The sequence below is a fragment of the Ursus americanus genome, chromosome 1 (assembly GCF_024610735.1).
Source record: "Ursus americanus isolate L20-20 chromosome 1, mUrsAme1.1.p, whole genome shotgun sequence".
Classification (NCBI taxonomy): Eukaryota; Metazoa; Chordata; class Mammalia; order Carnivora; family Ursidae; genus Ursus; species Ursus americanus.
Genome location: NC_142127.1, coordinates 48,820,250 through 48,892,338, shown reverse-complemented (window position 1 = coordinate 48,892,338; position 72,089 = coordinate 48,820,250). Strand labels below are relative to the sequence as shown.

Below are 72,089 nucleotides of genomic sequence, written 5' to 3'. Positions count from 1 at the left end.
TTTAAAAAGATTTTATTTATTTGTCAGAGAGAGAGAAAGAGCACAAGCAGGGGGAGCCACAGGCAGAGGGAGAAGCAGGCTCTCCACTGAGCAGGGAGCCCAATGTGGGACTCGATCCCAGGACCCGGGATCATGAACTGAGCTGAAGACAAGACGCTTAACTGACTGAGCCACCCAGGCACCCAAAGATGGTTACTTCTCAATGGAAGAAAATAGAATGGCACTGGGGATAAGTACACAGGCCGCATCCTCTGTGTCGGAAATTCTTAATTTCTTAAGCTGGATGATGAATATATGGATATTTTTAATGTTATTCTCTATGCTTGTTATATTATTCTCTATTTTTCATATTTCAGAACTATTTAGCCATCCTAATAATTACGTGCATGTGTATATATGGATAAGCTGATGAATAAACAGATGAATAAGACCTGGCTCTGAATTCTGCCTCTGTCATTTAATAGCTGTTTGAGCTAATTAAGCTACTTAAGTGTCTGTGTATTTGCCACCTCACCTAAGGCTAAAGATAATAGGACATGCCTTACAGGACTGTTGTGGTGATGAAGTGGAATAATATATGTAAAAAGGGCCGGGCACAGTACTTCATACATGACAAGTCCTTAGCAAATCATAGTTTCCTTTTTCTGAACTTTCAGGAAGTATAATAAGGCCTTGATTTTGATAAACTTTTAATTTCAACAATTATGCTATGCCTCAAGGAGGGGCTTGCTTTCTTTTGTTTTCTAAAGCCTTTCATGTTCCTTCTCAGATTATAAGAGTGGTGGTCATTCAAGGCAGAAAATTTGAAAAACACAGAAACATATAGGGATGAAAATAAAAGTACATTGTAATTCTGCCCCTCATAAACTGCTATAACTATATAAAATATTAAAATTAGAATAATACTATTTAGGTCTGGGACATGGTTCTTTAACTTCACAATATAAGGTAAGCATTTTTCTGTATCAAATATTCTATGACGTCCTTCTGGCTGTATATTATTCAAGCGTTTGGGATATTTAGGTATATAATTAATGGTGCAATGAACTTCCTTGTTGAGAAGTCTTTGCCCACATTTCTTACTATTTCCTTGGACAAAACAGTTGTGGAAATCTTGCTCAAATTGTATGTGCATTTGATGACATCTTATGGCTATGGCTATTTTGCTTTCCAGAAAGACTGGAAAGAAAGAAAGATTGTACCAATTTATACTGCCTTTAGCAATGCTGGAGAGCACTACTCTTCCACATCAGGAGGGTACTTTCTACAAGAGAAATTGGAACAGACGTGGACTTGATAGTAGAATCCACAGCAATAGTTTCTAACTGGTTTGATGTTTAAAGACTGCCAGCAAAGGGCCATACCTTCACAGAGAAGAGGACTTCCATGGGCCACTGAAATCTAATTTTAACAGGCTGCCATGCAGAGGGATTCCAGTCAAGCTTCTAAGTGTCAACTTCTATCTGGAATCAACTAAACATAGACACCAGTTGGACATGATTTGGGAACCAACTGATCTGTGGGTTTTCTAAATCCAGACCCGATGGTGATATAGCTGGAATATAGCACAAAACAAGCCAAGCACTCTGCTCCTGGCCAAGGCCCGCAACTTCAATTTCTTGTGTCTTGGACGTTCAGCTCTAACATTTCCGCTGCCTCCAGCATGAAGGGTCTGAGACCCACTCTGAAGTGGTTAAATGAAACAAACAAACAAACAAAAAAAAAGGAAGATAGCAAAAAGCATTGACTAATAAGAGCTTACACTCTTTGTTAATTAATTTCTGCAACTCTAACCCTCTGGCACCTGCCAGCTTCACTCTGTATTGGAGCCAATGAATTTCAAAAATAGTTAAAAGTTAATGAAGTTTTCTTTGTGATAGGACCCTGAAAACTTAACAGCCATAATAGGAAGTGCAAAGTGGGGAAAGTGTCACTTGCTGATAAACAGAATTTCCTCATCTTGTTGATACAAGAGTCCTGCCCATATGTGAAAGTGATGCTCTGTTGAGTCAAAGAAGACCTATGACTGGGTTTACACATTGAAAGTAAATGAAGGACAAGTATTGGTCTTGAAAAATGATCTCCCTAGGCTAAAATCGGACCCCTCTCCCAAAGTTCCACAATCATTGTATCAAAATATTGGTAAGAACTCATGACAAAGTGTCCAGCAACCTTAGAGGGTCAGTCATCACAGCCAAAGTAGGGCATCGAACTTTACATTCCTGATTAACAAAAATAAACATGGGAATTAATGGGTGCTGAGAAGTCAAACGCTAAATTGCTGGTAGCTCTCTGATTTCAGTTTGGGAAGGATTTTTCAGTGTGAATTTCTTGAAAGCAAATGCAAATAAAGAATCTGGAAATAGTGAAAATGGCTTAGTGGCTAGAAGGAAGTGACAGATCTGAGCAGGTTGGACCTCACCTAAATGTGGGGTTTCCCCCACGGGATTCTGCACCTGCCTGCATTCTATTGTAAGCTGATTTTATTTATTTATTTTTAAAGATTTTATTTTTAAGTAATCTTTGCACCCAACCTGGGGCTTGAACTCATGATCCCAGGATCAAGCATTGCACGCTCCATGGACTGAGCCAGCCAGGGGCCCCAGCAAGATGATTTTAGATAGTAAATGGTCAAACATGTTTTTTTCAGCTTAATAGTTATGGATTAATTGTAATTCATATTTAAACCACTCAACTACCACAGTAAAACCTTCGTTTCACAAGAGTATACTTTTTCTTTCAAAATAAATGTACTTAAGTTTAAAAAATGAGAGGAGTTTAAAAATTAAATACAAATGTAGATAGAACTTGGTTCTGCCGAAAATGGAAGATCTGGAATACTGTGGAAAATTTCAAGGTAGCTATTTTATAACCTTCCTTCTTGAGCTTTAAGATGTACATTTCATCAAATCTGAGAAAATTTTAATTATAAAATGAACCATTCTTTTATGTGCCACAAAGAAAAAAATGCTGCCCACTGAACTCTGGCCCATGCTTTCTTAGCAATTAGAATTTTATTTTATGTTTAATGAAAGCGTTCTTTTCGACTTATGAGTCAGAATTTTTTTTTAAATATGGAACGCTTCACGAATTTGCCTGTCATCCTTGCCATGACATCCTTGCCTGTCATTAGCATAAGCCATGCTAATCTTCTCTGTCTCGTTCCAATTTTAGTACAAAGCGAGCACAGTCATCATTTTGTTAAATCGCATATTACGAGGGCTCTGTTTCTGAGCCTTCCTGCACGTACAGTAACTTTTCATTTAAATTCATAGCACAGTGGAATCATTCTGAAGCTATTTTAACAACAATAAATCTCAATTCCTGTGGTACTGACGTGGCACCTAACTGAAGTGGCAGCTGAGCACCGGCGAGCGCATTTTTTGCGTGTAGGGGCAAGTGCGCCTGCGGTATTTTTTTGCTGCATCTGATCTCAGGTGGAAAAAAATGTGCATCTTAGAATCAGTAACATACGACAGCACCTTCTTCAAGGGTCTTCTTCAAGGGCACTGGGAATTGTTTCCTGTCTTGTGTCCCGGGCTTCTTCCAGGAGCAGAGATCACCACCAAAGAGGGGAGGTCACTTAGAAAGCCTTAGAGGAAAGAATGTGTTGGATGTCGGCATGCTGTGAGACTTCACACTATCCTGTGTCGTACAGGGAGGGTCCTCAGTCCGTCACCAGCCAGGCTGGGGCAACGAGGCGACTGCTTCACGCAGCAAAGCATCACACAATTGTGATGTATGGGCAAAATTCCCCATCGAGTCAAGAGTAGAGTTTATGTAGGAGTCACGTCCGTGGCTTCATTACCCACCATGCCTTGCACAAAACAGGTCATAAATGAAAGACAGTCGACAGGACAGCTAATTGTAGATAATTTTCAAGCTCATTCCTCAATGAAATATTACTGATCTTTCAGCAGTGATATCCTCTAATCAATGCTCGCTATGAGTAGCGTTAGGAGGACTTACTGTCAGCCCAGGCACTGTTCTAACTGCCTCACTTTTCTTAACTAATTTGCTGTTTAACAAGCCCCAAAGTAGATACTGTTATTATCCTGATGATACACGTGAGGAAGCTGAGGCATGGCGTCGTCCATGAACTTGCCCAGCATCACACAGTTGTGAAATGTCAGAGCCAGATTCGAACTTAGGCAATCTGGCTTAGCATTAATGCCCTTAACCATTATACTTTATCTCCTCTACCACAGAACGCTGAAAAGTTGTCGTAAAAGAATAAAAACAAATATGATTACCTAAACATGCAGATCCCTGGTAAATGTATAAGTAAACCATGCTCTCTGGATTTTCAATAAACATTTGTTTATTGATTGTTCAAAGAATGAGGCAGAGAGAAGTACTCCACAGTATGTTAGAATTAACAGTAACCCCACACAATTAGCAAATGCACTGAAGACGGGGAGGGAAGACTGATCTTAAGACTGTGACTGTGAAGTTGAGGCAAAATGTCAAACCAAAGCAAAAAGTCTCAGGCTCTCCAAGGAGCACCTACAGCAGATCCACTGACTCAGCGTGTAAAAGTCCTCGCGTGTGCCGGCCATGGGTTCAGTTCAGGCCTTATTCTGACCACGACAACATCTGGAATTCAGGGAGCTACAACAATGAATTACCTTGAACTGAAATCATGTGTTGGGAAGTCTCGTCCTTGTACGGATCCCAGCAGCTGCGGTGAGTACTGTGTTAGGAAAGCTCATTAAACCAAGGAATTGAATGTTTCTTTTTTAAAGAAATGGCCATTGGGTGTTAATCAGCTGTAAAGAAGGAAGCAGAAAGCCAAGGGGGTCCACAGAAGAGCTTTGCCCTGTAAGCACAGTTGCCTCACCTCTGACCTCCATAACGGGGAAAGAATTTGGCTCTGGCAATATTCTTTGTGAAGTTAGCAGCTTGAATCCCTGCCACCAGCAAATGAGTTTTCTCTAGTCAGAACCACTGAAACAAAGGTCCATGCTCCTGGATGGCTGTTGTTTGGAAGATTGCTGAGGAACTGCAAAACCCGCCCCTTCCCCCCACCCCCTCGCCTGGAAGCTGCGAGCTGTGGTATTCAGCCTCCGGTCCTATGGCACAAAACTCACAGGAAAGAAAAACTGGCTGGGCAAGTAGGCGATAAGCCCAAGGTGAAAAGTGAAAACTGCCTCGCAAACCTGAAGACGTGCATAAAAGGAGCAAGTAATGAAGGAGGAGGGACTTACTGTGCTACTTCTTACCTTTGAGCTAATCCCTGTGACTGGCTTACTGATTACTGATGGCACTGGGAAGTGATATGTGGGGACAGGCAAGGAAGAGCAGCTGGATTCTAGTGAGTCTGAAGTCTTCTCTGCGTCAGTTGTAATCAGTGGCTGGCCAGCTGCCGCAGGGTCAGCATACTCAGAAATTTCCACCTCTCTCATGTCAATAGTCTGGCGATTTTCACGTTAAAATACTTGAATACACATTACTGTAAACACTGATAGATGTTCCACTACTATTGCTGGTTCTACCACTTCTATCACTACTCAAAACAATCTCTTGATAGTTTGCCTTCTGTGAACACACATTCTCAGGGGGTGAGTTGGCGGCCATAGCGCTGTATCACTTTCTCCAGCGCCAAGGAAACCATTTAAGGATTGTTGCGAATCCTCCTGTCAACGCCAGGTCCTGTCTCATCACGTGGTTCTATGAAAACAATGTATCACTGGGAGAAGTATTCCAACTCATCCATTCAGATCCTACCCCATTTAGTGTTCTGACTATGCTTCTAACTATTTCAAATGAAATACCCTCTAGTCGGCCGAAAGCTGAAAAATGGAGTCCAAATCATGATAGAAGTAACAATATTATTGTAGATTGTAGTATATTTATTTATTTTGGCTAGCACAGTTCCTGGCTCATAGTAAATACTCAATAAATAGTTATCAAATAACTGAAGCATAAGTATGTGGTGGGTGTTGAAAGCAGCTGGGCATTTTGTATACCTCCCCCACCTCATGCTATCACTCAGTGTCTTCCAGTCACTTCTTGTACGTGTGGGCTCCTGGACTGGTCTAGATCTCCCCCTGTCCTGATCTTACTGTGACAACCAAAGTGCAAGTAGCCACCTGAGGGCTGCTTCCATTCCTCCCACATTCTTAGGGGCACGGGTTCTAGAGCTCCCTCCTCTCTGTGTCTGCAGCATGTTACCTAGGGGCTGGGGGTGCAGGGTTGGCATGTGGGAGCCCATGGGCTTGTCTGCCAGCTCCAGGGACTCCTAGAGGCCTTCTTTGGGGACGCCCTCTCTCTTCGCCCCTTCACCTGTCATGTCTCACCCATCTGTTACATTAAGGTGGCAGCAGCTATGCCCATACGGGAGAGCCCACAGTCAGTCCCAACAGAGAAAATGGACGTGGGACAAAGACAGTTTTCTAGGGAAAATACACAAACCTCCAAGAAAAAGAAACAAAAAACCCCAAATCCCACTTGTTGCCAAAGAATGCAAAATTAAAAGGATTGGGATACACCTATCAGAAAGACAAAAAGTAAAAGGAATGAGAGAGGATGGGGAAAGGCATTCTTACTGTCTGGGGAAAGCAAATTCATACAACTTACTGGAGGACAATTTGGGATATGTATAAAATCCTTAAAAGAAGGATAGTGTCAAATTCAAGAATTTCACTTCTAGGAATTTTCCAAAGGAAAAAGAAATTAGAAAAGATGTACAGCTGACCCTTGAATAACACAGGGTTGAAATGTGTGGATCCACTTACATGTGTATTTTTTTTTTTGATAAATACAGTATAGTGTTGTAAATGTACTTTCTCTTCCTAATGACTTTCCTAATGACATTTTCTTTCCTCTAGCTTACTTTATTATATGAATACAGTGTCTAACACAAATAATATAAATGTGTTAACTGACTGTTTACATTATCAACAAGGCTTCCAGTCAACCATAGACTATTAGTAATTAAGTTTTTGGGGAGCCAAAAACTATATATGTGGATTTTTGACTGAGCAAGGAGTTGGTGCCCCTAACACCTGCATTGGTCAGGGTCAACTGTATATACAGGGATGTTCAATATAGCAATATCTATAACAGCAAAAGCAGGAGTTTGGTAAAATAAATTGTACTCCATTTTTAGAATTCTGTGTGATCATTAACATGATGTGTTTGTGTGTGTATGCATATATATACACACACATATAATTGTATAAATATGTAAATATACATATATAAATATGTAATATATATATATATTTTTTTTTTTTTGACACAGGGACATTTGAATGTTGTGTTCAGTGAAAAAGCAGACCACAGGACGTGGATGTGATATTTTTGCAAACAGATTTCTAGCATTCTTATGCTTAAAGTCTATAGGGATATGTACAAAACAGTAACAATGGTGAGAATATGGACGATTTACATTTCAAACTTTCTTCCAATATACGTTTGTGCTTTTTGGCAAAGTAAGTGTGTTATTTCAACAATAAAAAATAATTGCTCATGTGCAGTAAAAAAAAAAACAAGAGAGGTTTTCATTTTTCTATTCCCAACAAGAAAACCCACAAAAATTACAATATTTTAAGCTGAAAGCATTCTTAAAGAACACTTTAACCCCTTATTTTACAAATACGTGGACTGAGGCCCTGGGGAATTAACTGACTTGCCCAAAGGTGTCGCCCCAGGCCACTTCAGAGTGAGGGACAGAGTGAGAACCTGAACCCAGAACAGCGTTTTCTAAAGCTACATGGTGCTTCTGAAGGGGGCTCAAGCACAGAAGTGTTACAGGAGGACTGAATGGCAGCCTGGTCTGTGGGCACAGCCAGTCACTGGCTCTCAGTAGATCTTGAAAATGGCCCAGAGCACGGCCGGCTGAACAGCTGAAAGAAAACTTTCAGAGCATGAAAAATGTTCTACCAGTCTGCCTGACAAGCTGTATTTTCCCATTTGGTAGGTGAAATCCTCTCCAGAAAATGCTACAGTACAAAGAGCTCCTTTCTCCGAGGTGTGAATGACGTCCTTCATGAGGAAGGCTCCGAGGTGATCAACGGGAGGCCAGGAATTATTAAGAAGCCCCACAGCCAGGAGAGGACTAACGCAGAGCCTCCATTCAGTGTATTCACCAGATGAATAGATCAGCAGAGATCAATAAAAAAAAAAAAAAAAGTAATTAGACATTCTTACTCATGTGTGCTGCCCTTGCCATAAGGTTAGCTCTTGAGGTGACATTGAGAGGCCTCACTACTTCAGTTCTGGGATCCGGGAACACTCTGGATGGATTCCTGCGTCTTTACATCTATGTGGGAGGCAGTTAGCTCCTGCAATGGAGCTCTTCGACAGTGCTCGCTCCCCTGGTCCCTTCCCCCAGCCTTCCTTAGGCTTCCTCTAGGGACTTGGACCAAAATCCAGGAAGCTTTAAAATCATTTTCTTCTGGTCAGGCAAAGGCCATATTACCATCTTTGAGCTGGGTAGCAGAGTATTTTCAGTTCGGTAACACCCTCAGCTATATAAGTTGATCTGGAAGCTTATATATTTTTCCCGAACTGGTCTTAGGTACTTTTTCCTTGAATCGATCTTTTCTCTTTGCTTTCCAGGGGCTCCTGGGCTAGGACGGCTCAAGAACTCATCGAAATGTGAACCCTACTTCCATTAGCTTGGATTAGGTTGGACTGTATATCACAGAAGAATGCATAACATCTGGCTAACGTGGAGAACAGTTTCTGGTCTGGAAGTAGATCCCCTAGGTGTGGTGTTAGAGCAGCTTTCTGTGTCCTCAGAGACTCAGCCTGCTATAGTTTTTATTTGCTATATTCATCAAAGTGGCTTCTATTCTCAATGCCTTCTCATGATCCAACATAACTGAGAGTTCTAGCCGTTTCAACCCATTCCAGGCAGCAGAAAGGACGAAGAGCAGAAATTACATGAAAACAGGTTCTAACAGAGCCTTGCTAGCCTGGGAGGCATTGTCTTCTGAGGCAACTTTGATCCACCTACGCTGATCCAGAATGTATTTCTCTTTTAACTTTTAAAAGGCCGTCATTTCCCTCATTTCCCATTTCTGGCACCTTACTGTAGCCCTGAACTATTATAACTAGGATTATCTTAGAGTAAATGATCTCCTTTCGCCTCTCTAGGTTCCGGGCCAGGATTCCTCCAACTTGTCCTAATGCATCTCAAACAGCCCAGAACTGCCAGTGCAAAATAAACTATTCCTAAAGAAGGAGAAGGTTATTCCTCCTCTCTCCACTTTTAAGTCCTGATTTTACGGATAAAGGCTCTTAGAGATGGACAGGTAAACTGCCCTTTCCCCATACTTAACATTATAAAGAACTTCCTTATATTTAATCTAAATGCCTCAAATATAACTCAAACACATTTTATGTTTTACCTTCTTTGGAAATGGAGACCAATTAGCTGTATTACATCTAAATCTAAGACTATACTTTTCAGGGATCATTTCTATGGTTTGTATCATACCTAAATCTTAGAAATAAGTAGTTAACAGGTGAGATATGGTGGATTTCTATTTGGGGGGAGAGGATTACAAGGAATTGTAGTATTTTTTTTAAAGATTTTATTTATTTGAGAGAGAGAGAGAGAGAGAGCACGCACAGAGGGAGAATGAGAGGGAGAAGCAGACTTCTCACTGAGCAGGGAGCCCGATGCAGGGCTCCATCCCAGGACCCTGAGATCATGACCTGAGCAGAAGGAAGACACTTAACCAACTGAGCCACCCAGGTGCCCCAGGAATTGTAGCATTTTTAAAATACTATTTAGTAAGCTAGAAAATCTTTTGGAAATATAGTTATCTATAAGCATTGTACTTCCATGGCTCAAAAACTCATGCAAACATTTGGAGATATCAACGTCCAATCTTGTGGCTGTGATCTGTAGAAAGGAATAGACTGCCTGCTTCAAGGTCATGCTAATATAACTCATCTAGGAATCAATGACAGATATTCCATGCCTAGTCTTGTTTATCTGTGATAAGAATTTAGCATACTGGAACAATTCTCAATATCTGCAGCAACCCTTTGTAAATCTAAGATTTTAATTAAAAATAAAATTCTGAGGAGCAAAAAAACCTTGAGAGTAACCATGCCATATTGAAAAAGAGTATGATCTACAGAGCCAAAGAGACCTGGATTCAAATCCTAGTTCTGTCACTTAATGGCTAGATAGTTCTGAGTAAGTCACTTAGTTTTTTTGAGCCTCGGTTTCCTCATCTGCCTAATGGTATCAATCACATCTGTCCTGCAGGTCAGCGGAGCAGGGGAGGGGAGGTCTGGGAAGGATACTGCACTAAGCTGGTGGACTATAGATTGTTTACTCCATAAACGTTTCTAGATTCGAAAATTAGGGACATGGTAGGCTTCATGAGGACTGGACAGTGGTTTTTTGGGGGGTTTTTTGGTGGTTTTTTGTTTTTTGGGTTTTTTTTTAGGGACAAGCTGGTCAAAGCAAGATTTCAGTTGTTGGGCACCTGGATGGCTCAGTTGGTTGAGCTTCCGGCTCTGGGTTTCGGCTCAGGTCATGATCTCATGGGTCATGAGATGGAGCCCTGTGTTGAGCCTGATCACTGCACCAGTCGCACCACACCAGTCGCATCCCTTGGGCTCCGAGCTCAGCAGGGAGCCCTCCTTCTGCCCCTCCCCCCACTGGCGCAGGTGCTCCCATGCACTCGCTCGCTCTCTCATACATAAATCTTAAAAAAGAAAAAAAGATTTCAAATTGTACTGAGGGGGAAAGAAAGAAAAGCCAAGATAAAACTATAAAACAAACTCTGTGAAAGGCATCAGGAGCTTCCATTTTTGTTTTGAATGTCTTTGTCAAGGCAAATCCCCTTCAGACAGGAAAAACAAGGATGGCACAAGTTCTGACGTGAGGAAATGAGCTCAACTAGGGGAGAAGAGCTTACGCGCTCACCCAGCTCGGTGGTTCTCCATCCCAATCGATGCTCAAGCCTCAACCATAGAGATTCTGATTCTGTGGGCCCTGGGAATTAGATTTTAAAAACCTCACCCCTCTCTTCAATGGCTCTTAACGCTGCTGGCACACTAGGATCCCCCGGGGGTGCTTAAAGAAGCAATGCCCTCTGGAGCCCCCTTCCCCAGAGATGCTGATTCAATTGGCCTGTGAAGGGACCCAAGCCCTGGTGGCTTTAAGGCTGTGAGTCTGATTCGGGTGATTCTGATGTGCAGCCCGGGTTGAAATCCAGTGACCCAGATGCTCTGAATGAGCTTGAGTGGCCTCACCTGGGTGAGTTCCAGAGTATTGAAAACACTTGCAAATGAAATCACTGATCATCTTTAAGGAACTGTGAAGGATGTGTTGGAAGAATATTTGGGGTGGTTTTGGAAAGACTCAAGATGGGCAAATATGATCCCAATTTTCAAAAAAGTAAAAAAAAAAAAAAGGTACTCTAATCTGTAGTTCTGGCAACTTGGCATTAAGCTCATGCAATATTTCTTTTTATTAAAATATAGTTTATCAATAGCAATCAATACAAGCCTGCACAGTTTCAACAAGAGACACATCAAACTAACTGTATTCCTTATTTCAAGAAAAGTACCCGACTTCTAGATAAAGGGCATGTAATGTATAAACTCATTAAAGATACAGTAGTCCCCCTTATCCCAGGGCCCCCAGGGGATGCCCGAATGTTCCAAGGTCCCTGGGGTTGCCCAAAACTGTGGGTAGTACTGAACCCTATATATGCTATGTTTTTTCCTATACATACACAACTATGATAAAAAGTAATTTATAAATCAGGTACAATAGAAGGTTAACATACCTAATAATAAAGAGAACAATTATAACAATATACTGTAATAAAAGTTATGCACATGTGGTCTCTCTCCCTCTCAAAATATCTTCTTGTACTGTACTCACCCTTGGGATGATGGGAGCTGATAAAATGCCTAGGCGAGGAGATGAAGTGAAGGGAATGATGTAGCATTGTGACGTAGCATTAGGTTGCTATTGACCTGACAATATGTCAGAAGGAGGGTCGTCTGCTTCTGGACCGTAGTTGACTGCCAGTGACTGAAACTACAAAAAGGAAATCCTCAGGTAGGTGGAGACTACTATATGTAGCAAAACTCTGTGTGTGTATGTGTGTGTGTGTGTGTGTGTGTTAAGGAACAAAGATCCATGCTGTTCAAACTTTATTGTGCAGTGACTCCCATGAACATCTGGTTAAAATGCAGATTCTGAGTCTGTAGGTCTGGAGTGGGGCCTGAGAATCTGCATTTTAATGAGCTCCCCAGTGTTGCACGAGTCCATATGCCACACTTTGAGTACCGCATAACAGTAGTTAGGTGGGTTAGCAAGCAACTGAAAGAAGATTGGGGCACCTGGGGGGCTCAGTTGGTTGAGCATCTGACTCTTGGTTTCAGCTCAGGTCATGGTCTCAGGGTTGTGGGATCGAGCCCCGGTGTGGGGCTCCCCGCTCAGTGCGGAATCCACTTGAATTTCTCTCCCTCGACTCCTCCCCCTGCTTGTGCAATCTCATGTGCTCTCTCTTTCTCTCCCTCTCTTAAATAAATAAATCTAAAAAAAAAAAGAAGATTGGTCAATGGGTGAGTGTCATTCTGGAGGAAGGTTTCTGCAGTTGGGATATAGCTTTAAGAATATGAATAGTGGCTTAGACATTTACTGGCTGCTTATCAAATTTTCAGACGACATAAGGAGAGCTGGTTGACATGGCACTGGAAGAGCTGATGACAGAATCAGCATCCAAATAGCTTTCAACAGGGCCGTCTTCTCGGACCCAGCAAGACTAGGGGTTCATGTCTCATTCTTTTAAAACCTGCTTTCCAACTGGCTGCATTACTAACTAGACGACTGGACTCAGGTAGATCAGGTAACCTCTTGGACTCCCGGGCTCCTCCTCTGTAAAATGAATGGGATTATTAGCTCGAATTCTGTTGGCGGCATGTGACAAGAAACTCACTCAAATTAGTTTAAGAAAAAAAGACATGCATTGGCTTCTTTGGGCACAGTTAAAGCCGGTAGGTCAAACTATATTATCAAGGTACTCTCTCGCTCTCTCTTTCTCCCTCTCTCTGTTCTGCAGGACCTCCCGTTCTTCAGGCTGCCTGCAGGCTTTGTCATGCCATGGGAAGAGGGCACCCGGCAGCCTCAGGTATCACAGAAAAGACTCTAGAGAGTCCTCCGGGGGTCACATATCCACTTCCGCACCAACCACTGAGGCCAGACGGACAATGTACTAGAACTGATCCAGCTGTCAGTGGCCTAATTCTGTGGAAGAGGGTGAGCAAAGAAGTTTTCTGAGAGAGGGACAGCTGGGCAATACCCCAGTGTGCCTACTCGAACCCTTCTATCCATCTTAGCAGTCTGCCATTTCATCCATACAGCCAACAGAGTTTCTACAGGTAGTATTTCCAGCACCTGGAGTCCACTAGAAGCAGAGGAGACTTTGGCCACAGGAATTTTGAAAGTCTAGTAGGTCTTGCTACAGTGGCCCCAAGAAAGGACTTGTGAAGCATTTTATGGGGTGCTTTTGGAGACCATTAAGTAAAATGGTTTTGTCATAAAGCAGTTGGAGTTTATCAGTTGAATAAAAATATAAGAGGGCCATTTCAATGAGCCGGCTGGTAGAAGTCTTGTTAAAACGAGCAGTTGGAGCTAATGCTAGCAGCGAACAAATACGAACGAAGATCTTACTAGACTTCATAAGGAGGTTCCCAGGGCAACCTACCAGCGAAAGGCAGGAGCTGTTACTCGGGACAAGCTGCTGCAGAAAGTGAGCATGTCGAAGGCTGTCTTGAAGCTGTCATTGTGCCTGTTTTCGGGCAGGGACCTCCCTCCTCCCCAGGGCAGTCGGGACGGCGGGCACTTTCTCTGGCTACACCCACGGCTGCAGGAGGCTACCCTGACAAGGTGCAGCCTACGACATCAGATTTCAGAAGCCGCTGGGCCTTTGCCCTGACTGGCATATTTAAGATGGGGCGAAAACCTTTCATTCACTCCCTAGAGATAATTTTACAGAGCAATTATCACTGGGAAAGGTAACACAGGGATGGCACAAGATCCTATCATAAAAATAAGCTTTGCTCAGACATGCTCCAAATGTCTGAAGCTGAGAGGAGGAGAAAGGGAAAAGGAGGTTAATGGGACTGAAAGCGGACTTTGAATCCCTGACACTTCAGCCTGGGGTCAGTTCTCAGGAGAAGTGTTTCCCTGCATAAAAAATGTCTGGGGAAAGCTTACTATGGCCTCGTTTAAAAGGGAAAAAAGTAGAGGAGAAATACTGTTTTCAAGTACTTACATGTAAGAAATCTTTGAATGGGCTTCATCTATAGAAAATACAGATTTTCTGAGCAGTGGACCACAGTAATACATTCTAGTCCCAGGTCTAGTTTCCGGTTACTGAAAGATGTTCGGATGATCCGAGCATCCTCTTCAAGGAAGACTTTGAAGGGCAGATGCAACTAGGTTTGTTTTGGGCGAGGCGAGGGGGGCTGCCTTCTTTTGACTCATCTTTGTGGCCTACTGTACTTTCACATAATAAACAAAAATCTCAGAAACCTTCCCTTTAATTTCACTTATTGTTTTTCTAATGCCATTCATGAGGCAAGGCAACCCTTCTAATTAAGTGTACTTGTAGATGCAGGTGTTCCCATTAGAGAAATAAAAATCAATGGCAGATTGTGCTAATTTTCACAGCCAACAATATTGGCCCACATTATTGGACTGTGATTATAGTTAGTTTGCTGTCTGTTTATCTGTTCCTGACTTTTTTTTTTTTTAATGATAGCATCAAGTGTAATTATCAAGTAATCTTCAGGGCATAAAAAGGAGCTTCATTCAACTCCTCAGTAATAACAGTCATTACTGTACTCTCTAAAAACAATTGGCTAGTTACTTGCAGCTTCCAAAAGCTCCCCAATCCGGAAAACTGCAAATTACATAGTAACGATTATTGAGGTTCTGTGGTAACTCCAGTCATAATTTCAATGTAATTGGTAGAGCGCGAATAACTATGAATTATGTCATATATACAACCTATTTACAGGGAACTCACATGGTTATTTGTGGTATGCATAATAAAGCAAAATTTAAATTGAATGTTAATTTTAATAAAAATCACTTTTATACCTCATTTTCATTTGAATGGATACCATCTGTTTTAAGGTGCTAGCAGGGAGCAAAGAAAAAAATGAACTTTTAAATAATTATTTGTTGTTTCCACCTTTTCAAATTTAATGCTGAAAGCCCATGAATGAAACAAGAGACTTTGATACAGATTGTCCTCCACAGCAGGGGGTTGTCCAAGACATTAATAGACGTTAATTAAGAATATTGAGGTATTTTTCTAAGCATACGAAGAAAGCTCTTGGATTTCAGTTTGGTGTCAGATTTGTGGTCATTGTCCACAGGGATGTGAGGACAGGAGGGGAAGGAAGCCAACAAGGCGCGCATTACCACTGTGGGCACCTGGCGGTCGATGCTTCGGGGGACGCTGGAGAGGATGCGAGGGACACACATCAGAGAGTCCCAACCAGGGGCTGAGGAAGTTGTATTTACCCACCCACATATCGTCATCTGGAAATGGCTGAGGGATGCGTCAGGCTCAGTTACTCTCCAGGCTTGCTTCAAGAGTGGGCAGAGTGGGATAAGCAGCCAAGAGTGCTTCCTCAGACAGAGTCACATTCTGCAAAATGCCCCTAACATACGTGGCCGACTTTCAACTGAAGATTTGGGGTAACAGAGGGGATTTACATCTAAATGAACATTTAAACTGAATAGTAAACATTGCTATTTGTAAAGGTCCTTGCCATCCCTCCCCTCACCATTGTTTATGGGTTGAACTGTGTCCCCCCAAAAAGATATGTTGGAATCCTAATCCCTAGTGCTTCAGAATGTAATCTAATTTTTTAAAAAATTTTTTAAAGATTTTGTTTATTTGAGAGAGAGCATGAGCCAGGGGAGGGGGGGTTGGACAGAGGGAGAGGGAGAAGCAGGCTCCCCACTGAGCAGGGAGCCCGATGCAGGACTTGATCCCAGGACCCTGAGATCATGACCTGAGTCAAAGGCAGAGGCTTAGCCTACCGAGCCACCCAGGCATCCCAGAATGTAATCTAACTTAAAGATAATGTCTATACAGAAGAAATCAAGTTAAAACAAGCTCTCCAGGATAAGTCCTAATCTAATGTGACACAATCCTTATAAGAAAGGGTACATTTGGACACGGAGACAGACATGTGTGGAGGGAAGATGATAAGAAGAGACACAGGCAGAAGACAGCCATTTGCAAGCTGGAGAGATAGGTCTGGAACAGATCCTTCCCTCAGAGCCCTGGGGAGGAACCAACTCTGCCTACACCTTGATCCGGACTTCTAGCCTCTAGAACTGTGAGACAACACATTTCTGTTTTCAACCCACTCAGTTTGTTGTACTTTGTTACAGCAGTCCGAGGAAACCAATACTCCATTGTACCCAGGTCCCCACTCCACCAAGACCTTTCTCTTTCTCTCCTGTATTCCCACAATCATGCTCTTTTGCACAACAGGGAAAAATTCAAATTTTCTGTGATTTTATTGTGAAAAGCAAATGAATGCTCTTTAACTCCTTCGCATCAAGGTTAATCTGCAAGGAGGCTAGCAGTTCATGACCAATCCCATTCATTAGGCTTTCTTTACAAAAAAAAAAAAAAAGAGGGGCACCTGGGTGGCTCAGTCATTAAGCGTCTGCCTTCGGCTCAGGGCGTGATCCCGGCGTTCTGGGATCGAGCCCCACATCAGGCTCCTCCGCTATGAGCCTGCTTCTTCCTCTCCCACTCCCCCTGCCTGTGTTCCCTCTCTCACTGGCTGTCTCTGTCAAATAAATAAATAAAATCTTTAAAAAAAAAGAAAAAAGAAAGAAAAAAAAGAAAAAAAATAGCAGTTCTTTCCCTACCAGTTAACTTGTTAACTGCTTGGCCTACCAGAATAAAGACCACACTTTCCAGCTCTCTTGCATCTAGATTTGGCCATATGACTATGTTCTGGCCAGTGGAATATAAACATAAGTATCTTAGGGTGATTTCCAGGAATGTTTCAAGGAAAATGACAGGAGGTATGAACCTTTATCCTCTTCTTTGTCCTGTCTTGTTGGTTATAGACAGATAGCTGGATATGGAATCGTCACTGGGGCTCAGGAAGGAGCCATTCCTTGGGAATGCAGGCCATGTTATCTAAAACAAGACAGAAGGAGCCTGGATCCCTGAGATCTTACTGGAGCAAGCCACAATAGTAGCCCTGGGATGCTCATTTTTGGACTTTTACATTAAAAAAAATTTTTTTTTTTAAGTTGTTACTCCCCTCCTCCATTCACAACTCAACCCATTTCTAACATATATTCCTTTAGCTACAGCTCCACCACAAATTGGAAAATTCCTTTAGCGTTTGCTAGCTGAAATCTCTAAGAGAAAGATCTTTCTAGACTCATTTTTTAATGCTTACAGCAGAGATGGATGGCTTCCACCAGAGATTTTGTCCCCTTTCCACTGTGTAGAGTCGGGCCTGGGAAGTAGTTGTACAATCTAGAAATACAGTCAACCTCGCATGTAGGGGAAGCTGTGTGTCTCACTTACAAGCCAGAGCTCTTAAGAAGCACCTGTTCTCACATCACCATCCTCTCTCTCCCTGTTAGCCTGCTGGATGAGAACTCTAAGGTGGTGGAGTAATTATATGGAAGGATACTGGGATCCTGAATTACCACGTAGAAAGCGTCCTGCCAAATATCATGATGAATTATAAGGTGAAAAAGAAATAAGCATTGCTTGTGTAAACACCTGAAATTGGGAGATTTATCTGTTTCAGGAATTAGTATTACCCTAATACAAGGCAAATCTGTACATCAGGGTCCCCCTTTCTGACTGTGGACTGGACACCTGTGGTGGACTGTATAACTGTTCAACAATATCTGGTTCCCCTCCCTGAGGAAGGATTATACTTCCCCATCGTCTTGATCCCGGGCTTGGCCATGTGCCTCGTGTTAGCCAGTAGAATGTGAGGAGATGTGATATGCTTAATTTCCATATAGAAGCCTTTAAGAGCCAGAGAATGATTCATCACTGGAAAAGAAGCAACTGGCCTGCAACCAGTTCTCCTTCTTCTTGAGATACAAACAGGCAGTAGGTGGGATTAAAAGAAAGGAATTATTCTTTGTAAATGTGCTAAGTACACCTCCTGGTGACAGACAACAGAGAATCATCACCTAGGGAATGCTTTCAGCAGGAGGTTTATCTAGGTTGCTTAAGGTAAACAAATCTGAAATTTATGCATTTATGTGGCACGGCCCACTGGAAAACCGTCAGTCAGCTATGTAATGATTAGAGTACAAACTGTAGATATTTCATAACTGAAAATCTCCCTTTTTCTAAGTGAAGCCTTCCTTAAAATTTTAAATCTGAACAAGAATGTGTCCTAATGCAGAAAGGGAGAACCGCACTGGCAGTCCCAAGTTTCTCCATGTTTCATTTGTATCTTAAGATTACCCGTATCTTTTGAATCATTAATACATTTCCATATTGGATAAGATCTATGATCCCTCTGAGTCTGATTGGACAATTCAACCTTTTGTATTATCTTGGCCGTTTTGTTCCTCTGCTGTAGTGACCAGCAATGCCCCAGTAGGTGGGTACCCCTTCAACCTATCTGGAATTGAAGACAGTTTGGAGAGGAACCCGACCTGGCATGTCACAGACATGGAGTATGATCAGGAAATAACCCCATGTTCATCACCCCTCTCCCCACCATATTCTTCGAAGCCACTAATACTGTGGGTGTTACTTGTTATGGCAACGTACCCTAACCTATCCTGACTATCCTGGCCAAGTTTAAGGTTGGAATACATGCTTAGATCCATACCTTCATCAGGATATTCTAGGCAGGACAGTCCCTTAGAAGGGGCTATGGGCAGGTAGGTAGAGTAGTCATGTTTACTGCCTCACTGTCACTTTATCTCTGACCACTGGCACTCTCCATAGTCCTTTGCAATAGGATTGAACAACTGTATTATTTAGGATTCTTTTGATTGTAAATGTCATAAACTCAATTCAAATAACACTGGCCCACTCTCTTACATCATACACAAAAATTAACTCAAAATGAATTGAAGCTTTGAATGTGAGACCTGAAATCATAAAACTCCTAGAAAAAAATATAGGCAGTAAGCTCTTTGACATAAGTCTTGGCAAAGAGTTTTTAGATTTGACATCAAAAGCAAAGGTGACAAAAGCAAAAACAAAGTGGGACTGTATCAAACTACAAAGCTTCTGCTCCGCAAAGGAAACCATCAACAAAACAAAAAGGCAACCTACCAAATGGGAGAAAATATTTGCAAATCATATATTTTATAAGGGGTTAATATAAAAAATATATAAACGACTCATACAACACAACAGCAAAAAAACGCAATCAGATTTAAAACTATGCAGAAGAGGGGCACCTGGGTGGCTCGGTCAATTGAGCATCTGACACTTGATTTCAGCCCAGGTCATGACCGCAGGGTCATCAGATCGAGTCCTGCATTGGGCTCCCCACTTAGTGGGGAGTCCGTTTCTCTCTCTCTCCCTCTGCCCCCCTCCACCACTCGCGTGATCCTTTAAATAAATAAATAAATAAATCTAAAAAAATATTAATAAAAAAAATAAAATTAAAATAGGCAGAAGACCCGAAGAGATGTTTTTTCCCAAAGAACACATACAGGTGGCCAACAAGTATATGAAAAGATGCTCAACATCACTAATCATGAGGGAAATGCAAACCAAAACCACAAACAGATCATGTCACACCTGTTAGCATGTCTATTAACAAGAAGACAAGAAATAACAAGTATTGGCAAGGTTATGGAGAAAGGTGGAAGCTCATGCACTGTTGGTGGAAATGTATATTGGTGCAGCCACTATAAAAACAGTATGGAGCTTCCTCAAAAAAAAAATAAATAACAGTATAACTACCATATGACCCAGCAATTCCGACTTCTAGATATTTATACAGAGAAAATGAAAACACTAAGTCAAACAGGTGTATGCAGTCCCATGGTCACTGCAGTATTATTAACAACAGCCAGGACACGGAAGCAACCGACAACATGCAAGTGTCCATCAGTGGATGAACGGATAAAGAAAATGTAGTATGGAATTTTACTCAGTCACAGAAAAGAGGCAGTCTTGCCATTTGCAATGACATGGATGTACCTTGAGGTCATTATACTAAGCGATATAAGTCAGACAGAAAGATACTCTATGATCTCACTTATATGTGGAATCTTAAAACAAAAATGAGATCCAAGCTCAAAAATACAGAAAACAGATTGGTGGCTGTCAGTGTCAGGAGTTGGGGGTGGGAAAAATGGGTAAAGGGGGTCCCAAGTTATGAGCTTTGAATTACAAAATAAATCAGTCTTGGAATGTCAGGTACAGTATGGTGACTATAGTTAATACTGCATTGCATATTTGAAGATCACCAAAAGAATAAATTTTAAAAGTTCTCATTGCAAGAAAAAAATTGTAACTATGTAAGATAGATGTTAACTAGACTTATTGTGATGGTGGTTTACAATATATACAAATACCAAATCATGTGCTACATTTGAAATTAATAAGTTATATGTCAATTACAGCTCAACTTAAAAAAATTCAGACTGAAATATTCCTTATACCCAGACTCCTGTGGTCCCCCAAAATCTTCTCCAGGCCCGGAATGCACCCACAGTGGACTAAAATACAGAATGGTCAGAGGACAGATGGTCCCTGCCTAGAATAAATCACCACCGTATTTCTGCTAGCCGGTGCCACTGTCTTGAATAATAACGACCCTCTAGATGTCACACTTCGGTCTTAAGGACCAAAGAGTTCCAACCTGCCTTATCAGATGCCCCCGATTCCAGACCCTTGGCTTCTTGCTAACCACCGATTGCTGGAGGCCACCCCCGTCTTCTGCCTCTTTGGTTCCAGACTCCTGAGCGGCTGAGCTCCCCTGGTCTCTCCGGGCTCTCAGGGGTCCTTGGTACTCCTGGGCCACTTTCGACCAGCGTAAATCAGCTGCTGCCTCTACCCCAATCTGATAGCTGCCTCTGAGGGACCAAAACACCACTCACACCCCTGCATTTGGTAGCTGAAGCGAAGTAAATTTGAAATGTCACACTTGGGCTGGCTACAATTGCCGGCTGAGAGAAGCCGCGAGTTTGCCCACTAGGCGGCGTCTACCGAGCCCAGAGAGAGAAGCTTTCCTGTTGAGAAAGCACAAAGGAAGTGTTCTTTTGCTTCTCTTCTGCCTTTCTATTTATTCTGCTCACCACCATCACCCCCCGCCCCACCTCCAACCCTAAAAGTAACCTTCAAACAAGGCCCCTTTCTACTTCTTCCTCCCTGGAGGATTCCAGCTTCTCTCAGACTCCCCTGACTGGAGTAAGGCAAGAAGGCTGTTCCTTACCTTAAGTCCGCAAGGACTGACAAACTAGTTTTGCCACTGGGTTGTAATTGAGCCTGCTGAGTGCGGGTAACCCTACCTCCTCCCATCCCTTCCTGTCAGCTGATTTTCTCCAAAGTCCACAACAAGCTCGGCCACCCGTTTTCTTCTCTTTTCTTCTCCCCCCCCCTTATGTTTGTTCCGTTTTACATTTACTTTGGAAGGCAGTGCAGCAGCAGAAGAAAACGTCTGCTATCAATTCAGCAGGACTTACCTACAAGGACTATAGGGGGCCTGAGTATCCGTGCGGGCACAAGCGCACTACTGGGGTTCAGCCTGCGAATCTGCTCCCACAAAGTAAAAACTAAAGCTATGCTGATGAAAGACATTGCTCTCTGGAGGTTGGAGTTGTGCCTCTGAGTTCTTCACAGCAGCTGATTGTCTATAACCATTTTCCCGGCCCCATGTGCATGGAGGTAAAAATAGGGTCATAGCATTAGGGGCAAAACCCCATCTGTTATCAGAGGGAACTCCAGGCCTGCTCAAATTCTCCCTAGCTAGTTCAGAAAGCCCCAGGAGTGCAAGTGGGGGTGCTGTCCTTCAGGTACCAGGGGACACTCACCATTTCCTCCAGCCGGGCTGGGGCGCACTCTCCACTGCCTCCTTCCCGCTGCGGCTCTTGCTGGGATGCACCGAGGGCCCAGGCAGGGGCTGCCCAGCCAGCCGCGGCCACGATACGCTCTCCTGCGTCCGTCCGCAGGCCAACCCCGCTTCCCTCCATCAGGAAAGGACCCGAGGCCGCCGCACGTGGAGCCATTTCCTCGATTGGGCCCCACGTAGTTGCCTTTGCGCCTTCCTTCCAAGGTGTAAGTACTTAAGACTCACAAATCGGTTGAGCCAGCTTCACGCCCTTTCCTTTGTTTTGCTTCTCCAACGTCATCTGGGGAAATAGTCATCGCTCCAGGTGGTTTCTCCCCTCTAGGAAAGGGTAGGGCAGCTTGCCCACTCTCGGAGGAACCTAAGATCTTTGGGGCTTAATCTGTCATGACTACACATTCATTGTAAGCATTTTTGAACAGTCCTAATTCCGTGGAGTAAAACATGAAACTGTGTCGTCTTCCAGTCTCTGGTCCCAATTGTTGAACCTCTTTTTCTCACTGTGCAGTGAACCCTTTAGCAGCAGCTTATACGCCTCAACGTCCTTATCACTCTTGATTAGTGAACAACAGTCCGGCTTTTTTTTTTTTTTTTAAGCACTAAAAAGGGTCACTTTTAAATGTCATCTAAAAATAACCACTGTTTACAAGTTGCCATATTTTTCCCGGAGACTTTATTTTACATGGCCGTGTATTTTCAACTAGGGTTCACCACTGAGACGCAAAGGCAGTTTTAAAACCCACATTTAATCCTCAGCAGGCGTCACGATTTCAGCAACCTCCTCACCTCCCCTACACACACACACTCACACCAACATCCGGAGTTGCCCCGGGGAGGAAGGCGGCGGAGGGGATGCACGCGTCCTGGCGCCGGAGGGGACGCACGCGTCCTGACGCCAGGTGTGGCCCGCCCTACGCGCCATCTCGCCATCCGCGCGCACTCCGCGTCTTCCAGAACCTTCCACATGGGCTCGCTGCCGGCGCCCGTCAGGTCGCTGCACAACAGCGCCCCCCCCCCCCCCCCCCCCGTCGGCCCCAGCCCCCGAGGCCAGGCCTGGGGTGGTCAGGCAAGCCCGGTCCCCTCACACTCCTCATGCCCGGATTTCCTCACCTCCCAGGCTTCGGACACGCGTCCCGAGCTGCCCAGGCCCTGCTCTTCAGTCCGTTTCCCCATCTTGCCCGCCTTTGTGCCTCCAGGGACCTGAGGCGGGAGGGGCGCGCTGTGAACTGGGGTGCCCCTCTAGTGGAGGGGGCTCTGGCTCCTCTGGGATGCCTCCTCCCCCTTGACTGCCAGGCTCCAGCGGCTCTGGGCTGATGGGCCCCAACTCACAGTCCTGACCAAGCCCTTCGGCCCTCTCTGGGGAGGAGGTGGGGTTGGAAGTCTGGTGCGAGGCCACGACTAGTGTTGGAACGGCCAGTTCTGCCACCTCGCGGTAAGCTGTGAGTGGGGCGAGCCACTGAACGGTGGTCAGTTCTCTTTAGAACGTGAGCACACTGCGTGTTGACTCTGTAGTTGGATCTAAGCACCAATTTGGGGACAAACAGAAAAGCCTCCCTCAGAAGCCTACTCCAGAATACAAAACCATCCCTCATGCCCTCTTTCCCTCATACACACATGCTTTGAGGACCAGGAGCAGAGGCAAAGCCTGAAACCGCTCACCAAGCCACATCTTCCTGCCCTTTGGTCTGCCTGTTGTTCCTGCATTCATGCCCGCTGGGGTCACCGAGAGCACCCTGATGGCCAAGCAGTGCTGGCATTGGAGCAGAAGCAGCTGCAGCCCTGGCCGCCGCTAGCTTTGTGCCTTTCACCCTGCTCTCTTCCCTTGAGTCCTTGAAATGTATCTATGGCTGGGGGAAAAAATACCCTGCAAAGTTAACCACTTTGAAGCCATCGTCATTAGCGTCTTTTTTCAAACCAAACTTAATCTGGTAATGTGAGATCTAGACATAAGGCATGGCCCTTTCCCCAAAAATCCCCATGTGGATTCCACTGTTATGTGGCTACAAAACCATACCTGCTTGTGTTCTGCGTGTCTCACAGTTTGTAGTGAAACAACTTCTCTTCTTACCACCGCCTCTTCAGATTTCTGATACTAGTTCTTAGGAATAATCCAAGGGCTGCCTCTTCAAAAATTAAAATCTCAACAAGACATTTCCTGCTGAACTTAAGGGATTCCTGTTCACACCAAATCATTGTCCTTAGAACACTGTCTCTTTTCCTCAGATGAAGTTTTTGTCAGGAGGTACTTTGGCCCCCAGTGCGAATTTAACTCATGGTGGATCCTACCTATAGCACCCCCCACCCCAAAGATGTCCTTGTGCCTTATCCCCGAAATGATGAATGTGTTACGTTACATGGTAAGAGGGAGTTTGCAGATGTGATTAGATTATGGATCTTGAGATGGGGAGATTATGCTGGGTTATTTAAGTAGGCCCAGTGTAATCACAAGGGTCCTTGTAATGGAAAGAAGGGGGCAGGACAGTCAAAGACGAGGATATGAAGTAGGGCTATGAGCCAAGGAAGTCAGACAGCCTCTAGCAACGGGAAAAGTCAAGGAAATAGAGTCTCCCCTAGAGCCTCCAGAAGGAATTCAGCTCTATCTCTGGGACTCTTAAGAACATAAATTTATGTTGTTTTAAGCCACTAAATTTGTGGTCGTTACAGCAGCAATAGGAAACTAATATAGCCCTTTGGACAAACTGAGCCATTATTAAAGAATCTTAGGGTGAACATAGTGTAGGCTTCCAAGGTGGGACCCCTGTTCCATCTGTTATGTCAAGGCCAAGATTTCCTAGGCTTCTCACATGTTGCTTTACACATGGAATCCTTATTGTCTAAGGCTTTATGACCTCACTTCAGGAATATCCTCAGCCTGTCTAGGGTCAAGTGTCCATCCCTATGGTCCAGGGGATGGAATGTCCTGATTTGCCACACCTGAGTCAGGAGATCTCTAGGGAGTGGGCTCATCCCTTCAAATTATACTGGGTAAGAATAAAGAAAGGATATTCTGTCAAAGGAAAGTTAGAGTAATGTGATCAGAAAAAGACTAGACGTCAGGCAGGCATAAAACACAGATGTTTATAATGGAGGCTGAGGGAATCAGGAGGAGAATTTTTGTAAGTGGTTTTATTAGAATATTAAAGCAACCTTGTATTATAAAAAATTCCAGTCTTCAGCCCAAAATATAGTAAAATCCCTTTTACTAAATTGCTTTACATCATTTGCTCAGATTAAAGGATTTTAAGATTCTTGCAGGTAAATTTGATGCATGTATCTGGTTTCCTTTATCTGTAAGAGATAACAGAATTGCCATAATGCCTAGGAGCAGGGCCCCTTGATGTGACTGGAACATTTCCTGTTGAACAAAGTCACCTTATCTAATAGTTACCCTTTCCAGCTTCAAGGCAGCAAATCCCTTGGATCACTGTGCTTTCAACCCAGCCTCACAAACGATGCCCAGGGAGCAAAGTTAGAGAGCCCATTCTCAGAGAGGGGCTATTAAAAGGCTTCAGTAAAGAAAAGTTCAAACACATGCAGATCAATGAAAAAGAAAATTACCCAAATGGAAGGTCTGAGATGTAAGAACATACCATGCATAAATTGAGTGGTAAATACGTGGGTATAACTAAGCAAAAATCTATTGAATAAAGCTATTAATAATACACGGATCGTACGGTTAAAAAGACCTAAGATACTGGCTAACAGCGGCACGTGTATTAGGAGGAGGATCAAAGTGACCTAAGGTTCTTACATGATTTATGAGGAAAGCAAATTATTAACTTTTGAAATGGTAAAGTATTGAAATGGTAAAGTATTCATGCTAATTTATTTAGGGTGAGCGATGAAAAACAGACATCAAGACTGTAATTTAGGAGCAGTTCTAGTCTCATAAGTTAAAACTGAAGAACAGAAACAAGAGACGAAACTCAACTAATTAAAATCTTCTACAAGAAAGGGAGAAAAACATAAAAGGATAGGACAAATAGCACAAAATAACATAGAATTAATCCAAATATAGGAAAGGCAGCCAAAAAAGTGGGTCAGCATGTAATGATAAAAGTTATGACTCACCAGCAAAATATGACAATTATAAACTTGTTTCTACCCAATAACAGAGCAAAAATTAAACTACAAGGGAAAATCAACAAATCCATCACACATAGAATTGAGTGACAACAAAACAATTGTGTGTCAAAACGTGTGGTATATAGCTAAAGGGATGGATGCTTGAGGGAAATATCTGTCCTATACTTCCATTAGAAAAGAAGAAATGCTCAAAATTAATGGCCCAAGCATAGAACTTGAGAAGTTAGAAAAAGTTACAGTAGAGAAGACTTAAAAAAAAAAAAAGTAGAAGAAAGGAAATCATAAACGCAGAAGCAGAAATTAATGAGGTAAAAGCAATCATACAATAGAGAGTATTGACCAAGACATTCTCCGAACAGTTTAATGGAACTGACAAGGCTCTGCTGAGATTAATCAATAAAAAAAGAAAGCAGGGGTGCCTGGCTGGCTCAGATGGAAGAGCATACGACTCTTGATGTTGGGGTTGTGAATTCAAGCCCCATGTTGGGTGTAGAGATTACTTATAAATAAAATCTTAAAAAAAAAACAACACAGACACAAATTACCAGTATAAGGAAAAAAGGGAAGACTATAACTATGGATGCAACAGATTAAAAAAAGAAGAGGTAATTATGGACACCTTTATGCCAATAAATCTGAAAACTTAAAACCTATGTAAAAATTCTTGGAGAATCTAACTTGCAAAAGTGGACTCAAAAAGACAAAAAGGTCATTTCCAGGTGGTGCGGGATGGAGTGGCCAACGGTCTGCAGAGCAACATATCTGAGTTTTAATGTGACTGCTGTGCCACGTTCCTCACCCGTGACTCTGCGTCTGTGAGGAAGACACACTGCAGTGGTAGGAAGCACAAAGAGAATGTGAAAGACTATCAGAAAGGGATGGAGCGGGTCAGAGCCTGATCCACAAAATGCCTGCCGCATTCAACAAGGAAAGCTACCTCTACTCCATTCCCTGCTTCTCCTCCTGCAGCGGCAATGACCCCACCTCCCCCCCATCTCCCGGGTCCTCCTTGCCCTGGTATGATGCCAGCACCCCATATGGGGGGCCCTCCCACGATGCCAATGATGGGTCCTTCCCCTCCTGGGATGATGCCGGTGGGACCTGCTCCTGGAATGAGGCTGCCAATGGGAGGCCACATGCCAATGATGAGACCTCCCACCCGTACCATGATGGTGCCCACTTTGGTAGTGGGACCAAAAAAAAAAAAAAAGCAATTTTCATTTGTATTGTGAAATGTGAAAATAAAATTGTCAACTCATTTAATTAAAAAAAAGAAAAGACGTGGAAAACAAATTATTTATGAGTAATACTACATGAACTAAACATTTATTTATTGCAGAAACTTAACAAACTAGGAATAAAAAGAAATTTCTTAACCCCAATAAAGGGCATCTATGAAAAAACCTAAAGGAAACATAAAACTGAATGGTGACCAGTGAAAGCATTCCCTCTAATATCAGGATTAAGGCCAGGGTGCCTGCTACCAACACTTCTTTTCTGCATTGTACTGTATATCCTGACCAGAGCAGCATATCAAGGAAAAGGGGTGGGGGAAGGTATAATAATCAAAAAGGAATAAATAAAGCTGTCATTATCCATTAATGGTATATTTCCCTATTTGGAAAACACTAAAGAATCAAAATTATTTGAATTTTAGCAAGCTTTCTGGATACAAAAATCATTACCCCAAAGACAATTATATTTGCATACATCAGCAACAGTCAGTTAGAAAATGTCATTTTTTAAAAAGATTTATTTATTTATTTTACAGAGAGAGAGAGAGAGCATGTGTGAGCAGGAGAGGGACAAAGGGGGAGGGAGAGAGAGAATCTAAAGCAGACTCTGTGTTGAGTGTGGAGCCCGATGTGGGCTCAGTCTCACAACCCTGAGATTATTACCTGGATTGAAACCAAGAGTTAGACGTCCAATTGACTGAGCTACCCAGGTGCCCCTGGAAATTGTAATTTTTAAAAGATGCCATTTTTGGGTGAAATAGATCAAGGGGGTTAAGAATACACTTATCATTACGAGCACTGAGTAACATATAGAATTGTTGAGTTGTACACCTGAAACTAGTATAATACCATATGTTAGTTATACTTCAATAAAAAAGATGCCATTTAAAATAGCAACCATATAAAGTACCTTGGAATAAGCCTATCAGAAATAGTGCATATCCATTGTAAAACTTTACTGAAAGACATTGAAGATGACCTAGTTAAACGGAGATACGACTACGATTATGATTACTACACTCAATATTGAAAATATGCTCGTGCTCTTCAAACTGAGTCACTGCTTCAATAAAACTCCAATAGGATTTTTTTGTGGAACTTGATGAATTGATTCTAAAATTACATGGAAGAGTAAAGGGCTAATAATAACTCTCACTCTTGAAGAAGAACCAAACACCAAAAAAAAAAAAAAAAAAAAAAATTCAAGACAAATAGAGACTTAAATGTGAAAGGAATAAAACCATAAAACTTAGAAGCCAATATATACATGAAAATATCTTAATGACTTTAGGATAGGGAAGAATTTCTTAAGACACACGAAAAAGCAGAAAATGCAAAGATAAATACTGATGAATTCTACTACATTAAAGTTAAGAACTTACGTTTCCAAAAAAAGACCATTAATCAGATGAAAATTCAAGCTCCAAATTAGGAGAAGATATTTGCTAAACGTATAATCAAAAAGAATTAGTACTTGGAATGTATAAAGGACTTCTAAATATCATAAGAAAAAGACAAACAACTCAACTGAAAATTGGACAAAGGGCATGATTTAGGCATTTCATAGAAAAGAGAACACAAATGATTCATAAAAATGTGAAAAGATGCCTCATTTTTAATCAGGGTAAGACAAATTAAAACCACAATGAGATATTACTTCATACTCACTAGACTGGCAAAATTCTGAAGCCAAGTGATGGTGAGGTTATGGACCATCGTGCTGCTGGTTAATGTGCGACCTGGTATGACCACTCTGCTTTACTCAGTGAAGTTCAACAACATGACCAGCAATTTCACTTCCAGATATAAATCTTAGAAAAATATTTTTTACACGTGCACCAGCCAGCAAGTACAAGAATGCTCATAGCAACATTGGCCCTAAAGGCAGAAAACTGGAAAAAATTCATATATCTACCCCCGATAAAATGGATAAACCAACTGAAGTATATTCATGCGATGAAATAGCCATAAAAATGAATGAATCCTGGCTGGACCCATCATCAAAGGTAAATCTCAAAAACATGAGGCTACCACCTAAGGCTGTGATCGCAGGCTGTGGCCATGGGTTCAGCAGGCACTGAAATCTAGTCTATGCTCCATGTGCCAAGCTGTACACACTGGCACGGGGACGCCTGTCCCTGAAGGGAGGGGTGCCTTTTTTACTTTTTAAAACTGCACAAGACCCTCTATAGGTTAGCTCTGGTCCTACAAAATCATAAGGTTGAATAGAAAGACAAATCACAGAAGTACATATATTCTGTATTATTGTATTTCTATAAAGTGTGAAACCAGGTAAAACTAAACAATAATGATTCATATATATGTGGTAAAACTATATAGAAAAACAAGAGAGTGATTAATGCAAAATTCAGAATAGTGATTATTTCTTGGGAAAGAGGAAGCATCCAGTTAGGAAAGGTTCATGATGGGTTGGACAGCAATAAGGTACTGATATTCTATTTCTTTAGCGGAGTAGTGGGTACGCAAGTATCATGTCGTCATTCTTTATCCTTTACATGCCTGTTAAAAAAAAACCCTCCTTATATATTCCACATAATGATTTTAAATAAAAGGGGCTCCACCCAAGAGTACTGCCTGAGGAGAAGAACTTCCAACATAAGGTTTGGACAGGGTAGATTGCCAAGGGGCCCAGAGCTGAGGGTCTGAGTTCTAAGTGGTCGCAGGAGAAGAGACGTTGACTGCCTCACATGCGATGAGGTGGGAGGGCCTCAATGGGATGTGTCAAAAGTGCTTCATGAAAAAGCAAATTAAAACCACAGCAAGATACCGCTATTAGAATGAAAACATATGTCCATACAAAAGCTTGTATACAAAGGTTCATAGTAGTATTATTTACAATAACCAAAAAAGTGGAAACAACTCCAATGTCCATTAACTAATGAATGGGTAAATACAATGTAGTGTATCTCCAAGTGGAATATTAGTCAGCAATGAAGGGAATGAGATATTGATAAACGCTACAGCACGCATGAGGTGCTCAGTGAAACAAGCCAGTCACAAAACCAGATTGTGTGATTTCATTTATATGACGCGTCTAGAAAAGGCAGATCTGTAGACAGAAAGTGGATGAGTGGTATGCTAGAGGGAGTGCTTGTGTGGGAATGAAGAGAGACCGCTCATTGGTATAAGGTTTCTTTTTAGGATGATGAAAATGTTCTAAAATTGATTGTGGTAATGGAGACACATCTCTCTGAATATACTGCAAACCAGAAAGTTGTACACTTTAAATGGGTGAATGATATGGTCATGTAAATTATATCTCAGTAAAACTATAACCAAAAAAAGAAAGGTTAAAATTTTTAAAAAATTGATAATACCAACTATCAGAATACAGAGCAATTGGAAAATTTGTACATTGCTGGTGAGAATGCAAAATGGTACAGCCACCTTGGAAAACACTACAGCAGTTTCTTGTACAGTCAAACACACTCTATACAGTCTGATCTAGCAACACCCAGGTTAAACGAAAACCTATGTTCACACCCAAGTCTGAATACTAACATTTATAGTGAATTTTAATTGCCCCAAAGTGCAAACAATGCAAATTTCCCTGTGTGAGGAAATGGACAAACACATCAGTACATCCGTACAAACGGAACACGACGCACTAATAAAAGGAACTAACGACTGATGCCGACAACAAGGATGAATTTCGAATGCATTGTGTGAAGTGAAACAAACCAGACTCAGAAGGATGCATGTTATGTGATTCCATTTACATGATGGGAAAGGCCAAACTCTAGGACAGAAAGCAAACCAGAAGTTGCCAGGAATTAGGGACTGGGAGAGGCGCTGCCTATAACGGGACAGGGGGACATTTATTGGTGTGATGGACTGTTCTGGATCTTGATTGTGGTGGTGGTTACAGGACTGAATGGGTTTGTCAGAACTCACAGAATACTATACACAGTATACTATAAGGAATGACTTTTATTGTATCTTAGACTTTACCTTAATAAAAGAAAAATCCCCATTCCTCCCCCACTCCCAAATGGTCCCATGAGAAAAAAAATTTCACAGACCAGAGGCCCTGATGCTAGATGAGAATTTATCAGCTACGTAAAATTGTGCCTTTCTTACTTTAACCCCTCTGCCCCTAGGGAAAATGCAGTAACTAGGGAGCAGAGATGAGCTGAAAGAGGAAAAAAAGAAGCTGACCTTGTCCCACCACCAGCCTGTCTCCCCCTAGCACTATGAGATTGCAGCCTAAAACAGTGCCAGACCAAGGGAGGGGAGAAACTCTCTGTTGTATAAAAACTTGAAGTCTTCCCTTATTACATTGAGCTGGACATTTGATTGCTAAAATGAAACTGTTCTTGTAACTGAGAGGCCAGAAAAGCTATGAGATTGACCTGAATTCAAACAGGGGCGTGCAAAGAATCATACCTCAGAGGGGATTGGAAGGAACAGTGGCAGAAAGAAGAAAGTGACTTTAGGATCATCTCCCTGTGGAACCTGGTCTTATGACAACAGTTATGTGTGCGGTCAGTATGCTCATTACAAAGGACTCTTACCTAATCCCTCCATGTGCTGAAGAGAGAGCTCCTTGTATTCCAAGTGAGTGAAATAGTATTATGAAAGCTTAATAGAATGTAGAAAGTGGGTCCTATTTCCTAATGATCCAGCACCAACACATATTCCCTGAAAAAGTGAATCAGGCCCACCGTACGAGCAGGAACAGCAGCAAGGCACGATCCCGTGATCTTAGAGGTATTCAGATACCACAGAGGCCAAGTGCTGTAAGATCCCCATTAGAAGGAACATTTGTCTGCCATGCACATCGCTGTAACCCCAGTGCCTAGAACAGTGCCTGCGACAGAGGAAGAAAACAGGTTTTGAATGGCTGCATGAATGGAACTCCAAGGTGCAAACAGGAAAATGAGAAACAGGGATGGCTTTTTTTTCTCTGGGCTTGAATCTCAAATTTTATTTAATTGCAATCAGAATGATTGTACAGATCAGGGGTTTGGTAACCTATGACAGTGGGTTGAGTCCCAGCTTAAGAAGGGCAGTGACCATCACCTGTGGCAGCTGGTGGAGAGGGGATGGGCTGCGGTGATCTGTAACCATCCCTGGAAAGCTCTGTGCATGAAACACAAACTAGAAGAAAATTTCGTTCAAATTCTCCATGGAGAATATTTTTATTTATTTATATTCTTCTTGCATACTCTAAAACGCACAGTGTGAATTTCCTTTCCTCAAAAACAGTTGTGAGCCTGGTCAATTTATCGGAGCTCTTCAGAAGGTCCTTGGAAACGTTGCCTTAGGTTTGAGCTAAGCAAGTCACAGAGATTGGTCATGAACTACTACAAAGTTACAGGAGATCTAGTTATTATCCAACGGTTACTAGAAAAGCATTGAGAACACTAGACAGATAGCCAGACAGGGAGGGTAATAGAAGAGCAGACGCTGTTTAAGTTCTGGGATTTCCAATCAGATGACTCTATGTACAGTACCAGAATTCTCTTACAGACAGTCAACTTACGCTTTGATCATTATTTTAAGGGCACTCTAGTATAAATACAAGTCTCACTAATTTTTATCTTTTTTCTTTGGCTCACAAAATGCACGAAAATACCATAAACAGTTTTCTGAACTTACTGCATTAATATATAAATAAGATACATTACAAATGGGAAGAAAATACAAGACACCTCTTTAAGATGGTAAATCTCTGAATATAAATAAGCAATTATTTCATTTACCTACAATTTAAACAGTCATTGAAATCATTACATGTGTTCTTTCTCTATCCCCCGCCCCCGAAGGTCAGACAACAGAAATATACACAATCTACACAAATTAGTCCCTAAAAATACAACCACAGTACACCTGTAACAATGACTCTGCTACGATTTTCCCCTAACTGGATGCTAATGGAGAGGGTGTGACTCTTGTCATCTAGTGGTACTTCGTCTCATCCGTCATCTCTTCAGGTTAGGAGAAACACTGACAACGAGGTCAACTCTCGCCAGCAGTATGTCCCTTGGTGCCTATGACACAACATCTTGAAAAACATCTTTCCTGGGATTGTTGCGCAAGCTGGTTTGCAGCATGTTTGGCCCCTCGGTAGTTACCGAGAAGGTAAAGTTAATTCTCTTGGAATGGGAGACATGCTGTGATCTATCACCGAGCCACACTCACGATACATACATATACATATAGAGAGAGGTATATATAACTGTACATATATACTGTGTTCCTAATGGGCAACTTTTTAAAAAGAACATGATTTCCTACTAACTATAACAAGCTTAAGTAAGGTTTAAACAGTATTCTTCGGGATATTATATTTCCCCTCGATGAAATAGCCTATGTGTTTTAGCCGTTTAGAGAGGTTGGTCTAGAGTGCCAGAAGGAGAGGGAACTCCCACGAACTCATGTTCTGGGGAGGGCACTTACAGATCCTGGCCCAGTCTTTCTATCTCCTCAATGAGGAAGTCAATATCAGACTGCGTAGCGGCTGGGTTCGAGATGACCATCCGGAAAAAGTTGGCCTTGTCCCCCTGAGGCTGGTAGCCAACCATGGTCGTGCCAGACTCCATCATCAGCGCTTTGATTTTGGGGGCCACCTTGTGATGGAAAACACAAAACAAAACTCAAGACCAACATTAACACCACTCTCTTTTGAACAATGCAACCCATTTCTTAGTTGAGGAAAAGAGCCTCTTGCTTTTTACTGTCTGTATCTATACTGGCATAAAGGCAAATGTTTTATATCCGAGTTTCTTCAGTGGCTTATATCCAATGACTGAGTCTACCCAATCATAAATTTCCTCAGAAACTATTGTGTGACTGAATTTTGAAAGTCAGTCGTAGAACCATGATAAAACAAAAAACAAAAACAAAAAACTCTTATGGGCTGCAACACAAATTAAGACTTCTGAATAATCCAGAGCCCAGGATCTTGCCTGGCACATACACTACACTCAATGAATATTTGTTAGATGAATGCAATATTATATAAATTCAATACTAATACCAACAACTACAAATAATAAACTGGATATAGAAACTAACAACTAGAATGAATCAGCATTAGAGTGGACTTGAACTTAGTAAAAGACATTTTAAGAGACACAGTTTAATATGGAAGTTTCTAGGAATATGTATATCATTCCTCTGCCCCGCATATAGCAACACCAACCTAAGACAGGGATGCGTCCTTCAGCAGCTCCCCCCAAATGTGAATCCCAGCAAAGGGACAGTCCAGATTCAAAAAGAATATAACAAGATGGCACCCCAGCACCCCAAGTCTTTATTTTTTATGTCACCCTCATTAGAAGGACACATTAAAGTGTGGATGTTCTGACTGTTAGAGAAATTGCAGAGGGTTAGATGAGATAAGGAAAGATTCCATACCCTGTGTAGTTTTTCCCGTCGTTCAGGGCTATCCGGAATGCCCCTGAGGCTTTGTGGAATATACCAGAAACAAACGTTTGTATGTTCAGGCTGCAGAGATTTTCACAAAAAAACACATCAGAAAATTATGAGAACTTGAAAGAAAGCTATTCCCAAACCCCTGTGTACCCTTGGTGGAAGGCTCTCAGACCAAAAAAAAAAAAAAAAAAATTCTTTTTTATGAGGGTTTCAAGTCCATCTTGAAGGCAATGTTACTTCTCTACTAGGAAGAACAATCCTGGTTTATCCAGTCATATCTGGCAAGAGAGCTGCTTCCTGTGACCAACTTTCTAGATGACCAAAGTTACCCTTTTATTTTTTAAAAGATTTTATTTATTTATCTATCTTAGAGAGAGAGTGTGTATGCGCGAGTGGGATGGGGCAGAAGGGGAGGAAGAAGGACAAGCAGGCTGCGCTGAGCACAGAGCCACATGCAGGGCTCCCCCTCACAACCCTGAGACCATGACCCGATCTCACGACCACAAGACCATGGCCTGAGCCGAAATCAAGAGTTGGCACCCAACTGACTGAGCCATTCAGGATTTCAAAGTTACCACCTTTAAACATTGAAATATTAAAAAATTATTACATTTGGGCAGGTTTTCAGAAGAGTATTATCCATCTTGCCGTTTTGTAGGGCCTCATATAGAGCAGATACCTGGCACAGCTCATTTGGGTATCGAATATGTTATGAGTTTCTCATACTGATACTGAATCTTCTCTTGATGACTCAGGATTATTATAATGAACATTAATATCATGTCTAAACCATAAGACAGGTCTCACGGAGATACCTGGAACTGTTAAGTGTCCCTGCTCTAAAACCTATCCTTTTCGAGTTCTTCTGTATTCTTGGCATAACTTTTCAATTTCCTTCCTCGCTGCTGTTTGCCATCCCCTGCCTGCCTCTAGCTGGCTTGAGATATCACATTGCTCTAAACTGCTAGAATGTTCAAAATAGTGTCAATATTCCAAGTGCGGTCCCATAGGTGAAATGCATGAACACTGTGTCATTAAGTTGAACTGCTCAGGAGTTTTTCTTCCTCATTTGGTGACTCTCCACACGTTCCTAATAGTTGAGGTTGCCTGATAAATAGACTAAGTTGAACGTAGGTGGTGTTACACTATGCTGGTTTATGAGTGGGTTTTCTTTTATTGAACGCTGGCTCCTCCTCTAACTTTCTTTATCCAACTGTGAACTCTGTTAGGGCAGAGACAGTACCTGTTTTGCTCACTACTCTATAACCCAGCTCATGGCATGGGATCTGGCACACAGCACGCATTCAGTCAATACTAGTATGACAAGTACCTTACTGTATGCGATGTGGATATGAACTCAAGGGCAGAAACAAAAAAAAATTTTTAAGAGAGAGTGGGGGTGGGGGAGGGGGAAGGGCAGAGGGAGAGGGAGAGAGAGAGAGAGAATCTTAAGCAGGCTCCATGCCCCACGCATGAGCCCAATACGGGGCTCAAACTCACAATCCTGAGATCATGACCTGAGCTGAAATCAAGAGTAGGATGCTCAACCAACAGAGCCACCAAGTGCCCCAGAGCAGAAACAACTTTATCTTGCTCTCCTCATAATGAAGCTATGTAAAGTAGAACTTCATTTTAAAACCAGTCTTGAGAGACAAGAATATACCTGTCTTATAAACTTCTTGGAACTGAGAACTACTTTATCCTGGAGGTTCAACACAATAATAAGACATACCCAGGAAAGACAATGGATTCCAACAGGCAAGTAAAGGCCTCTGGTCTGCAAAGGGTTGGTCAAGAGCTGTACCATCTTAGCAAAGGCAAAGGCCAAAAGTCATCCCAATGATATCAAAAGAGAAGGTCACTGACACAGAGGGAATTAAATGAAGAGTACATAAGAATAAAAATTCAGATGCAGCTTCTGGCAGTGTGGGAAAACATGGCTCGAGAGCATCCCTCATTAGCTTTTCTGGAAATGTTATGCATCTAGTCTAAGATGACAACTCACCTCACCATCAAAAACCATCTCAAATTCTTCTCTGTTTTTAATCTTGGCATAGAGGTATTCAGCCAGTTCCAAGCATTTGTTGATCTGATTTTCAAATCCCACTGTGCCCTGGTGTAGAAAAAGAAAAGTCATGTTGGTTGGTGATGTGTTGCATTTTCCTGTGATGAGCATTTGAGAAAGCTATGCTGACCTTGTCTACTGGGAACACACGTAAGAGTATTCTTGGAGATGGTTAGGAAGAGCCACCTAATTAAATGAGTACAGTTTCTTCCCAGCACTGCAAACAATAAAATGAAGCATGTCTACTCTCTTTGGAAGGTACTCTAGTCTCTGGGCAGTTAGTTCCAATAGGGCTTTTAGTTTCCTTCTAGTGACTCACAGCCTGGACCTGAAGCCTATTGTTGGTTTGCTTTAGGACAGAGCTGCTCAAGGTGTGGCTGTCCACAAACTGTAACTGGCGCATACAAATGTGAGAACAGAAATCGAGATTAAGCAGCAAGAAATTTTAAGAGCATTTTGACAGAGTAATTTTATGTCTACTGACTCTAGTTTTAAAAATTGATGTTTAAACTTTATATAGTTTTTATTTCATTTTTCTAGCAATTCATCATCATTTATTGTATTGGTCTATGATAGGTTAAAAAAAACCCAGCTGGTTCTTCACAGAGTTTGTGAAATACTACTTTAGAACCCACTTTCCCCAGCTGTAGCCCTAGCCAACCATGCCTCCATACTCCCTGGCAAGCTACCTTGCACATAACATGGAATCCCTCCTTTTTGGTGCCAGGCAGGCAGGCAGGTGGTCTCAGTACATGCCCTAAAATTGGAACAGCTCTAGCTATTGACAAACTGGTTGAGCACAAGTTTCAAAAGCCAGCGTGGCTGATTAATAACAGCAGCAAGGGGGTTGTTGAGTGGGTTGGTGTTAACAAGGCAAGCAGATGCACAAGGCTGGCTTGTGGATTGTTAGTGGGCCTGGGAAGAGTCCAACACAGGCAAAGCATTAGCCTCCCCAAGTAGTCACTGCTGAGTGTGATACCTTGACCCGTCCACTTTCTTTCTTTTTTTTCTTTTTAAAGATTTTATTTATTTGTCAGACACACACACACACACACACACACGCGCACCCATGCAGAGAGAGCATCCATGCACGCACGCATGCACACAAGCGGGGGGGGGCAGGCAGAGGGAGAAGCAGGCTCCCCACTGAGCAAGGAGCCTGATGCAGGACCCCAGGATCATGACCTGAGCTGAAGGCAGTTGCTCAACCAACTGAACCAGCCAGGCGTCCCTTGGCCAGTCCACTTTCCACTTGAGAAAGAAGCCCGTACTGGGATCCCACCTCAGCAACGAATTCACTATAAGCCGAATTCCCCGTAGATGGTTCAAGAGGTTATTGTTAGGCAAAATGAAGACACAAATTACTGATGTAGGCCACGTGGTCATTATATTTCTAAATGATAGGGCTCTTTCTCTTGTTGTAATTCATGGCTGTTTATATGCTTAAAATACCTATGATTACTTTGTGGTAGAAATCAGACTATTTCTATATTGAGACAAAATGACTTAATGAGGAAAAAAACTAATAATCCATCAAATCCTTCCTACAGAAAAACATTTGACTAGATGTTTTGCTGGAAAACTTTGTTGTTTTGGTATTAGTAGACACAATCTTTAAATGTAGACGTCATTAAAATTAAGTTATAATAGGTAAGTAAGAACAACGGTTGCAATATAAAGCTGTGAAATCAAAATTACCTTAGTTGATTGCATACTTTTGAAACAAATAGTTGAAATGGCGATCATCTCCCTCACCCATATTTAGGGGGAGATTTCTATAGTTTGCTTTTTTTTCTAGACACAGAAATGCAACCCGAAAGGTTGAATGCAGGCGCAGCATGCCTTAGTCTAGCAGTAGGATTTCTCGGGATAAAGTATGCAGTATTCCAGAATAGCATATAAAGTACAAATAATGGGAAAGCCATTAGTTAAATAGAACTAAAAACTATCACATATATTCCATGATTCAAGGCCTCATAAAGAAGTTCAGGGTTCTGCATAGAATAATGCAGTAATTTTCTCTCTCTTTCTCTACATCTGCACTAAATAACTTCAGCATTCCTAAAGGATTATGGAGAAAGTCCTTATCTTGGCAAAATTTTTAGTTGTTATAAGAGAAAGTTACAAGAAAACTTCATGTTAACTCAAATTGAGGAGACTGAATGGAAGGAGGGAGATTTTGACATAAGGGATAAAGTGATCTCATTTGCAAACAAAGAAAATACAGTTAACTCAATTATCTAGATATTGATTACACACATGTTAAATTATCTGTGATATATCTTTGCCTCTCGTTTGCCAGCCAGCCTGTGCAAATTGCATTTCTGCTCTATTTCCTGAATTCTCTCCTTCGTACCTTTGCTTTCCACATCAGCCAGAACTTGAAAATGTCCACGTGGCGGCCACACTGGATTGCCTTGTCCCCAGTGTCATAGGAGACATCATACTGCTTGTCTGGCTGGAAAAGGTACCCGGCACACATCTGGTTGCATCCCTGGAGTATACCCTATCAGGAAAATCAAGACAAGTTTGCATCTGTAGTCATAGGTCAGAGATGTGAATGGCTTTGAAACAGGGCTGGTGGGAAGGAGAGACTTGGGATCACATGCAACCTTTCTTCTAATGTCTTTATAAGGCTTTCCATTTGTTCTGATGGCTTTCTTGAAAACCAGCTTTGGAAAAACCTTTGCCCCTTTCTCTCTGTCACTAATTAGAAAATGATTTTTTGTCTCAGACGCTTACAAGAAGGGACCCACTGCCCCCTCTAGGGGGCATTAAGAAATGTGTGTGGGTGTTTTGGGTTGTTTCCAAGACTGGGAAATGCTATGGTGTTCAGTGGACCCGGGCTGCAGATATAAACTCCCTGCAGTGGGTAGAACAGTGTCATGTGGTGAAGAATGTTCCTCCCCCAAAGTGCTGCCCCCCAAGTCTTCTAGTCTTTTCCAGGGATCTCCTATAATGTTAACAGACACTCTGTTAGGAAAGTAGTAAAGAGCTTGGGCAGGTTCTGGCTCCTACAAGCTGGAGACAGATCTTTGGAATGCCTCAGTATACATATATTTTACTGAAGCAACAGTGCTCTTGAGGGCAGGGTCCTATTAGTAGACGCTTAAAGAACTAACTTATTTCCAAAAGCTTTTTAGTCAACATTCCTTGTTGTCCTAAGTCGTTGTTCTGCCTAATTTACTTCAGCTCTTGGGACCACGAACTCATGCTAAGAACTTGTAGTATGTTCCAGGGAGCACTTTTTGTATCCAGTTGGTGGCTCACCCAACGGCTCTCACTTTTGCTAGTACCAACAGGAAGGAATGCGCAGTGAAATAAGGCCCTATAGTTTCCGTCAGGGACAGGACCCCGAGCGCTGAACAACAGGCAGGGAGGGCAGTAGAGAGCAAGAGCCAAGAGGAGGCTCGAGCTGGCGGAAGGCTAAGAGACAAGGGCAGGAAAGAACAGCAATGGTAGTTTCAATGGGGCTGTCAATCTGTGTGTTTATCAAGTACAGTAAAAATAATAATAATAATAACGAAACCAAAACAGAACGAAAACATGCTTTTCTCTTCTTGTGCCTCGTAAAGCACATTCAGGCTGCCAGCTCATCTTTGCGGGCAGTACAGACCTTTTCCTTGACGAGAATGGCAGAGCACTGCAACAGCACACCCATCATCTTGTGAGGGTTCCAGGTGACTGAGTTGGCCCTGAAAGAAGCACATGATATGCTCTGAGGAGAAGGTGCAGGAGTCAGCAAGAGGCAACTGTCCTCTTGAGGAAAACACCACCCGTTGCAACTGGAGTCGGTATGCGTTTTCGATACCTGGTCCCCCAGACAGGCTACTCAAACAGTAAACAAATATTCTGCAGGCAGTCTGAGGTCCTACGTCGCAGACTGCCTCTTCCAAATAACTGTTGTTAATAGTAGCTAACATTTGTGAAGAATGTTCATTATGTGTCCTGTTGTTCTGAGAGCTTCGCAGGCATTCTGTCAGTACGGTATGGTGGTTAAGAACTCAGGCTTTAGAGCCGGACTGTCTAAGTCTGAATCCTGGCTCTGACATTTGTGAGTTTGGGCAAGTAACCTAACTCCTCTGTTCCTCAGTTTTCCCATTGGTTAAATGGGGAGAATAGTGTCTCCCTCCCAAAAGTTAATAAAGGATAAATGACTGGATACATACAAGACGCTAATAACCATTCCTGGAATATCTAATTCTCACAACAACCCTATGATGTAGGGACTCTCATCCCCTCTTTTACGTGCAGAAACTGAGGCATGAAGGGGTTAAATGCATCACCCAAAGTCAAACAGTGGGGCAGTGCTGGAGCCGAGACTGAAGTCCAGGACGTCGGACGGCAGAGCCCGTGCTCGTAACTCTTCCACGAGCCTGCCTCCCTCTAGGCCAGACCCCGGCTTCCCTCTGCTTTCCTGTTCTTAGTTATAAAATGCGCTGGCAATGCTGACCTACCCGCTTAGGAGGTAGTGTGAAGAGTGACACCTAAAAGCAAGGATCGTTTGGATAACTCTAGATTTTGACTCCTTAGCAGCATTATTTTAGTGCCAAATGAACATGACGTTGCCAGCGTAGGCTGCAATGATGGCCGAACAAGCATGGTTTCCTAGCAACCACATCGGTTGTTCAGACTTGAGAAAAGGGTTAAGGAGCACACTGGCTAAGCCATTACAGAGACAACTGAGTCGAGCGCATGATGACTGAAACGGGGGTAACTTGCTTCAGTGGTTTTCAGACTCGTTCCCAATGGCCTGGCCCACAGCTGGGCTCTGCACTTTCATACCTGTGAAGGATGTTTTCCCCAGACACGCCAACGGGCCCTGAATTATACTGCCTCTGTGCTCCCTAGAGCTAAATCCTTGCTGGGAATGTTTAACCTCTTCATCTTGCTGAGGTCCTTTAGATGGAAAACAATTTAGTGTCTAGGTGACTATAGGGTGAGTACTGTGTTTCAAGGAGAAGTAAGGCCTGAAGTACTTCTCCCCTTTGCACATAGTACAATAACCTTTGTGAAAGAGACCTGTGAAGAATTCTTTAAAAAGGTGACTAAATGTTATCACAGTGAAAGTCATCAGTGTCGAGCCATATTTAAAAGGGAGTGGGTTTAATCAATTTTCTCATAGCTATCATTCACTGAGTCATTAAGAAATTTTATTTGGTTCTCATAAACTGTCTTAATGGTTTTTTGAATGTCTTAGAGGTCTGAAGTAAATGATTCTTTGCTGTTCCCAATGTAAAGTAACAAGACATGATATGGATTCAATTTCTTTTAGGAGACATATATGCTTTAAAATCTTAGAAAAATCTGTGCAGAATGTTTCAGGTTCTCCTGGATGCAAAGACAGAAAATGGAAATCGCCTGAGAAATCTAAAGTACAGTTGGACTGACTCATCTACATTTAGTATATTATCCTCCAAGTCATAGGGTCATATAATTATGCTTTGAAGAGTCAGTCCCACTCTCATGGACACTGGCCTTTCAAAACTGAACCGGAAGGAAAGAGGCACAGTAGAGGTAACTGAAACTCAAGCCAGAGCCCCTGCTGTGAGAGAAGCCGCTGGTGTGTTCTCCCTGCTCCCTATGCACCTCTCCCCTCAGTCTGCTCCCACCTCTCTCTACTTTGCTCCAGCCGCACCAGCCTCTTTGATGGTCCTCCAACTTGCCAAGAACAGTCTTACCTCAGGGCTTTCATACTTGCCCTTCCCCTGGCTGGAATACTCTTTTATGTATCCTTGTTTCCTGTCTCGTTCTATCCCCGTATCTGCTGAAATGTCACATCCCCAGGAAGGCCTCTGACTACCCCATCTCAAATGGCGTGCCTTTGTCCTCACTGTTTCCTAACCCTGCTTTATTTTTCTCTACTGTGGGATAGACTAAACGCCTCCTTGTTTAGGAACATCTAGCTTGCTGGACAGTAAGCTTCAGGAAGGTAAATCTCCTGGTTGATAATACCTTCTAGATACTGCCTTATTTTTCCTATGTGTACCAGATACACATTTTTTAGAAAAGTGCCCAAATGGCTGGACTGAAGGCAGGTAACTAAGGACTCACATCCGTGCCTGCCTGGCTCATGACAGGTGCTCAGAAAATATTTGCTGAATGAATACATGAGTCGAGGTGAGCTCATTTGGGATCAATACATTGGAGTCAGGTTAAAATCATATTTGTCTTAGGGCTCGATTCTCTCTGATCAGAAGCTTCTGTTTCTGACATGAATTGTGCCAGGTTAGCAAGTGAACACAAGAAATGGTCCTGATTCTAGCTGGCGGGGTAGGGGCCTGGTTCTCCTAGGTCAAGATGGGGGTGTCCTGGCAGCAGTGAGTGACTTGGGAAAAGCCCAGATGGGTTTGGATGCCTCATTGCTCCTCTGGGAAGTTGTCTTTGCCTCTTCAGCCACTGTAGATGCCAGGAGAGGGGACTGCCATTTGCAGTGGGTGCAAGGTCCAAACACGCCAAAGGCTTTGGCCGCCATCCAAGTAAACTCAGTGATTGAGAAGAACAGGGAACAAAGAGGGGGGCTTCGGTTTGGGAGCTTGTGCAGAAATGGTTCTGATACTGGGCCGGAAAAGGTACAAAGTAGTACTGGTTAGGGAAAAAAAAATCCTATTATCTTAGAACTACCCATTGAACTTAAATGGTGAGCAAGAAAATAAATTAGTTAGCTCAACCGATCAACTGAGTTAGATCAACTAAATTAGTTAGAAGTCCCCCATTCTCAGCAGTAAATTTAATGAGAGAGAAGAGTGTACTGAATCCGTGCCCCTTTCTGTGCCCTTGGCGAATCTCCTTTAGCCTCTAGATCCCTGCACTGCTCACTTTCTCTTCTCTACTAGCTGGTCACCTAGCAATCACGTCTGTCACTGTGCTTACCACATTGTGTTGTCACTGCTTACCTGTTTGTCTCTCTTCCTAAATTGTGAACTCACTGAGGACTCGTTTAGCTGGGAATCATCTTTGATCTCCCAGTGCCTAGCATGCAATAATTGCTCAATAAATGCCTACCGAACTAACACGGACTTAGTCCGACGGAAGGAAGACCCTGGGAATCAGGGTGGGGAACATCGGCGGACGCGGGGCACGGCGTATTTGATGGCCTGGGTGAAAGGCGGCCCTGAGCTCAGGCCCTTACCTTTCTATGCCACTGAGTTTGTGGCGGTGCTTCCTGGACATGAGCAGCCCGCCGCCCCAGGCAGCCTGTGAGGACAGAGACAGGAGAGGGAGGAGGAGCGGCGACGGTTAAGAATCGCACACCAATCACTCCACACCTCTAGTAAAATATGAGAGAGAACGTAAATGGTGAAAACCATGAGGAACCCACACTGATTGTCCAACCAGTAGCAGCTGTAATTATTTATCATTTGTCACTTCTTCAAAAGTTCCTCCAGGTTAACCTCAGAGGGTCTGTGCGAATGATACAGGCAAATGGGGTCTGAGTCCATGGTGCCAAGACCCAAAGGCCCGGAGTACTGTGGAAAGCCAGGGATGCTCAGGGAGCCCCACCATGGCTCTGGAAGTGACTCAAAGGACTGGAGCCTGCCATCCGATTCTCCCTAGGGGAGAATTCTAAGGGCTCCTGAAAAAACCAGCAGGTCTGCCAGGCTTGGGGGTCCCACAACAGCAAGACATTTTTGTGGGGACCCCGATGCATATTTACTGAACAGCTTGGGACAGCACATGACACAAGAACAGCCGTTGTTGGTCATGTGCTCAATAGTCTGGCAGAAACTGTCCAGTTGTGAGAAGTTCTATCCATAAGAGAATGGAGAGAGAAAAAGGAAAAAATATACCCAGTCTCACATGTGGAAAATGTAGCTTTTATGTTCCTGGGAAAATTTGGGACTAAATCTCTTAGTTGATAACATCTTCCTTATACGGCCTTATTTTTCCTACATGTACCAGATACAGGGCTTTTTTTTGAAAAGCGTCACAGATGGCTGGACTGAAGGCAGGCAGCTGAGTGTCCAGATTCATGGCTACTTTCTATACATTGTAGCTTATATTTTTTTCCTTCCAAAACCAGTGATATTCCACTCTGTAGCCATTTGTCTAGACAAAAGCTTCCTGGAAAGGTGAGGGGAACGGTATTCTCACAAGGACCGCAGAAGACAGTGGTGGGCCAGTGAGAAGCCGGATGAGTCCTAGAAGATTACAGACCTGTAGTATGTACCCGTCACGAATGGCCAGCTGGAGGCCACAGGAGGGCTGAGCTGATGTGACGTGGAGAGAGGGCTGGCTGGGGCACGGGGAGAAGCTTGCGGCACATCGTAAAGCAGAGCTGTTCCCCCCGCCCCGCAAACGGACTGGCCCCTCTGTGAGTTCTAGCACTTACGTCGACATGAAGCCATAGGTTATATTTCTCACATATATCTGCAATCTCCTGGATTGGATCAAAGGCTCCATACACCGTCGTGCCCGCAGTTGCATTGACATAGAGGGGAACGAATCCCTACGAGGGAGGAGAGACAGGCTGATTAGTGTTTCCACCCCTCTCCTTTCCACATGAAGTAGAAGAACTGCGGTAGCCTTTCTTTCTAGCAGAGATCAGCTGAGCTGATGTGCTGTCAGATATGATATCTGGGAGAATTCTTTGTTGGTCCATGTACTCATTCATTCAACAAATAGTTTTTGAGTGACACGTATGTGTCAGGTCCTGTTGCAGAGCCGTGGAGGAATTCGGCAGTGAGCACAACAGATGGAGATTTCTGTCCTCGTGGAGTTAACATTCTAGTGGGGAGTGACAGACAACAAACAAAATTAAAGGAGCAAAATGCACAGTATGTTCGCTAGTGATAGGTTCTATGGCAAAGAGGAAAGAAGGAAAGAGTAATAGTAAGTGTTTGCAGTGATGGGCAGGTAGTGCCGAACATCTTCTGGGTATTATACATTTCAGAAGCCGTATTGCTCCAAGTGTATTGATGTAATAATTATGCTCAAGCATTGTTTGCTTATTTAAAACACAGAGGAAGCTGAAAAATTCATGAATAGTGGGCACAGTAAAATTTTGACGTGAACAAGAAATACATGAGTTAAGCGGAATAATGGGGCTAGGACAGGCTTGGGGGACTCTCGGAGTCCCGGGTTCTTTTCAAGCTCAGCTCCACCCATGCCCTTTGCTCAGTCGTAGCAACATTTCCATCCATCTGCTCTACTGACCAGCAAACAGCCAGAGCTAGAAAATGAGCTACAAGGATGAAACCAAAACAACAAGCTGGTAAATGCCTGATAGCTACCTGGCGGTGCCTTGTGGATACATCTGTTCTGTGAGATTTTGTTTTTCCTTAATAGCATTTATTGAGGCTGGATTCACCACGTCCATGGGCCATCTGCCACGGCATGGAAGCACTCTGCTAACCAGAAGCCTAAGCTAAAATGGTATCTGTTACAATGAGATTATACCTAACAAGTAGCAAGTAAAAAGCTCAATTGGGCTGTGTCTTCATGATACTTGGGTAGTGGATTTATTGAAGTACATCAAACTAATCACTTGGCATAATAGAGATAGGACAGGTGGCTTAATTGACTGAATTTCTCTTTTTCTTTTAAGAAAATGACACTGTATAGACACAGCTTTAAAGTGAAATCATCCTGTAATTGGAAATAAGCAAATATCTGAGATTATAATTTTAGAAACACAATAAAATTGTCTCTTATATTATCAAAGACTTTTATTGTCTAGGGCAGAAAGAAGATATTTTTAAAAATTTGTATCCGCTGGAGTTTAGGTGCACCACAGGGTACATACCTTTTGCTTGGCATCAAGAATTTTTGCCTCTAAATCAGCTGGAATTATCTTCCCCCTGTAATTATTAAAAAGGAAGAGAAATTAAAATGAAGAATCAATGAGATTGCACATGAAAAAAACTTCAGCGGCAGCAAAAAGTAATTTAATCGGATATTTTCAACAGACCATTAGCAGCTTGGCACACTGTACTGAGTCAGTGCTTAAGCACAATAAAACAAATTTAACAGATGAACACATTTAATACATCAAGAACCTAATATTCACTCTCCCCTGCCTACCTTTCATTGCACTTTATCAAAATCACATTGTCAGTTCCAAAGCCAAGTGCAGATCCAGCCTTCTTTATGGAATAGTGACTCTGCAGCAAACAGAGGATTGAGGTTGGAAATTAGACAGTCTCTTATAAAACACCATAATCCACAAGCAAGGGCACCCAACTCACGTGTTCTGAGGTGAAGAGGACCAGTTTGGGAACAGCCGCCATGCCCTTTGTCTTAACTTCGGGGAAGAACTTGTATCGAGCGGCCATGATGCTGTACATGTTGGAGATGGCTCCCCCTATAGCAAGTAGATACATTGGGAGGTATGAAGCTCCATCATTATTGTTTCTAATAACAAAGACTGAGCTGGTGTCTTAAGAGACAAGGGAGGCAGAAATGGGAGGAACAATATCCTGATAGGTTTTGCTGGCTTCCCTATTGCCACGGCTTCCCTCTGGTCCCTTTGCCTTAGGAATACGGGTAGTCATACTCATTACCAAAGCCATCTAGGCAGTTTGGCTGGAGGTGATTCATGTACTCCAATGCCCGTTCCACCTGAAGCCTAGACAGAAATATAAGAGGTGGCAGTGGCAGTGGCTGCAAAGAGACAGGTGAGTTACAACTTTCCTGCTTTCACTTTCTGCTCCATCTATTTACTGCACAAAGATGAATCTATTCTCTGAATCAGAAAGACAGAAAAAGAGAGAGTAATGGAGCCTACAGAAGGAAACAGTGACATTGCCGAGAAACTCTCCTCAAAGAATAGCTCAACTGAATTATTGAGTCATTTAGGAGAGCTCTAAGTTTATTAAAATAAAACTAAACTCGTGTTTACTTAAATAAAGATCACAAGGAGAATGGGGGTAACTATCTAGGTATGTCTGGCCAACACAAACCAATCGCTTTTGTATCAATTTCTTGGCAATTAAACAGGCAAATTCATGGCCAACTTGAATTGCCTGGACAACTGTAATTCTTATTTCTTCTCTTCCCCTTGTATACAATTATGCTGTCTCTGACACCATCCCACAGTGCTGCTTACCTCCAAGAATATCTGTCCTTGTTTTAAAGATTCTTACTGTATCTACATCAAACTAAAGATTCGAAGTAGATATACTATTTTGGCTGAAATTGATTAGTCAATTGATAATGTTGATTCACTGATCCTCAGATGAAGCAAATTGTTGTTGACAGACTAGAGTTGTTTAGCATGATTTGAACACAGCCTTTGTCAGTTTTCACAGGTGAGGCCCAGGCTCGGTTAGACAGTACACATAGAATGCAGCATTCTTGCTAGCCTTCACCCTCACAAAGATAGGGCAGGAGTATTGAAAAACAGTATTTTTTAAGGTCATTATTCTTCCACAAACTCACTTTGTGTTTAGTGTTCTCAAGGATCCCAAGGATCTATACTACAAATCTTGAGGAAAGTCAGGGAAAGAGAAGAGAAACATACCAGGAGAAAATATCCCATCACCGTCTTTACTTGACCATCCAACTATCTCTCTCATCTTCTTAAGTGTTATTTGCTCCATGAGGACAAATACTGGTGCGATTTCATATGTAAACCTGAAAAGGTGGTGAGAAAAAAAAGTGAACATACAGAAGTCAATCCACTTGTCTGGGGAACACAGATGATTGGTTTAGTGTTTGTACTTGGGTTCTAAAAAAAAGGTGTATTTGTTTCCTGGAAATTCAGTAAGTCACCAATCATATATCAGAAATATCAGAAACCAGCCTGGGTTACCTAGAGAGGTGGTGGAAGTGCCTGCTCTGTGCTTTCTCAACAACAAAATAGATTTTATCTGAATGGAATGTCTTAGATGTGGTCCACCCAGAGAAATAGAAGGAAAGAAAGTAACTTTCCTGGGTCTCCTTTACCTTTAAGATCTAAGATGATGCAAATGTTAATTGAAAAATGGTATTCTAAGTTCTACATAAAATTAGTCTGCAACTGGCCGAAACCAACTGCCAGTTTCATACTTGTAGGATCTATAAAACCCAGAGCCAAAATCTATCTTTTAAAAACAATATAAACATCTGAAAGCTAACTGTGAATCTAATTGGAAATATTGACCCAGGTTTTAAAGATCTCAATATAATTACCTACATGGTTTTTCTACTGATAATCCCCAAGGACAGCTATGTTTCTGTAATTCTCTGAAGTCAATATCCGTCAAGAATAATTATAAGTGATGATTTTCTAATTACCAATTATAAATAATAAGATAGTCAACTGGCCTACACAGCTAACTGCAGGTTATCAGATATCCTGGTAGGCCAGTTTTGTCTTCTAACAAACTGATTTAGAAGTAGCAAGCCATATTCTTCTCAAAGCAATTGAGAACAGAAGCACAGTCAAGTAGACTAGTCATTGAAACAAGATTGTGGTACCAAGGATAGGGTTTAAGAGAAATCAAAGAAGGTCCATCCATAGAAAATTAAGCCAGAAAACAAAAAGATATTTACTGACTCTGAGCCTCTTTGTCTTTCTGCTTGTTGCTTGGTCTTCTTAAGCATTAGAGCCTGTGGGCTCGGCTCAGACCATGCTTGCTGAAGAGAGATTCCTACATTGACTCAGCCAAGTGATATGGGGAGACTTTATCATTGATTAGGGTGTTTGGGCTGAACACCAATGCTGAGGACTAATCGGAATTCTTGCTGGCTTAATGATTTAGAAAAGCTCTTTGCAAGGATGAGATAACAATTGTACAATAAGACACAGGTGAAGCTACTAAGTTTTAATCACGGGGGAAGCAATCAAATTAATCACTTAGTGGTAAAAGAGGACAAAGAGATCCTGGAGGACCCTCAGGATATATCTGCTGGTAGAAGAATTTTGTTTCCAAAAAGAATATGTCCATTTTCCTTGGGAGGACCCTTGAAATTTAGGAGGAAGACCCTTGGAAATCATGTGTTCAGTTACCATCACCTCTGGAGGTCACAATCATGCTTTGGTTCTGCTCTGAGCCCCATCACCGTAGCAACCAACACTCCCTCATGTCTGATGGCCTGATAAAGGAAGAAGAAGAGAAGGATTCCTGGTTTAGCCTGTGCTGCTGAGTGTACCCAAGAGGCAAACTCATGATGTGCTTCCAACATTCTTGAACAAATGTGGTATCAATAGTGCCACTGATTTTTGGAAATGTGGGAATGGCAAAAATGTTTGCATGGTGGAGAGGTACTGGCGGCAGTGTGTGTGCTGGAATTTCACGATACCAAGTGAGAAGGCTCTCTGGGAAAAGGCAAAGACCAAATGGAATCACACGCCATAATATCAGAACCTTATCAAGGGTTAGATGAAATCTGAGTTGGAGTCAAGTCAGTGTTAGATGGCCAGCAGGAACCACATGCAGAAGGGAGAAGGAATGGCCTTGAAGGTCAGGGGGTTGGTCCACTTCATGATTTAAATTAATTTAGGTCCCAGGTTTGTATGAATTAGTGATGCTACCTAAGGACCAGGAACATGGCCATTACTCTCAGTATTAGGAGGAAGAGTCTCCAGAGTTTGATCATGAGACCATTTAATCTCATCTGTTTCAGTTTCCTTATTTGAACCAGGTACCCAGTTCCTAAACCTTCTTCCAGTTTTGTTCAATAAATACATATTGAGTGATTATTCCCTGCCAGGTGGCATCTTATGTACTGAGGAGATGAAGATGGTACAGCACCATTCCCAACCCTGAGGAGGAAGCTTACTAGGATGAGTCCAGCATCTGCTTCTTGGTCTTGCTGCATCCTGTTTGACAGTCCCTGCTGGGGTCTAAAGGGCCAGTTATCCTACAGCTAACACCATGCTTCTCCTGATTCACGGCTTTAGTCCTGACATCCTCTTCTGGAAGCTGATAGATTGGTCCCTGGCTGTTGATCCTCAGCCAAGCCTGACAAATGGGCTAACACAGTGTTCCCTGTTTCTGACACCTCTCTGATCCTGCCTTCCCATCCTGGACCATGTTAACAACTGGGAGTCTGCCTATACCCAAAGCCTTAGAGAAGGCCTTGAAGTTCACCCTAGAACAGTGGTTCTTAACTGGGGTCAGGGAAAACTCTGGGGACCCTAGGAAAGCTATGGTCCCTCTCTCCGGGAAGAAGATGAGGATATGGACATCATTTTTGTATTATAGGAGATTCTCCTCTTGCAACCTGGACTCCAAGTTAGGTACCCTTTCCCTAAATGACAGGTAAAGTAAATAGAGCCAAGAGATCAAATGTCAAATATGGATTCAAAAGAAGCTGGTTAGATGCTAAAGTCAGAGTATAAGATGACATTTCAGAATCAGAGAATAAGAAGCTAAAACTGCAAAAGGCTGTGGGGTGAAGTTAAGAACCTGGGATTGGAAACAGGATGGTGATGATCACGAGTGACGGTAAAGGAGAGTTCAGAGACTTCCTGTGTTCTGAGTAGGGTAGCAAGTCTGCCCTTTTTTAGTGGTTCAACTCCACTTCTTAGTGGAATTCATTCCAAACTAAGGCAAACTGTTAACAAGCTTTATTTCTCTTGTGGCAGAGTCTGCTGGTTGCTAACCAGTATCAATTTTCCCTTGCTTCGTTCAATTTTCTTCAGGGTTGCAATCCACCTAGATCAAAGATGACATTTTCTAGCCTTCCTAGGTGTGGCCATGAGACTAGGTTCTGGCTAAAGAGATGCTATGGGAACTGTTGTGTGGAGCTTCTGAAAAGGTTTCTTAGAAGGAAAGAGTGTGTTCTCCTTTTGGCCGCTTGCCCTCCCTCCCTCCTCTCCTTTCTTTCCTCCATCTCCCTATCTTCCTTCCTTCCTTCCTCCCTTCCTTCCTTCCTTCCTTCCTTCCTTCCTTCCTTCCTTCCTTCCTTCCTTCCTCCCTCCCTCCCTCCCTCCCTCATTCCTAATTCTGGAAACATAAGTGATGGCTAGAGCTCCAGCAGCCAGCCTGCACCATGAGGTGATTCTGAGTGTGAGAGACACGTGTTACAATATGGATTGGAAAGTCACAAGGAATCTGGATCCCTGGTGACTGTCAAACTGGGAACTTCTTTAATGAGAGAAATAAATAATTTTCTATATGGAGTCTCTAACTTTATATTCCTCTTAGATTTCTCCTTCTTACAGATGTGACAGGTGACCCATCTTCACCTTAAAAGATAACATGTCTGAGGGGAAACTTAGTGAGCCCTTCTGGTGCCCAGAGATGATGAGAGACAGAAACAAAAGAGGGAGCCATCTCAAATAGCGACAGTGACCTGTGTAGTGGCTGCCTCTCCTGGGTGTGTTCGCTGCGCCTTGCATACACTGGGCACGTAAGACTGGCGCCTTCTCCAGTCTTCAGAGCCTCTCTGTAGGATGAATATTATTATCTCCCATTTTCTGAAGAAGGAACTGAGGCTCAAAGAAGTCCAGTGATTTGCTTTAAGATCTCAGTATGTTTCAGAGTCAGAATTCCCAGGCTTTTTACCTCCCAACTGCTTTTCTATGACAAATGAGACCTGCTTACTGAAGGTTCCTCTCTAATGACCTGCCTAGCAGTACAAAATGACTGATAACTCCCAAAGAAAATTTCTCCTGTGTAATTTCTATGAAAATAAAGCACAAGATACTTGAAACCATAACCTCATAACAAAGGGCTGTGATAGATCTGCCATTAAGATTATGTACTGTCATCAGGGGCTTGAGGGAAGGCTGTTGCTTGCACTTGGGCGCTGCTCAGCCTGCACTATTGTGCTCGGGAGCCCTGTTTTGGAAGAAAAGAGCTGGACATGCCATGGGCAACTACGTATTTGTGAAGTCTTCTTAGGGTCTTCACTGGGTCCTTGCTTGGAAGAATAGATCTCAAAGCTATATGCACAGGCAGGTGTAAAAGGCTGAACATCAATGCTCTTTCTATTTTCTGTCAGCAGTCAGGTACCTTATACTTTGCCACTTGAATTGGGAGACCGGATAGTTCTTTTTGAAAGACCATACTGAGGAATACAGTTATTCCTATTACCAGTGCCACCCAAATGCAACGACAGTGCAGGTCATCAAAATGAGCATATCACTAATTAAACCCTACTCTGCCAAAGAAAAATCCTTTTGTCATTCTTTCCCAAGTTTATTTTGAACACTGTCCCCAATTGGAGAAGGAACTGTCCCAAGGAAGCAAATTTCTGCATCAGTTTCTGACAGTGTTGCCACATTTCATGATCTTCCAGGGGAACAGACTTAGAACAATTTCTAGATAATAGTTATTACTTCTTCAGACAATGCCTTGTCTCTAGAACTGACAGAAACTATTTCACTATTTTAAATAACCTTCTCTATTGATCTGCTGGAATCAGGTCATATTTTATAAATATCCACTGTGTTCAGTACAGCTGCAATTACTATGTGCCATTTTGTTGGACTGGCCTTGACCTCAGATGGCTGGGACATATTTCAGTGTTTCGTGGCTGAGCTGAGGTAAGAAAAGAGTAAGGGACTTGATTTTATGAACACACACAAAAATGAGAATTTGTGAGATCGCTCTGATTGAAGAAAAGCCTTTTAGGAGACTATCTGGTCATGAACGGTTGAAAAGAGTGAGTTCCTTTTATTTACCTTGAGATTGGGCTCTATCCAGTAGGAAATTGCCCCTGACAATCCTACAGCACACACACCTCAAGACGCCGGGTGAATTCAGAGCCCACGTTAATACGAGTACTTGGTCTTTAATAGATATATACCTTTCCCTCTATTCTTCTCATTTATTTTCCAAATAGTTAAGTTCTTTGAAAAGTTGCACTTCCCAATTTAAAATTGTTCCTTAGTGTGAGATGCTCCAATTAAGCATTAGTGTCTTTTTTCAAGTTATAATTAGTACGTTACGATGTCCGGGCTTGCTGATATATTTTTGCCTCACAAATCTACCACAGCAAAGGTGGCAAAGGCAAGCTTTTTGTTAGAGGAGGCCATATAAGCAATTGTTCTTTGACCCCAGTTTCTCTTGGCTCTTCATAGCCTCGGTGTCCCGACACAGACACTCCGTGAACTTAACCATGACTTGCAAACAGGGAGCATGAAAATCATTTTTGTTTCCAATCAATTTAATCTTTTGTGCCTTTTAGCACTAAAGGCTTCACTTGTCACATCTGCTTTTAAAAATTTGTCACTGTTGTTTTAAATTAGCAAACAAAGCAGGAATCCTTAATTAATAGAAACTTTTCTTTCTTTTTTTTTTTTTAAGATTTTATTTATTTATTTGAGGTAGAGAGACAATGAGAGAGAGAGCGCACAAGCTGGGGGACAGAGGGAGAGGGAGAGGCAGACACCCCACTGAGAAGGGATTGGATGCGGGGCTCAATCCCAAAACCCCAGGATCATGGCCTGAGCCAAAGGCGGAAGCTTAACCCACTGAGCCACCCAGGAGCCCCAGTAGAAACTTTCCTGAATGTAGTTTGATATTTTGAGTCACAGCATTAAATAGCTTTGGAACACACGTGTATCAATGTATATATTTTTTTAAAGATTTATTTATTGGGGCGCCTGGGTGGCACAGCGGTTAAGCGTCTGCCTTCGGCTCAGGGCGTGATCCTGGGGTTTTGGGATTGAGCCCCGCATCCAATCCCTTCTCAGTGGGGTGTCTGCCTCTCCCTCTCTGCTGGGAGCCTGCTTCTTCCTCTCCCACTCCCCCTGCTTGTGTTCCCTCTCTGGCTGGCTGTCTTTCTCTGTCAAATAAATAAATAAAATCTTTAAAAAAAAAAAGATTTATTTATTTGAGAGAGCAAGCGCACACAGGGTGGGGGAGTATAGGGCAGAGGGAGAGAGAGTCTCTTAAGGAGACTCCGTGCTGAGCATGGAGTCTGACTTGGGGCTCGATCTCACAACCCTGAGATCACAACCTGAGCTGAAACCAAGAGTTGGACGCTTAACCAACTGTGTCACCCAGGCATCCCCAATGTATAATTTTAAAGCGATTTTTCAGGTTTTGTGACTGGTAGTAGTTTGTTTAGAAAAATAGAATACCTGGGAACTTTAATAACTTACATTCTATCTTGATGTCAAATGGCATCTCTCATTTTAAACGATCCCCCCTTTCACCTAACTTCACTTTTCAAATCTACTTTACCATGAACTTAAAAAGTGGATGGTTATTTTCTAAGTACTTCCACAGTAACTAAAACCCATATGATTATTTAAAAAATTATTGTTAGAAACTTGTTTTATTATTTTCCCCTGGATACTTTAGTAGAACGTGGTCCCGTGGGCTGTGGTATAGATAGTGCTAAAACATTATCACAGTGTTGAGAGAAGAGGCATTACTCAGTAGGCTATAATGACCCTCCATCAACTTGTAACCTGTCCTTGTCTCTAAAAAGGGCACTTCTGTGTAGAGGAAATTGTGGGGTGATTGCAAGACTACCCGGGAAGTACTTGCACCCCAGGACCTTGGAGTCAGTTTCATAGAAATTTATAAGAAATTGGAAACAAATGAAAGGCCTTGCCAACTCAAACAAGTATGGAAAAAATGTCAAATTCAGAAAAACAATGAGTTACTTTGAAAGGAATATATATCACTACCAGCTGAATTTTGTTTTACAATTTTTAGGTAAGCAATAGGTTGATTGAACTGGTTTGTGGCTCTCTGGCAACTTTAACTGGGAAGGAAATATGCCCTAAATGATGAGGACCCCATCTGCTTAGACGGGAAAACGGACCAAGATCATATTCCAAAACATGACCTCTTTAGATACCTCATTAAGAGACATGGAATCTTTTACATGAAATTTCACTCTAAATTCTGAAAGCTAGAATTATTCTTTCTCATGACCGTGCTCTTATTAAACCACATTATTCATTAAAAATATCTTACTGAGTACTTACTATTACATCAGAACTGTGATAAACCTAAAACATTTTAAGAGAAAAGATAACTAGGACAACTGTAATAAAATTATTATGGAACCATTGGAAGTGGACTTTTAAAGCAACAAGCCATAATCATATGTCATGATTGCTTATATGAAAATAATATGTGGAACTTACATATTGGTATTGGCAGTTGATGTCAGCCATTCGCCAGCTAAACCAATGATATCCAGTCCAGTGGAGAGCTGGTTGAAAAATCGAGGATGACCTGGGGAGATGAGTAACAGGCAAGCATCAAGGCAAACCCAAATTTTTCAAGCTGTCTCCAAAGCAAAACGCTGGCCATACTGATGGTGCCTCTATCCCAGTAGTCTAACAGGACAGCCCAAGGATCTTGGGACAGGAAGGGTGGGTTGATCCACGCTATACTAACCTTTAGCATTAATGATGTTCCTCAAACTTATGCTTCTGAAGCAGAATGATTTTAAAGTTAAAAAAAAAATTCTATGTCATGAGACTAATTATCTTTCCAGTATCTAATGTGTTGATTTTCAGATGAACTTCCCTGTCATAATAATTTTTTGAATTACAAATCAGGATGTGGTGGTCCTAGTTTTATCTATAAATATTCCAACTTTTAATTTAACATCTTGAGGATTCAAGATCAAGTAAATCAACATTTACCGTTGGAGGAGAGCCTGCAGGCCTCAGAGAGGGTCTGTGGCTCTGTGGACCAAACCAAGCCCGGGGAAAGTGCCAGCTCTGAGGCTCATGCTGAGGGCATGCCCTCCCTGGATCCCTGTGTCACTCAAATATGATGTCAAGCATTGGTGTGTTTTGCCATGTATAGTCAGGTGACCATTAAACTAAATTTATTGCTGAGATGACCTGGCATTTCCTCTGTGAAACAGAGGCAAATAGAGCCTCCTTTATTCATCAAGTTGTTAGTAAAATAACTGTTATTACTGGATAACTCTAAAACCCTTTGCAACACAGAATATGCTTTAACAGGCTTTGTTCTCAGCAAATCCAGGATTGTTGCCAAGTTTTGGCCAACTCGGCGTTCACAGGAAAACTCAATCCCACATCAGCAGGCTTGGCTAGACTGTCTCGAAGGTGTCAATGCAATAGATTATCTAGGGGTGTGTGACAGAGAACTGGTGTTAGAGAGATATGCTGACTGCTGTGTTTCCAGTAGAAATTGCTTTTGCCTCTGAAATAACTATCAGAGAGCTAGTGTTTGAATGTTCCTGGTCTGAGACCCCTCTGTGAAAATGTCTATTCTTCCTTGGATGTAAAGGAGACTCATTTAAAACATCCAGACTATGACTTCTTATATCAGAATATACTAATCACTGCATCTCAAGAGTCCTCAAAAAAATAAGACTGATATTCAGGGGAAAAACTGAGAGAAGCATAAACAGTAAGCTTAGTGTAATTATGGGCCCAGATTCCAGACATTCATAGATTACTCTAAATAGCTTAAACTTATCCACTTCATTCTACTTTGCTCAGTGCCAACAGAATCTATGAGATCTCTTGCAACGTAACAAATTTTGTTGATATCCATTAAAAAATATGCAATATCTGTTTGAAAACTTGTAACAATAAGCATTTCAAGACAAGACTAAATATATATATATTTATCATAAATAAATGGAATCACACTGTTTGACAATGTATCAAAACCACTCAATATGGCAGAGACAAAAGATGGACAAAGATAGATAGATTGACACAAATGCCCTCAAATAAACATGAAACAGTATCTCTTTGTCCATAGAATATATAAAGGAAATGAAGTTGTCTAAAACCTTACTTTTATCTTACGACTACAGCATTATCCCCCCAAAATCTTTTTTTTTAACATTTTATTTATCTATTCGACAGAGATAGAGACAGCCAGCGAGAGAGGGAACACAAGCAGGGGGAGTGGGAGAGGAAGAAGCAGGCTCATAGCGGAAAAGCCTGATGTGGGGCTTAATCCCATAACGCCGGGATCACACCCTGAGCCGAAGGCAGACGCTTAACCGCTGTGCCACCCAGGCGCCCCTATGCCCCCAAAATCTTATACCAGAATTTCTATCAAGTAACAAAGTGACCTATTTTAAATTTCAATTTCAACTCTCTATATTCAATGAAATAACAGATGATAGATGTGGTACTAAGTCAGGTAGGGGGGAAAAGAGTTATTGTTCAAAGTTAACTTTTTCAACAAATTAACTTCAAGGAAAAAAATGGAAGGGGAATCTATTAAGAGACATACTAAGCAATTACAATGTGGAGGACTTGCTTGGATCCTGACTCAAATGAATTATAACATTCATGAGACCATTAGGAATTTGAACACTGACTAAATATCTGATATTAAAGAACTGTAAATTTTGGATTTTTTTGATCTCACAATGATATTGTGGTTATTCATTCATTCATTCATTCATTTTTGAAGATTTATATTTTATTTTAGAGAGAGAGAGAGCACATACACGAGTGGGGTGGGCAGAGGGAGAGGGAGAGAGAATCTCAAGCAGAGTCTCCACTGAGTGTGGAGCCCACCACAGGCTCGATCCCGTGACCCTAAGATCATGATCTGAGCTGAAATCAAGACTCAGCCACTTAACTGACTGAGCCACCCAGGCACCCCAAGTGGTTATTTATTTTTTTAAAGAGTTCTTGAAGGGGTATCTGGGTGGTTCAGTTGGTTAAGTGACTCTTCATTTTAACTCAGATCAAGATCTCAGTGGGCAGGGGAGTCTGTTTGAGATTCTCTCTCTCTCTCCCTCTGCCCCCCCTTCTAAAAAAAATAGAGTTCTTGAGAATGAAGAATATTTATGGATGAAATAGTGTATCTGAGATTTGCTTCCATATAATAGAGAAGAGGGGAGGGGAAGTGGTCAAAGTGAAACAAAGTCGTCAGGAGTTGATACGAGTTGAAGCTGAGTGTTGGTTACATAGGGTTCATTATACTCTTTTACTTCTGTACATGTTTAAACTTTTCTGTAATAAAAAGTTTAAAAAAAAAAAAACTAGGGAAGTTGGTATAGCTACTGTGATTGAGGGCTGACCAGTGTCTATGTCAGGTCGTGAAGAATCTATACATACTGGTTCCTTTTTTTTTTTTTTTCAGAAATATTTTATTAATTTGTAAAGAAATTTCCAAATACCATCATCCCTTCACAAACTGCACCCAGCTTAGTATGTTTTCACTATTAAAGCCCAATTCATTATTTTGGCTAAGTATTAATATCCTTTAAAAAAAAAAAAAGGACCTTCCACTGTGGGTAGCCACCTGTGGGGTTTACCCTATTGCTCTGATCTGCATCGAAATTAGAGCTCAGCAACCAGCAGCTGTGTTCTCATATGGCAGCAACGGTCTACTTTCCCAAGGTGAACACCCTGAGATGCAGTGGCAGGTTTCACAAGGCCTGAGAGATGGTGAACTCTATAAATGTAAATATTTGCTTCCAGATGCTGCGCTGATGAACAAGCTAAGAGGAGTCCTACCCCAGACTCATAGCAGTCCACGCTCCTGTGGCCAAGGGATGCTTTCATTTTGTAGGCAATATGAGCTGTGCGTTATGACAAACCCATGTATTTTTCTTTGGAGGACACTATTTGGAGCTTTAATGATAAAAGTACATGGTCTCATCTCTGAGAAAGGGCATACAGGGAGGTATGACAAAATAAAAAAACACTGGACTAAAGCAAGTCCAGCTAAGACATAAAGGGAGAATCTGGACTCTTCTTTATCCAGCTATAAACACTACTTGATCTCCATCAGGAATAGGTTAGCCATCAGACCAAGGGGAGCCATAACTAAGTCGATGAGTGTGCCTTTCTTTAAAAATCAAGCACAGACTTTATAATATAATTAAGTCTTATCCATCCTGCAGTTATTTCAGTAAGCTACACTTATTTCAATGGCATTGGCAGACCTCAAAAGCTGTTTGGGATTCCTTATTTAAAAACGCCTCTTTGGCCTCATTATTCCATTGTAACACTTTGTTTTTGACACCCAATAGGCTTACTCAGCTCTGTCACCACCAAGCTCCCTAGTCTTCACCTTAAATCTATTTTCAGATGACTACCAAGGGTGAGAGGGATAATAAAGGAGAGGGAGAGAGAAAGAAGAAAAAAGAACAAGGGGCTACCAGGGGCTCCCCTGTGGTGGCAAGTATTCCATGGACTTCCAGTTCCTGCAGAACTGTGTGCCCAAGAGCTCGGGAAAGCCAGGCTGCTGGGGGGAAAGACAGCAGCAAGAAGAAACTGTTGCTTTAGTTCTAGGCTTAGAAACAGCCAGATAGAGATCCAAAAAGTCCTTGAACCTGAGGCACCTGGGAAGTAACCACTTTGGCCAGGACCACGGATTAGAGAGGGTTCCTGTAACATGAAAAGGAGGCAAGTGGGATTCCTCAAGGCCCCCTGTCAGAGATAGGATTTAGTGACTCAGAGCGTCTAAACTGCAGAAGCTGGAGTGTGATGCAAATGGTGTGTATATATGTGACGTTTTTGCCTAGCCAACAGAAGGTGCCGTGGGTAGAATTGTGTCCCTCAAAAAGATATGATCAAGTCCTAACCCCTGATTACTGTGAGTGTGACCTTACTTGGAAAGAGGGCCTTTGCAGATGTAATCAAGTTAAGATGAGGCCATAACTGATTGGAGTAGGCCTAATCCAAAGATTGGTGTCCTTATAAGAAGAGAAACCTTGGGACACATTCACAGGAAGAAGGCCAAGGGAAGGTGAAAGCAGAGATTAGAGTGATGCATCGACAAGCCAAGGAATGCCCTCGACCGCCAGAAGCTAGAAGAGGCAAGGACAGATCCTCCCCAAGAGTCTTCAGAGACGGCATGGACCCGCACAACTAAATTTCAAACTTCCAGCCTCCAGAACTGTGAGAGAATACCTTTCCGTTGTTTTGAGTCGCCCAGTTCGTGGTAATTTGTTACGGCAGCCCTAGAAAACTAATACAGAAAGGGAGGGAAATGGGCCCAATTCTCCTCAGTTTTAGGGACCGGCAAGGGGTAGGATTTATCAGAATGAAATAGGCATGAAACGGAGGAGAGAAAAGAAGTAGAGCGCAGGTCATTCTGCTCTTTTTAGATTGTGAATAAATCCAAAGAATGAAAACTCTTTATACAGAACTTGACAAAGCACCATGTGTTTGTATTTTTAAATTTATGTTGACGACAACAAATGATGAGCTTTTGCCTGGGTTGGGCCTTCCACCCACGGCCATGGCCACGGCCACGCCCACACCCAAGGTTGTTCGGTGGCCACTGAACACAGGGCTGCCTTCCCTCACACCGTTTGTGCTTCACCTTCCGCACGGGTTTGCTGTCCTCAACTGGCAAGGGTGTGACGGAGGGCAAGCCTCCCGCCGCGTGTCCATCTGGCTCTCACCCTTACCTGTACGGACGCCGTACTTGAGGGTGTCTCTGCAGTCAACCAAGATCTGCTCCAGGGACTCGGGGTGGTCCGACAGCTCCAAGTTGAAGCCCTCCATGCCTTCCAGCAGCTGGTGCGGGTGATGGAAGTCCAGCACCTTGGTGGAGCGATCAAAGGTCTTGCGGACATAGTTGAGGAGTATGTCTACCACTTCCAGTAGGAACTGCACGGTCTGCTCCTCACCATTCTTAGCCGGAAGCAGATCTGGGGGGGGAGCCAAGAAGCAGTTATCGCCTGGCTTGTGTCTAGACTGCCTCAACCCAGAAATCCCTAGTATCAGTCACAGTATCTTTACAGACCTAATTTATCCCAGGTTATGTATACACATGGAGAATCTGGTGAGTGCAGGGTATGACTCCACTTTTTTCCCCAGAAAAATGCACGTATATCTACACACACAAGTTTCACATATACTTTCTGAAGGTTGACAGACTTTCCAGTAGTTAGACTGCTCATAATGGAGAGCTTTGAGAAGCCATGAGAAGCCTGTCATGGCTGTTGCCCACGTGCAGGCTGACTGGGCACCTGTCAGGAGCGTGGTGGAAGAGGCCTCTGCCCTGCTCCCCCGTGACCAGCTGTGTCCCTCTACATCTGTTCAGACACTGGCCTTCTGGTTGGTCATTACGATATACTTGATGGTGAGGGCTCTGTGGGTAGAGGCAGAGGTCCCTCCTGCAGAGTGGTCCTCTGTAGTGTCCTTAGGAAACAAGAGCTCGAAGATGGGGCTCAGAAAGGTGGGAGAGGGAACTCCCACATCTCTCCCTCTCGACTTCATGCTTTGGATGTCTGGGAGTGACTTTGGGTTCCAGCCTCTGGTAGGCAGAGTCAGGCTGGGTTAACCAGGGAGGAAAACTGTAGGGGGTCCCAAATGAAGTTGTCAGTCATAGCTCAATAGCAGATTGGCTGTCCATGATGCTATGTGTGGATTCCCTGGATTATCTCTGAGGTTTTGTGAAGTCTTATTGACTATTTGGGTCTGGCCTCTGTGGCCTGTGGGGAGTGGAAGGGGGCAAGGGGGGGTTTACCTTCAAGCTGTTCAGGAGAGATGGGGAAAGCTCCTCCTGAGACCAGAGTTGTGGGGACAGCAGTAATAATGAAAGATCTCCAAAAGGAAAATGAGTTTCAGGACAGTACTTGGTTGTAAGTCCCAGCTACACAGCTTCCCACAAAGTGATTTTGTCATTGTTGCCAACATTGGAGGATAAATGCTATTATGGGAATCACTGGATTTTCTTATATGTAAGATTCCCTCGGATTCTGAGCGTCTATGAGACCGTATTTGTCCCTGCATGTGTCTTTGAAGTTGACTGCTTTTACTGACGGCCCTCATCCAGCTTCCAAAATGATGAAGTCCTGAGCCGTAGAGAAGAAGGGAGTATGTTATATTTAAATACTGGAAAAATAGTTTCATGACAGTTTGGAAAGAGTCATGATAGTTTTGGTCAAAGAAGTTAAATTTCAGGAAAAAGTCAAGAAACCCAACAAGAAACCTACTGGATGGTACTGGACAGGACCAGGGAGGGTTGGGGAGTGTTGGGAAGGTAGGGGTTGGAAACTACCTCGAGCAAACAGATTGGAGAAGTCGGTCTCCGTGCGCCGGAAACGGCCATCCCTGTCACTGTTTTCACAGGAAAGCAGGTTCTTGGAGGACTGCCTCTCCTTGAAGGCGCTCACAAGCCGGCTCTTCTCTTCCAGGCTGTTGGTCCTTTGCAAGAAGCCTGTAGCATAAGATGCTGGGTCAGAGGGAATGTATTAAATTCCCAGTCTAAGAGGGTCAGCTGCCAGGCCAGATCCACTGTCCAAGCAGGGTTCTTGCTCCTCCTGAGAAGAAGCTGAGTATCTGCATTTTATATATAAGGGCTTTGGCACTGCTGGCCTTCAGGCAGGGAAGGGGCAGTGCCAAGTGTCATCAGTGGCACAGACCCAGTCATGCAAGAGAGAAAAACAGTAAGCAAAGCCCATTCTCCTCTCTGAACATGACTCTGAACTCAGAATTAAGTCAATTGGACAGCTTCCACTCCAGTAAGCAGCCCCAGGATGGGGTTTTAAGGGGAAGGACACAATCGGAGAGGATGCTGCTGGCACTGGGTTTATGGGCTGTGCAACCGGAGGAAGGTGGGGGTGAGGACCAGCAGAGGGAGGAGGCAGTGAGGACCAGCGCGGAGGGTTAGGGAAGATGCTTTCCTCGGGCACCAGGTAATGCTCACAGGGTTGAATGTAAGTGTAATTTTTCCGACCCAACCCTGAAGTGCAGCTGTCTCCATATAACACCCCCTCTCCTTGAATAAAGGTGTTGGGGAAAGAGACAAGGAAGCCTAAAAGCTTATGTGTGGTGACTTCTAATTCTGTAAATACTTACTGAGCACCTATTGTGGAAAAGCCCTTTGCTAAACATCTAGGCCAGGGGACAGATAAAGATAAATGAGACGGATCTCCTACCTTCCAGGAACTTACAGTTTGGCAGACGGTAACCCATGTTGTAATAAAGCCAGAAGGCCATCCCAGAACCCCACAGAGCCGAACTCCCGAGCCCAGGGTGGGATACAAAGCACCTCAGCTCTGCCCCTCAGAAGGCGTAGAAATCTGTCCTATCTGAGGTGAGCAGCGCAAACACCGCCAGTGGCAAACAGAGAAGCAGGCTGAGGCAAAAGGGCTGGAGACTCTGCCAACTAGGAGCACACTCCTTCCCTTCGTACCCACACCCATTCCTTCTGGGGCTCAGGACCTGCTGACCCACTCCTTCCCTCAGCATCTCCTCCAATTATACCCCAATCTTAGCCCAGAATGCAACACACTGAAAAGAAGAGCTGTCTTTGTAGATACCAAGATCCTTGGGGAGTCATGCACATTACAAGACAGGCTTGGAGGAAAGTCCCAGGAGGTTCGAGGAGGGGCAAGTTAATCTGGGGAACTCAGCTTTACTTCCCCAGGACTGCAGTTCAGTGGCAAGAGGTGGAGGAAGGAGGGACACAGGGGGAAGCCTGCAGTGATTGGAATCCTCCCGCACACAGGAGCAGGGTCTATTTTTGGAGGGAAGAATAGGAAGGTAGAGGCACCAGGCCTTTCATTGTTCCCAGCGCCTTGTAAACTTATCACTAAAGCCCCGAAGGACAGCAGGAGGGAGGTAAGACACTATAATAAAGATCCACACTTGGATGTAAAGGCGAGGGTTTGTATCCTTTCCCTCACCTTTCCCCCTTTCTGAATTTCCCACACAACCCTCAGAGTCCAAAACCAGGAGCCAGTACTCATTTGCCAGAGGCATGTAGGAGCACCTGGCTCCTGAATTGCAAGATTGCTCCCCTGCTCCTGGAACAGTGAGCTATGGAATTTGCCAGGCTGAAAAGACCAAATCCATGTGGCCTAATGGAGGTGAGGTCCTGCCAGCTGAACTCCTACTCTTTAGGTCTCTGACCTCTGGTTGGCTCTGACTCACTCCTTGGGACAGCCTTAAGTCTCTACCTTGAAACGCCTTAGGAAAGCCTTTCCTCTGGGCAGCAGGACCTATGACCTTGATTTAGGCTTTGGATATTATCTCCAAAACTGACACAGGCAGTCCCAGGAGTATCCTGATAGGAGTGAGAGATGACAATTATGACACAACTTGGAATCTGCATCTCATCCCTGGACCACACTGCCTGGAGTGCGCTAGGAATCCGTATTTCCTATAAATCCTATATTTATCTTTTCAACAACATGCTTACATTGCATTATAAACTGTGTAAAAACCATTAATTTGCTAATATAAACACTTAATGTATATTATTATCAGAATAACACTATCTTGGAAGGTATTTGTTTTCTAAAATATTGGAGGTCTCAAAAAAGGTAAAGGACCAACATCTCTCTTGGCTCTGAGAGGCTCTGGGAAGAAATGTATGCTTCTCCCAAGAAGACCAGGTGGTGGATGACATTGAAGTCAGTGCTTTGACAACTTCCCTGGCTAGCCAGGGGTCCTGGAAGCAGGGGTCCCTGAGACTGAAGCAGACTGTATTCTCTCTTGCTCTGCACACCACCTGTGAGGACCTAGTTTCAGCAGTGAGTGACTGATAACCCGGCTCAACATTCCCAAGAAGCAAAAAGAAAAGCAGAGGCAAGCCAAAGCTGCATTTGACTTTGGTCAGCTTGTTGCACCCTGGCTAGCTTTAAGGGGAGAACAGGAAGCAAGCCCTGTCATGACTCCTCCTCTGGGAGGAGGGGAGATCCTGAGGCTGGTTCCTCACCCCTGCCCCCAAACTCAAAGCCTACGGGGCCCATTGAGTGGGGAAGAGTATAGGGAACTAGAGAGCACTTGGCTTGAGTAAGTTGTTTCCAACCGTGTGTATGAGCTATGCATGGTAGAAGGGCACCCAGCCAAGGTGGTAAGTGGGGGCTGAAGCCCAACCCCCATGCTTTTGTTCCACAAGCTATAGAATGGAATTGCATCTACCTAGAGGAAGGAACTTTTTTTTTATTTTTATGGGCTGAAAATACCTTGCCAGATCTCCCCTGCCCCAACTTCTTTTCATTTCAAGAGAAGCCAGAAATACAGAATATTTGAAGTCTTTCTCTGTTTAAAAGTTGTATGGCAACTGACACAAAATTAAACACACACACACTGCATGGGCTAAATAAAACAGCTCATAGGCTGTAGCTGGCAGCCAGTTTGGGACCTCTGCATATCTAAGTGATGGAAGGCCAAGGACACACTGGGAAGTTAGCAGAACCCAGAGCCTCTGCATCTCCTTCTATTTAAGTCATGTCGCCATGCTTATAGCTACCCCACTCTACCTCTTGGCTAACCCTAGGTTTCTTCTACCTGATTATTTCCCCAGGGGATTCTGCCTCTGAAGCAAAGGGTACCACTAGTGAGACCCAGAGCCTTCTTTGCAGCTTTCTTTCCTGGCTTCCAGGCAAGGGAGGTGGGAGAGGGAGTGGGAGTTGAATCTTGGCAAGGCACTGAAGATGTTTATGGGGGTCACCCAGGGCAATGGATTTGGAGGTGAGAAGAGGACAATTAATTCCATGTTGTCTTAATGTGAAAGGTCAAACCAACCTGGAGAGTGTGGAGAAGGTCCTCCAGGCTCATGAATGTCTGGGATGAAAGGAGTTGGGGTGTCTGTGAGTGGAGGGGGTGGCCTGTGGATTCAGGTCCAAACCAAAGACTGAACTTTGGAAAGCCAGAGTTGGTCCAAGGCAGCCAGATGTTTCGTTTCCTTTCAGAATCAAATCTAGCGTGAAGCCTCCTAACCTGTGCCCCTCAAAGCTTGCATTTTAGCAGAAGGCAACTTCCCCCTCAACAGACTACCAGCCCTTTCCTCCTGTCAAACAGGTTGCAACTTTCCTGAAATTAGTGTTGGTGTGTGTGTGTGTTCAGAAGAGAAGGAAACTCTCTGAGGATGGAAGCCCCCAAATGTTCAAGAGCTCTCCCTCATAAGTTGATGCAAACTCGGGGACCCCTATTCCCGGACCCATCGAAGCTCAACTCCTTCGTGCCCGTTTACCCTTTAGGGGCACTTAGGGCTTGTCTCCGGAAGGGGCTGTTAGACCTTTTTTCCCCTAACTCGGAAGGGGGCCGCAGGGGACACGGCCTGCGGCGCGAGGCCGGGCACAGAGAGTGCGGGTGGACGAAAGTTGCGGGTCAGGCAGGCCCAGGACCGCGGGGAAGGCAGCCCTCACCTCAAGCCTCCCCCACCCTGCGGGCGACAGCGGCGGGCGCCCCGGGCTCACTCGGTTCTGCTTGCCCGCCCGCATGACAATGACGGCAGCAGAAGCCGAGCGCCGTGGCCGCCGAAGGGACCGGGCGCGAAACGCGCCATTAAGCCGGGAATGGCGGCTGGGGGAGGGGGCTATTCATAGAACAAAGCTCTGCCGCCTCCAGCTGCCCCCGCCCGCGGCGCGGCCCGAGCCTAGCCCCGCCGGCCTCGCGTGCAGGGGAGAGGGCCAACCCCCGCGCCGCCCCGCGGCAGAGCTGGGCTCTCCCTGGGACATGGCTGGGTCTACGAGTTGAGCAACGCTTCCTCACCTTGGGTCAAGGGGACAGAGCCCCAGAAGCGTCGGGAGGGCGCCTCGCGGCAAAGCGGGGAAGGGAGGGGGTTCCCGGGAGCCGCTAAATACCGCCTGTCCGCTCCGGCCCCAGCTGCCGCCTTCCTCGGGCCCCCGACGCGAAGAAGCTGGAAGAGCAGGCCCAGCGACCGCTCAGGGGCCGGCTCGCGCTCCGGCGCTCGGGGCTGGGGCGGGCGTACCCTGCGCCCGCTCCGCCGCTATCTCCCTCGCGCAGCCGCTGACGGATGGCTCTTTAATAAGCCCCTCGTTAATCTTCCCCCGCCCCTCCACCCCCTGCCCGAGGACGTCCGTATTTTCTGGCCCGATAAGGCTAGAGATTTTAGACGGTGAAATGTAGCAAGGAAAGCAAGTCCTCATTGTTCAGCCGGAGCCACTCAGCTGTGTCCCTTCGAACAAATCTCCTTTTTTCCTTTAAAAAAAAAAATGACATCCCTTGGGCATTTTCATTTCAGACCCTCACGTCTCCGGAGAACGGTTCTTTCTCCTCTCCAGCTCCCAGATCTATTTGTCTTCCTCTCTGGCAAGTCATGCCCGACATCCCCTTTCTCCTCTCGCGGCCCCACACCCCCGCCTGCCCCCTTTTCCTTCCCTCTCCTTCAAGGGCAAGCTCGGCAAACCCTCCAGCCCGCGCCGCCCTCACCTCCCCCAGGAAGGCCACTGAGGGCTTCAGGCAAAGAATGAAAGAACGAAATCTGAATCCGTTTTGGTATCTCGGGGCAAATTCTCAAGCTGGGGAGGCTACTTTCAATGTACGCTGGGGGGGGGGGGACGACGTGCCAGCCTCCCAGTCTGGCGGAAACCATGCCTTAGGCCTGCTGTCCAGGAAAACCAGACCAGTTCCTGTCTTCTACCAGACCTTCCCCCACGCAGGTAGATCGGCGCTGAAGCGGGCAAGAAGAGCGGGGCTGCCGCGCGGGGGCGCTGTGCTCGCGCTCTGCGCCTAGACAAGGAAAGCCCTGCCATCTCTCGGTAGTCCCGGACTCCGGCAGAAAAGGTACCCCCCAGCCGGGTCAAGGGAAGGCGAAGGAGGGTTAAGACTTGTAGAGGGGCGTCTCGCCAGGCGTCGGGGCTGTAGGTACTTTAGAAAACCCAACCCAAGAGCAGGGATCTCCTCCCTCTTGCACCTCACTCTCCCAAACCTTCAAAACCCGAGAGCTGCGCCGCCCTGCTGGGCCCCAGCGGGCCCTTCCACTCACCGCATATCTTGAGCCCCAGTTTTCTGGTGCATCCATGGGCCACGCCGCACCAGGTGTCGTACGCTAGAAAGCAAAAGAGGTGCGATCAGTGAGGTTCGGAGCGTGCGGGACCGGGTCGAGGGCAAAGGTGTTCTGGGGAGGAGAAGGCAGGTCTTTCGCCAGTGGTCCTCAATAAAAACTCCTTCCTGAAAAGAGCAAGAAGCCAGATCCGTGGGACGACGGGCAGACTCGTGCCCCTTCCTGCTCCCACTTTCAGGTATAGAATGGTGTCTCTGAAAGGCCGAGCACCCATGCGGCCCGCCAGGCCTTCAAGCAACCCCGGCGGGAGGAGCCGGAGAGGCGAGATCGGAGTGGGCCACGTACAAAAGACCCAGCCGGGCGGCTCATGTTACCCAGCACCCACTCGCCAGGCCCTGTCCCTTGGTCCCCACCCTGCAGACTCGAAGGGCGACCACAGCAGCCCGGAAAGGGAACACAGAGGCATCTGGGACCAAAACGTCTCATAATTTCTTGGCGGGTCTCCAGCCGAGTGGCAGCTTAAAATAAACTGGCATGAAATGGGGTCGCGGAAGAGTTCAGGAATTAATTGGGTGAAAAATAGTATTTGACTAGATGATCGGGCTCGCATGGCTGCTCTTCAGTCGGACCCAGAGTCGGGAAACAATAGTGCGCCTCCGGTCCTCATCCCGGATCCCCTCTTCCCAACCTGCCCCTCATTAACCCTTCCCTCAGACGTCTCGGGTCTGGAGCAGGCGAAGGCGAAGGGAAATGAGGAGCCTTTCCTCCGGGTCCGAACGGCAGACCTAGGAGCCGTTGTATTTTCCTTCTTTACCAGGCTGTTCTCAAACTCCTCAAGGGTCTATCCTGCCCTCGAGGGGTTCAGCTTGCAGGAAGGAGCACGGGGGTGCCTGTGGAGCCCGCGCGCGCTGGTGCGGTGGGCCCAGCGCGAAACTCCCTTCGTATCTCTCCAAGCAAGGCGCTTCCAATCACTCCCATCCCCCACCCCACCCTGGTCCGAGCTTTCAGCTCCGCGCGAATGTTGGCGGCGATAAGGAGAGTGACATCCATTAAACCGAGGCGCAACAGAGCCCCAGCGGGGAGAAGAAATAGACCGACGTCAGTGAGACAGCGTGTCACAGATGGAGTTCCTGCCACAGACAGGAAATCGGTGCGAAAGCAAAACCCTTATAATAATACCTGGCGGGTAAAGAGCTGTTTCCACTCAATAAAGTGCTTTCGCTTTAAACAGCATCTCAGCTAATCCTTAGAACAACCCTATGAAACAAGAAGAGTGTTCATCTAAGACTCATTTTACAAATAAAAACATTGAGATTCAGGGAGGTTAAGCGAATTTCCCAAGGTTACTCAGCTAGGGCATTGGCGTTCAGACCCAGTGCACTGCCTTTCAGAGTTGGGGGTTACAGTAATAAAGGGATAGAGGGATGCTGAGGGGAAGTGAAGATCCCCTTTGGTGTATCGAAGGTTCAGAAGACCACGTGGCGAAGGGCAGGGAGAAGGGGTCGCTGGAGCAAGAGGCTGAGTACGGTTGTGCGGATTGAGCAAGGCCACCTCCCAGGAGACCTTGGAGGAAGAGAGAAGCGGAGCCGGCTGGGCAGGCGAGGGTGTGTCTACAAGGGAGGACGAGAGCGGGTAGAGAGCTTGGGGTGCGCATGCAGCCTAGGGTGCCCACGCCTCAGCTGGGTTGCTGGGGGCGAGCGACGGCGTTCTCAGCACAGGTGTTGCACGCTCTTCCCAGGCAGGGTCCTCGACTATCTTCCCTCTGCCTCGGTGGCTTCCGGGCGCGCCAGGCCATGTGCGAACTCAGGTCAGCGCCTGCACCGGTTCTGGCCCTGAGGCTGGGCGAATGCGCTCCACCGCGGGCTGCCGCCGGGTGGTAACGTTAACCCGGTGGGGTGAAATGGGGGCAGGACTCTGAGGCGGGTGAACACAGCGGTCGCCCTGCCCTGTCAGGCAGCAAAAAAAAAGGGGAGGGGGCGGGAAATGTGGAGAGGTCTGGAAAAGAAATCCATCAAGGCCAGAGCAACAGACAAAGGCGGGCAGGCCTCGCGTTCCTCCCGGCCTGATCCGGCCAGCTCGGCCGCCAGTGCCCGGCTCACGTGCCACCAGGGCTGGCGGCTCTCCCGAGCCCCTCTTTGTTGTGTGGGTAATTGTAGCTCGCCTGGGGGCGGGGAGAGGGAGCTGCAAAGCGAAGTGAAACGCAGCCTCAGGACTTAAGGCCTCCGGACCGGGAGCCAATGGTAGCGCCAAGGGACTCGAGAGAGGGCTCCCCGGATAACGTTCCCCCATCTTCGTTGATGGGAACAATTGACATTTTCTCAAGCTAATAGAAAGTGCCATAAAAGCATAGCAATAAGCCATCCTAACCACACTGCCATTCCTAAGCCCCTCTTATATAGAAAATCTGGGGCTGTTACTTCTGGGGCTGATGGGGGGTGGGGAGGACTCATTTCAATAAAATTGGAAAAAAAGAAAAACAATTCCCTCATCTCCAGCCTTCTACAGAAAGGTAGGAAATAAATCTGAATTAAAGACAGATTCTGGAAATGTGCTGAAGAGCACACTGAGCTAGACGTGGGGAAGCATAGAGCCCTCTTCCCCCCTTTTATCTGGTTCCCCTTTTCTTCTCTTTTGCCGACCTGTCAATTGCTGACAGATCTGCCCGGGAGAAAAGAGAAGGGTGCTCTCTCCTCCCGCCCTGGAAAAGCTTCTTGCCGCTTCCTGGCTCCCCACCTCTCTCCACTCAGGTTGCTGCCCGCTCCTTTTTTTTTTTTTTTTGTCTGAGATGTAATTAATTGTCTGAAATGTCGAGGCTCAGTCTCAAAGCATTTTATGCACCTTTCCCGCCCCTGGCTTCTCCCTCACTCGTCAATAGCTCGACGCAAATTTGGAGCAATTAGGGACCCCGAGTTTTCTAAAAGCTGCAATTAACGTCGAAATTTCCGCTGATTATAGACTTCGAGCACAGCGCAGGAGGAAAAGAGGAGGGGGTCAGATCTTGGCTCAAAGAGAGCTGGAGACAGAAAACTCTCTATTCCAGCCGGGACTACAGTCTCCTCACACCGCCCTCTGCCCTGACCCCCGTCGTCCCACCAAGCCAAAGAAACCACACACAACAAAAACAACACTCTCGCCGCCCGTCCCTTCCCCGAAGCGAAGCCAAGGATCGCCGCTGCTCGAACCTTGCGTGGTTCCCACTCTCCAGCGCCCCAGAATCATCTGGCATTTCTGGCAGTCAAACGACCTCTGGCCGAGACCCAGGTCAGGGCCCCATTTCTTTCCAGCCTCCATGGTCCCCGCGCTCCCCCTTCCCTTTCCACCAGCGCAGCCTCCGCACGTCCCAGCGCCCCCATCTTCCCCGCAGTCCAGTTAATAGGAAACTGGGGCAGAACCTACTTGTGGGGCGCAGGTTGGTAGTATTGGGGTCCGCTCCCGCATTCGAAGAGGTTGCGGACGAAGAAGGGGTAGAAGACGCCATCAGCTTGGTCGTCCCGGGGCCTCTGCTGTCCGGGGTCCTCGGCCAGTCGAGCGCAGGAACAGGCTGCAAAGAGAAGCTAGAGCAGTGCGGGGAGGGCTTCCGGAGTCCGGCGCGGGAGGCCACTGAGCGGCCGGGGGCGCGGACGCTCCCCCCAGAAGTCTGGGCTTGGGACAGAGAGGCGGGAGGAAGGGCACCTAACGGGCTGAGTCGGGGTGCGCGGAGGGGAGGAGGAGACGTGCGCGCGAGCTCTGGGACTCCGGCGCAGG

General features: G+C 44.2%; 1 protein-coding gene and 1 pseudogene across 1 annotated transcript; both read right to left on the bottom strand.

Moving 5' to 3' along the window:
- Positions 1–3,068: 3,068 nt before the first annotated feature.
- Positions 3,069–3,198, bottom strand: LOC123783452 (U6 spliceosomal RNA; annotated as a pseudogene).
- A 29,307-nt stretch (positions 3,199–32,505) lies between these two features.
- On the bottom strand, positions 32,506–71,881 carry GAD1 (glutamate decarboxylase 1). The gene is made up of 16 exons (XM_045780019.2): positions 71,742–71,881; positions 68,328–68,390; positions 62,646–62,804; positions 61,048–61,290; positions 55,817–55,907; positions 48,299–48,411; positions 47,025–47,140; positions 46,861–46,940; positions 46,583–46,637; positions 45,170–45,286; positions 43,970–44,034; positions 40,454–40,532; positions 39,194–39,343; positions 36,778–36,885; positions 34,755–34,844; positions 32,506–33,964 (listed from the first exon to the last, which is right to left on the bottom strand). Exons 1-16 carry the CDS (start codon positions 71,821–71,823, stop codon positions 33,791–33,793), a joined length of 1,785 nt encoding a protein of 594 aa, XP_045635975.2. The 5' UTR covers positions 71,824–71,881; the 3' UTR covers positions 32,506–33,790.
- Between the last annotated feature and the right edge of the window lie 208 nt (positions 71,882–72,089).

Bases quoted from the DNA above. Each gene is read 5' to 3' on its own strand.
- GAD1 (XM_045780019.2), bottom strand. From the start codon at position 71,823: ATGGCGTCTTCTACCCCTTCTTCGTCCGCAACCTCTTCGAATGCGGGA. The intron at 47,141-48,298 runs GTATGTTTCTCT...TACTTGCTATAG, and splicing joins TGATGGGATATTTTCTCCTG to GGGGAGCCATCTCCAACATG. The intron at 34,845-36,777 runs GTGAGTTGTCAT...AAATCTCTGCAG, and splicing joins AGATGGTTTTTGATGGTGAG to CCTGAACATACAAACGTTTG.